The sequence below is a fragment of the Ipomoea nil genome, unplaced genomic scaffold (genome assembly GCF_001879475.1).
Source record: "Ipomoea nil cultivar Tokyo-kokei standard unplaced genomic scaffold, Asagao_1.1 scaffold2826, whole genome shotgun sequence".
NCBI classification, from domain to species: Eukaryota; Viridiplantae; Streptophyta; class Magnoliopsida; order Solanales; family Convolvulaceae; genus Ipomoea; species Ipomoea nil.
Genome location: NW_017619254.1, coordinates 349,591 through 421,679, shown reverse-complemented (window position 1 = coordinate 421,679; position 72,089 = coordinate 349,591). Strand labels below are relative to the sequence as shown.

The 72,089-nt window shown below is 33.0% G+C and overlaps 5 protein-coding genes and 1 non-coding gene across 9 annotated transcripts; 3 read left to right on the top strand and 3 right to left on the bottom strand.

Annotated features, from left to right (window-relative positions):
- Positions 1–4,057: 4,057 nt before the first annotated feature.
- Positions 4,058–5,106, top strand: LOC109158712 (TMV resistance protein N). Its single transcript, XM_019306611.1, has 3 exons — positions 4,058–4,548; positions 4,864–4,986; positions 5,085–5,106. The coding sequence occupies exons 1-3, from the start codon at positions 4,058–4,060 to the stop codon at positions 5,104–5,106; spliced, it is 636 nt and encodes a 211-aa protein (XP_019162156.1).
- A 24,215-nt stretch (positions 5,107–29,321) lies between these two features.
- LOC109158612 ((E,E)-geranyllinalool synthase) lies at positions 29,322–34,724 on the top strand. 2 transcript variants are annotated; one of them, XM_019306496.1, is made up of 13 exons: positions 29,322–29,716; positions 30,112–30,307; positions 30,469–30,496; positions 30,575–30,695; positions 31,221–31,344; positions 31,461–31,576; positions 31,860–32,089; positions 32,203–32,318; positions 32,390–32,488; positions 32,599–32,814; positions 33,084–33,213; positions 33,334–33,579; positions 34,072–34,724. In XM_019306496.1, the coding sequence occupies exons 1-13, from the start codon at positions 29,389–29,391 to the stop codon at positions 34,636–34,638; spliced, it is 2,517 nt and encodes an 838-aa protein (XP_019162041.1). In that variant the 5' UTR covers positions 29,322–29,388; the 3' UTR covers positions 34,639–34,724. The 2 variants fall into 2 exon arrangements, with proteins under 2 accessions (XP_019162041.1, XP_019162040.1); XM_019306495.1 differs by having other exon boundaries at positions 30,469–30,695.
- A 2,787-nt stretch (positions 34,725–37,511) lies between these two features.
- On the bottom strand, positions 37,512–41,402 carry LOC109159040 (serine carboxypeptidase-like 31). The gene is made up of 10 exons (XM_019307030.1): positions 41,042–41,402; positions 40,324–40,431; positions 40,061–40,156; positions 39,762–39,854; positions 39,590–39,672; positions 39,191–39,481; positions 38,837–38,967; positions 38,613–38,708; positions 38,187–38,292; positions 37,512–37,882 (listed from the first exon to the last, which is right to left on the bottom strand). The coding sequence occupies exons 1-10, from the start codon at positions 41,331–41,333 to the stop codon at positions 37,730–37,732; spliced, it is 1,449 nt and encodes a 482-aa protein (XP_019162575.1). The 5' UTR covers positions 41,334–41,402; the 3' UTR covers positions 37,512–37,729.
- A 9,205-nt stretch (positions 41,403–50,607) lies between these two features.
- TRNAQ-CUG lies at positions 50,608–50,679 on the bottom strand. Its single transcript has one exon. It is a non-coding gene; the product is annotated as a tRNA-Gln (tRNA).
- Positions 50,680–51,232: 553 nt separating this feature from the next.
- On the bottom strand, positions 51,233–61,454 carry LOC109159038 (helicase-like transcription factor CHR28). 2 transcript variants are annotated; one of them, XM_019307029.1, is made up of 12 exons: positions 60,998–61,454; positions 59,631–59,665; positions 58,830–59,012; positions 57,508–58,550; positions 57,166–57,237; positions 56,811–56,888; positions 55,831–56,719; positions 54,863–54,993; positions 54,544–54,765; positions 52,409–53,023; positions 52,121–52,330; positions 51,233–51,856 (listed from the first exon to the last, which is right to left on the bottom strand). In XM_019307029.1, exons 1-12 carry the CDS (start codon positions 61,159–61,161, stop codon positions 51,752–51,754), a joined length of 3,747 nt encoding a protein of 1,248 aa, XP_019162574.1. In that variant the 5' UTR covers positions 61,162–61,454; the 3' UTR covers positions 51,233–51,751. The 2 variants fall into 2 exon arrangements, with proteins under 2 accessions (XP_019162574.1, XP_019162573.1); XM_019307028.1 differs by having other exon boundaries at positions 59,631–59,670; positions 60,998–61,453.
- Positions 61,455–65,670: 4,216 nt separating this feature from the next.
- LOC109158614 (glucose-induced degradation protein 8 homolog) lies at positions 65,671–69,087 on the top strand. 2 transcript variants are annotated; one of them, XM_019306498.1, is made up of 7 exons: positions 65,671–65,772; positions 65,853–65,983; positions 66,934–67,093; positions 67,200–67,306; positions 67,885–68,016; positions 68,185–68,341; positions 68,646–69,009. In XM_019306498.1, exons 2-7 carry the CDS (start codon positions 65,981–65,983, stop codon positions 68,765–68,767), a joined length of 681 nt encoding a protein of 226 aa, XP_019162043.1. In that variant the 5' UTR covers positions 65,671–65,772; positions 65,853–65,980; the 3' UTR covers positions 68,768–69,009. The 2 variants fall into 2 exon arrangements, with proteins under 2 accessions (XP_019162043.1, XP_019162042.1); XM_019306497.1 differs by having other exon boundaries at positions 65,679–65,983; positions 68,646–69,087.
- The last annotated feature ends 3,002 nt before the right edge of the window (positions 69,088–72,089 follow it).

The following is a 72,089-nucleotide window of genomic DNA, read 5'->3' as shown; positions in this document are numbered from 1 at the left end:
TGATAATCCAAACTTGTCATAAAGGATATACATTCTTCCAGAGCTTAGACATTTAGACCAATCATTATAGCAATGGTTCATCTTGTAAGTTAGACTATTGACATAATATTCATTTTTAATATATTGAAAATTTATTTTTAATACATTAAATGTTATTTTTGAAAATTCATTACTTGGTAGTTGGTAGTATACCAAATAATGAGTCTTTATTCATCAGTACATAAAAAATAAAACTTCAATATATTAAAAATTACGGAGTAGTATTTATTCATGATCCACATTGCAACATGGACTATAGTCTATAGTATAATATATTTACCCATTTAGACTTGTATGCAGTCTTTCCGCAAATTATGCCGTGCAACCGAATGCACCTTGCAAGGTGCATACAGTTGCAAAACGGCGCCGTTTTGGTTAAAAAAAAACGCGCGTCTCACTTAAAGAAGAAATCAGGTTCGATTCCCGGTAATAGCATTTTTATATATCCAGAAATTCATAACTATATATCCACAGTGAATGAATGAAGTAAAAATCCACAATGAATGAACTAAATATCCACAATGAATGAACTAAATATCCACAATGATTGAACTAAATATCCACAATGAATGAACTAAATATCCATAAACTCATAACTATATATCCACAGTGAATGAATGAAGTAAATATCTACAATGAATGAACTAAATATCCACAATAAATGAACTAAATATCCATAAATTCATAACTATATATCCAGAAATTCATAACTATATATCCATAATAATGCTATTGCTGAGAATCGAACCTAATTTTTTTTTTTTAAAGTGGAACGCGCGTTTTTAATCAAAACGGCGTCGTTTTGCATCGTATGCACCATGCGCATGTTACATTCGATTGCACGGCATAACTATTGGTCTTTTTCCTTGTAGATCTAATTCCACTTTAATTTGGGCCGAAATTGATCCATTTATTCTACGCTGCGACAGGCCTAAAAAATAAAGACCAGTCCTATGATCCATTGAATTAGGTGGGTCGAAGAATCTGATCATTTATATTTGAGAAATCTTGAACAATTTTAAACACATTCTTTAAAAAATATAATCTCTATTCTCTAATATGATCTTTAATCTGTAAATTTATTTGCTTTAAATCAACCTATATATGTGATGGTGTATTAGGTAGTTTAATTAAAAGACCTAAGCATTACAAACCAAGGCGGAAGCTCGAGAGTTGAGTTTAATATCCTACCATTAAAATGTGGCGCTAATTGCTATACAAGTATAAGAAAATAAAATTATGTAATTGCTCCGGAAGCGTTTGGTCCTAACAATTTGTATCAGAGCAATCATTGAAACACGACACTCACAATGAAAATAATATATCATCACAATTATATCAATTTCAGTACTTCCATTTTCTAGATCAAGATATATATATATATATATATATATATATATATATATATATATATATATATATATATATATATATATATATATATATTAGTCCACTGACAATTTTCAAAATTCTTTCAACCCCACTGACAATCTTCTAATTTAGTCCACAACATTAGCAAATGCTTGCAATCTTTCAGCTTTCACTGTCGTGTGTGAGATGGCCAAATGCCAAAGATGGAAGAAATCAGCTCAAGAATAGTTCTTCAACCAACGTAAGGTTCGATCAAATCACAATCTCCTCCAATGACTGAACTATAATGACACTAATTAATTATTCAAACCCATCTATCTCAACTATATATATACTCTAATTATGCTTATTATTTTGTCCTTTTTGCTTTGCTATTTTTTTAAAAATATATATATAATAATAAGACGAATAATGACATAGACACAACTGATACGTTATGTAAACAAGATCTCAATTACAAAAATCAGTTCAAGATGATGAGTTGGGGGTTTGGCCCAATTAAACTTAAGTATCTGGTGAGATAATTAGATAAGTGTACGAGTTTCAAACCTAGCTCGGAACATTACGAATAAGTAATAGTCAAAGTGTCAAAGTAATTAAAGCTGTCAATAGTAACGGTCAAAAGTTGTTACACTTAATGTAAGAGTCATTAGTATATGTCGAACGACAAAGTTAGCCCAAACAATTATTTCTAGCTGTTGTATCCATTGTTAGCTTTGTATATACTTAGCCATTATTGTAGCAGGTAGATGACACGATTTAAGCTTGTACTGAACGCTACAAACAATACAACCGCTTAATTAACTGTCCATTTTATTCTTAATATTAATAGTTAATTTTATGGTGTTACATCTTATTAATATTGTCACCACTCCACAATCTCTTATATATGGAGCTAATATAAGATTGTATTACCCTCAAAGAAACAAGGAGAAGTTTGTAATAATATTAAGACTTTGCTTAACTTGCCCTTCTACTTTTCCTGACTAAAAGGAAGTTTTTTTTTTTTATTTTTTTTTTTTTTTTTTATTTTTTAACAACCAGATAAATCATTTCCGATTTATCTTCCTTCCTTGTGCTCCTTTTTTATGCTTTTTACTCGGACTTATATTAAATGATATTTCGTTTTATTTTCAGAACAAAAAAATCATTTGCCCTTCAATATCACTATAAACACCATCAAAACCTGTGAAATGTAATTAGTTACTATTTCATTTGTGAAAGCCATCAAAACCATGGGAAATCATTCAATTGGTATACACAATTTTATAAGTTCAGAACATAAAATAAAATTTTTATGGAGATTAGTATATAATTTATTAGTGTCAATGATTTTGTGGTTTAGTGGCACGAGTGACTCTCTCCAATGAGAGATTATGAGTTTGAGCTCCAGTCGAAGCGATATTAACTCTTTGTGTTCCAATAAATTGAAAAAATAGCTATAAACAGATACTATATTGTAACAGAGAGCCAGTACTAATAAGAAAAAGTATATAAATTTATAAGTAAAGACATGACATGAATCACGATGGCCGCAAAGCATATTTGATGAATATTGAAATTTATTGGCTTGTTTTACAAACTAAATGAGTAAATGCCACGCCTACGTATGTACTCCAAGAAACATTCAAACCAATTGACAACCCCTTGAAAAGTCTATGCCACCACCCTCGTTTTTGAACTTTCGCCAATCTTTCAAAAACAAAACATGTAAATAAATATGTTTGAAGAGAAAAGTATTATTCTTGAAGATAGGAAAAAGAAAATGAATCGAGTGGTCCTTTTGATCATTTCAACACTCCCTTCCTCAGCTTCTTCCCTCAATTTGAAAGAATAGGTAACTGATTTAGTAGGTAATATTTAAAATAATAGATTAAGGTTTGAATCTTAGCAGTGTGAGGATTACACCAAAAGCTAGCATATCTCTGTTGTACATCGATATTTGGCACTACTGGAATATTGAATCACCGTGATTTACATAATCCCAAATGCTCTGTAGGGTCGGGTGTGGGACCCTTTGGATTAAAGATTCAATCTTTTGGGAGAAGCTTCCTCCCTCAATCCTCATGCACCAAATGTAATGTGTTTCCACCACCCCATTCATTCTCCAACCCGTCAATCTTATCACGAATCAATAAGATAAAATCTTAATTAACCCGATAATATAATGTAAATTTTGATACAATAAGTATGTGGTATTGTTGTTGATGGATGAATGTGAAATAAATATAAATATATCAAAAAGTAAGGTTATGAACGCCTACATTAACATACGTACGTGTTTGAAGGATTAAACAGATGAAGAGTCAAATAATTCAATATCTTATTGTACTAAAGTTCTTTTCTTGTAAAATAAAATACTTAGTATTTTCTTTAGGTCCAATGTTATTAGTAGAAAAGTTGAATTCAATTCTTCTCTTGAAATACGGTCAAATCAAAGTAAATACTTAGGATCCAACCTAGGTACTATAAATACACAACATTAAATTGTAGCGTAATCAATATCCTACCGACAAAAATTGTAACCAAAAAACCTTCCAACTAACCAAAAATACACACTACGTAAAAAAGTGAAAAGAATTTTTTAATTTTTTTTAAAATAAAAATAAACTTTTTTTTGCAACGTATAATACTTGTTCAAACAGCCATGCAGCGTTCGCCGGCAGCCAAGAACCTGTGCAATCAGCTTCTCCGGTACCGGAGCCAGCTACGGCCGGAGAAGATCCCGCCATGCGACGTGTTCGTTAACCACCGGGGGATCGACACGAAACGGAACGTCGCCGGGCTGCTTTACGACCACCTGAGGAGGCTCCGGCTCCGGCCGTTCTTGGACAGCAAGAACATGAAGCCCGGAGACAAGCTTTTCGAGAAAATCGACCCGGCGATCCGGAACTGCAAGGTCGGGGTCGCCGTTTTCTCGCCGCAGTATTGCGATTCTTACTTTTGCCTGCACGAGTTGGCTCTCATGATGGAGTGCAAGAAGAAGGTTGTCCCCATTTTTTGCGACGTAAAACCTTCGGAGCTCGCCGTCCGGGATAGCATGGCCCGGATTTATCCGGCCGAGGACATGGAGAAATTCCGGTTGGCTCTTCAGGAAGCCAAATTCACCGTCGGACTCACGTTTGATACCGTTAATGGGTAAGTTGTAATACATAAACACATCCTATAATATCGGCAAAATTAGCCAAGTTGGTCAGACAATTAATTTCGTAATCACAAAGTTATAATGACTTACAGCAAAAATAGTCTATTAACTTTTTTAGTTTGAGTCGGTTAACTATGGACAATCTAGGTTGATTTACATCCTTGTGATGCTTTATCAGTTAGGATCATAAGACGAGTTTACCCAATATACACTTTCGGGTAGTGGTGATACGAACTATGTTTCATGTACGTACCATAAAAGCTGATTATCTGAAGTACATTGTTATTGATTATGTTATGTTTTTGCAGGGATTGGTCTGAATTCTTAACCAGTGCTACAGAAGCGGTCATAAAGAACATAATCGAGGTAGAAGGAGACAAGATGATGAGGAACAAACGGATGAATTCCTGGCATCAAAAGACTGCCATGAGGTTTTCATGATAACAGAGACTTGATTGGTTCATTTTATTACTTCATTCTTTTGTTCTTTTGGTTTTTGTTTTATTGGCGGTATTAAATTGCTATACAGGCAAAGAGGTTCTCCTAATTGATTAACTTGTTCAATTTCAATTTTAAGTTATGCTAAGGGTCACATTCCTTTGTACATTTTGAGACCCATGATGTTCTCAATAAGACATTGTAAAATCTTCTGTCTTTCATTATCTATGAATGAATAAAATGCATAGATGATTCAAGAACTATATGTCTTTTGGAAAGAACAAATAGCTCAAGAACTATATGTGAATTGGTCAATTGCACAATTAAAAGTTAATTCATTTCAATAAGGTAGACTTATATATGTTTTTTTTTTTTTTTAATACATCCGAAGGAAAAAACAAAAAAACAAAACAAAACAAAACTAGTTATCCATAACAGTCAGTCAGTCAATAGATTATATTGTGCCGAAGCCCAAACTCTCTGTGTTACCGTACAATATTTGATTAAAGTGAATTACACTTTCGGTCCTATAATTATTGTCGTCCTATTAATTTCAATTCACGACTTTCGAAATTAATAATTGAGTATCATTACTAATTTAAGTTTTATCAATTTTAGCCTATTCGTCCAAATTACTGGTGAAAAGTGGTCAAAAAATTTTAAAAGATAAAATTTTATGGGTAATTTTGTCCTTTTACTTCTCTTCATTTCTTTCATTCTCCGAGCACGACGACGGCCATTTTTTTCTGACGTCTCCTCTAATAATGTTTACTCTCTAATATTGTGTCATTCTCCGGGATATAATGTTCTTTCCTTTTATTAAGACAATATAAAATATAAATCATCAATTACAGTTATTTCGAGAAATGAATATCTATCTAATTCATTGGCGGATTATCATTTATCAACCCAAAATGCCCGGCCATTACTGAGCTTAAGAATTAGGCCTTATATAAATCTAATAAAAATTGTCAAGTGTTGAGCATAAGTCGGTGAAAGGTCAAGTCCAATAATTGGTAGCTAAGTTGATTATGGGTGGATGTCAATGAAGGATAAGTCCAACACTTTGCCTCTCAAAAATGTGGTGACGGTATATAAGTAAATAACAATGTATCTTTGGTGTGAGCTGAGCTATAGCTTTTGGTGTAATACCTTAAATATAATGTTTTTTCTTTTTATTAAGACAATATAAATATAAATCAACACAAGCACCTTGTGCTCAGATGACATGTAGTGACTTCTCCAATGTGAGAGGTCATGAGATCGAGCCTCAGTGGAAGCGTTGTTGACTCTTTGTGCTTCATTAGATTAAGAAAGTATGTATAAATACTTATCTAATTCATTATTGGTGGATTATCAACCCAAAATGTAAAGACGTTGTTGACTCTTTGTGCTTCATTAGATTAAGAAAGATTAGCTTAAGAATTAGGCCTTAATTGGTAGCTAGGAGGATTGTTGGGCGGAGGCCAATGAAGAGACAAGTCCAGCACCCTACCTCTCCAAAATGTGATGGCGGTACGTAAGTAAATATAATAAAGTTGTGCCTTCGCTATGAATTATAAACATTTGATCCTAATAAGTGGTACCATAGTCAGGCCATCGTGTTCAAGTCCCATCAAGATCGAGCAAAAATTGTACAATATATAAGAAAATAAAGTTGCTTTGCGTCTTCGTTATGAGCTGAAAACATAGTTGAATTAGAAGCTTTAGTCCAAATTAAAATAAGCACTCAATCATGGGGCCTGTTTTATTTTGTCCAATGTTGAACTGACATATGACATTGTCATTATATTCTAATTCCTCATTTAGAAATTAATTATATTGGTGTTTGTATATATAACTTTAAGCATGCATGCAAGAAGAAAATTGTGTAGCAAGCTAGTCTAGATCACACGTACCATCGCATAAGAATATAATTGTGATTTTTCTTTGTCTCTTACCTAGTCAAAAGAATGCATGCTAGCTACAACATGTTTAATTTGTAATATTAGACATTTGTCAAGATTCACCAATGAAAACGTAGATCATTATGTTTGATTTTATTTATTTTTTTCTTTATTTTAATTTCAAATAGTTTCTAATTTTCTTCACAAACAAGATTGTCATTTGGGAATGAATCTCCTTTCTTAAAATTGCAATATTGATTTTGACTAGAAATTGTGTTAAGATATTCAAACGCCACTTTAGAATTAGTAACCTCAAGACGAACTCTAGAAGCATTTATGGAATAATAAGTTGTGAATTAGTTATAAACAATTGTTCCTGGCGACTGGCGTGACGTTAAATGCTTACAAAAATGATGATTCGGAATAAAAACTAAGGGTCTGTTTGGAAAGCAGGAAAATGACTTCTGGAAAATGAGTCATTTTCCGGAAAACATTTTCCTTTCCAGTGTTTGGTTGCATTCTGGAAAACTGTTTTTGTGTGTTTGGTTCATTTTCTGGAAAATGAGTAGAATTGTATAATTAAACATTTTAATTATTTTATTTAGAATATTACAACATGTATAATAATATATATAATAATAATTTTAAATATAATAATAAAAAACTAATAATATATCAAAAATATTATGGTGGTGGTAGTGGTGTTATTTGTTATACAATAATAATAATAATAATAATAATAATAATAATAATAATAATAATAATAATAATAATAACTGGTGGCAGTGGTGGTGGTGGTGGTGTGGTGACGGTGGTTGCAGTGCTATGGTGGTGGTGGTGGTGGCGGCGACGGTGGTTGCGGTGGTATGGTCATGGTGGTGGCGGCGGTGGTGTGATATTGGTGGTGTGGTGGTTGCGGTGGTATGGTGGTGGTGGCGGCAGCGGTGGTATGGTGGTGGTGGTGGCGGCGACGGTGGTTGCGGTGGTATGGTGGCGGTGGCGGCGCCGGCGGTGGTAGTGGTGGTGGCGGCGGCAGCGGTGGTATGGTGGTGGTGATGGCAGCGACGGTGGTTGCGGTGGTATGGTGGTGGCGGCGGCGGCGGTAGTGGTGGTGGTGGCGGCGACGGTGGTATAGTGGTGGTGGTGGTGGCGGCGATGGTGATTGCGGTGGTATGGTGGTGGTGGTGGTGGCGGCGGTGGTATGGTCGTGGTGGTGGCGGCGGTGGTGTGATGCTGGTGGTGGTGGCTGCGGTGGTATGGTGTTGGTGGCGGCAGCGGTGGTACGTTGGTGGTGGTGGTGGTGGCGGCGACGGTGGTTGCGGTGGTATGGTGGTGGCGGCGGCGACGGCGGCGCCGGTAGTGGTGGTGGTGGCGGCGACGGTGGTAGCAGCGGTGGTGGTGTTGGTATGGTGTTGATGATGTTGGTGATGGTGTGATGTTGGTGTAAAAGTTGGAAAATGACTTCCCCCCAAAAAAAGGGAAGTCATTTTCTTCCAAAACAAGCCTATTTTCCAAAGTCAACGGAAAATGATTTCCGTTGACTTGATTTTCCAGACACATCCAAACAGTGAAAACTTGGAAAATGATTTCCAGAACTCATTTTTCATGTTTCCAAACACACCCTAAATTAAAGTAATTAAGTAAAATGGGGGATTTTTTTTTTAAAGGTATAATTAAGATGTAGGCGTGGTTGAGCGAGACCGATATGATGCACCAAATTTTTCGATGTTTCCGTGTATAGTGGAAGAGGGACCCAAAATAGAATTTGTGAAGGGTTTATTATTCTATGTTCCCATCCCGTGTGTATAGTAGTAATTAAAGTTTGCGACTCGGTCTAATCACTAAACTCTCATATATTTCCAACCCTTTTCTTCCTCCTCACACTACTTAATATTCCCTCTTTCTCTCCCTTTTTCTTGATAAGAAAATAACATTTTGGGTAGGTTTTTATACAATAATAGATTTCGTATCCAGTGTACACTCTTGGATAGGTTTGTTTTATTATTCAAAAAGAAATTAATAAATAAATAACATTTCCTTATCGCAAAAGGGTGGTAAAGTGATACGAGAAACATAATTCTCATATACTAGACGAAAACCACAAGTTCAATTCTCATTGCGTAGGGTCTTTAATTTCCTAGTGTAATTTGCAAATTATTACACAGGAGGGGGTTTATGCAATGCACAACATCAGATAGTGATTGCGAATTTTTCTAGTCATACAAAAACAAAAATTATGTTGTTTGCGAGCTATTACACAAGAATGAGATTTAGCCAATAAACATCATTGGTTAATGACTGCAAGTTTTCCTCATCATTTAAAAAATAATACTCGGATCCATAATAAGAACATTTGTCATTACTTAGTTATATAAGTATAATAATAGACTCAATCTATTCAAATAAGTATAAGTATAATAATAGACTCAATCTATTCAATCTATAAGAATAATAGTAGTCCCAGTGTGCAAAAGCAAGGGGTCAAACCCACCGAAAATTGATACAATACAATTTATAAACTTTAAATTAAAATAATTAACTTAACAATTTAAAGTGTTCAAAACTAATTGAAAATCAGAGTGTTCAATTTCGAGCTAGATGCGTAAATATGACATTCCATTTAAAATGGTAATAATATCATCAAAATTCACAAATACTTGGTAATTTTCCTTTTGTGATTTGTTTACCAAAAAAGTCTTGAGCAACATTATGCTGTCGGTCCAAATTTCCTTCAATTCCTCTACCTCTGAAAATTGATTATTTCTAGCTTTGACCTGGCCTAACAACTTACTTCTTAGTATTTATAGAGTGCTTGTAACTTACCATCTAAAACTTTTGTCTAAGGTTAAACTATAGATTAGTTAATCTCTCTTATATTGGTATGATTATTAAAGAGCTAGTGTGAGGCCTTAACTCTATTGGCAGCGACATTATTTTAAGAGATTATCAAACTTTGTAACTCATGACTCATAATTTTATTAAATTATAAATTTTTAATTTGGTCTATTAGGAATTTGGAACAAGATTCCACCATCACGTATTTGTAATTTGATTTTTTTTTTCCTTAATAATATCTTTCCGTCTTTCTTTAAAAAAAAATACTTACTTTGAAAGTATTTATTTTTCTTGAACTAAGTCAAAGTTTGTAACATTTGATAGCACAAATTAAACATGTGATATTCCACAGGACTTCTGAATAAGATTGAAAGGAACACCAAAATAAATCTACTCAAACTTGATATACTGGCCGTTCTTGGAGGTCCAGAGGGAGGATGAAGTCAAACTTAGAACTTTATATGTAAGTCATATTAGTCCTTTTGTATTAAGTATGTTGAGTTAAACTTTTAATAATGATATTTTAAATTTAAAATTATACTGTATTATTTTATAAGAATAAGAATTTTTATAACAAGAAGAACTCGTAACACTATTCCATGGCGCACACTAGATAAACTCCACTCTTATGTAATAGAGAATGAAGATATTTGATACCACAGTCCACAACGACAAGACTAATAGTACCACAAATGCAATTGAAAATTAAAACTAAAGTCTTTCATCGCAAATTATGCTGTGCAACCGAATGCACCATGCGCATGGTGCATTCGATGCAAAACGACGTCGTTTTGGTTAAAAAACGCGCGTCCCACTTAAAGAAGAAATCAGGTTCGATTCCCGGCAATAGCATTTTTATATATCTATAAATTCATAACTATATATCTATAAATTCATAACTATATATCCACAAATTCATAACTATATATCTACGGTGAATGAATGAAGTAAAAATCCATAACTATATATCCACAGTGAATGAATGAAGTAAAAATCCACAATGAATAAACTAATTAAATATCCACAATGATTGAACTAAATATCCACAATGAATGAACTAAATATCCATAAATTCATAACTATATATCCATAAATTCATAACTATATATCCACAGTGAATGAATGAAGTAAATATCTACAATGAATGAACTAAATATCCACAATGAGTGAACTAAATATCCATAAATTCATAACTATATATCCAGAAATTCATAACTATATATCCACAATAATGCTATTGCCGAGAATCGAACCTGAATTTTTTTTTTTTAATTGAGACGCGCGTTTTTAGTCAAAACGACGTCGTTTTGCATCATATACACCATGCGCATGGTGCATTCGGTTGCACAGCATAACTATTGGTCTTTCATGGATTTGGACAATTTGTTTTGGGCTCACCAGTGGTAGGGGTGTGTCAATGTGGGTTGGTCCGTCTCACCACAGGCTTTTCAATAATATTTTTGTGTTTAAAAATTAAAAAATTTACATTTTTAAAAATTTTAATGTTATATATATATATATATATATATATATATATATATATATATATATATGAAAAGCTCGCGGGTTAGCCCGTTAACTTGCACGGGTCAAAAATTTTAAGCTCTAACTCGTCGCACCGCAGGGTGGTTTAGAGCTAACCTGTGGGTTTCAACCCACCTTGACATCCCTAACCATCGGGAAAGGGGATTTAAAGTGATTGTTCTTGACTATTTCATGAGAGTAATGGCCAAGCATCATTTTGTCATCTTTTAGAGACGATTAGGGATATTCTTTGTAGTTAGAGATTAATCGTATTCTATGTCATATATATTCACAGCATAAAGGCTGATAGATGTGATGATTGTATGACTTAATATAATAAAATGCCTAGACTAGAATTGCATGTGATTGAGGGGAATCTTGAGGAGCTTATTAAAGGAATTATTGATTAATACCATTAAACAAAAATATGGTTTAACAAAATAAATCAATAATGGGAGTATGGAAAGGTCGAAATGTGGAATGCATTTTGATTGGGCCATGGTGACTTGGAAAGTGAAATTGCTCCATCAATGAAATTTCAAGTAGAAGTACTTGGCCCACAGGGAAGTATAAGTGACCAACCCAACATTCTCTCTAAAGTGGAGTTTATAAGCCTACCTTTAACATTTTATTGAACCTGCATGTAGCCTATAATGTAACATAAAAATATGAACATTTAGTCTAACTATTAATTTAATATTTTAATTGAATTTTTAAATTTGGTATTATAACCCAACACAGACGCGCTATCCAACTAAACAGATCTGTTTTTGTAATGTGCATATATCAATTTATCATCCTTTGCGCCTATATAAATTTGAGTAAGAAGGAAAGTCCGGATAACAATAAGGTAAAATAGTTTAAGTTGTCTACCGTTAACAATCTCAAATTAAAAAGGTTAATAGGTCACTTTTGTTGGAGTCGAACTTGTAACATTGTATTTTATTAAGTTAATAGTCTGTCTAATTTGACTTGGGTTGCTCTCGTGTATCTATATATCTTTGATTTACGAGAAAATTCAAAATGACTATTCAAGAGATGCATGCATGCATATCTAAAAACATAATAAGTCTCAATCAATGTTATACACCTTATTTATGTTCATTTTTTGCATGCTAATAAACGTATACATTTTACTTTAAATGTTGTACACTTTAATTTTATTGAACAAAATTGTCACTACTACATTCTTGTTAGACAAAATTACAATTACACTGTTATAACTCTGTTAGTATTTAATTGTAACATTGATGACTCCATCATTATTACCATACACCTATACCTATCATATCCTTTTCCTATATTAATTAATTTAATTTTAGAATATATTTTAGTTAAATTTCTATTAATGGTAAATTATATATGTTTGTGTATTTGATACATATTATAATATATATATATATATATATATATATATATATATATATATATATATATATATATATATATATATATATATATATATACACATTAGATAGATCAATTACAGGCCATTAGATTAGATCAATTATAGGCCATTAGATTTAGATAGATCCAATGAATCATATTAATCAAAATGTTTTCAGTATTTTCGCGCACATTCTCCTACCCAGCGAATTGCAAGGGTAAACTCGTCATAAAACACCGGAATAGAAAAAATCACATAGTTGTGTGTTTTATTACATAATTGGTACATGTTGTCAACACTGTTGGGTGTATTCTGGAACCCGGCCGCTATAAATGGCCACTGTAATTACCATAACACGAGAATACACAATTGGTGTGTTTCAATGTGGTGTGTTTTATTACACTATTGGTGTATGTTGCAACACTGTTGGTGTATTCTGGAACCCGCCCGCTATAAATTGCCACTGTAATTATCATAACACCCCCACTTACCAAAACACGCGAAAAATCCTCAAAATTACAACTGCCGTTAGATTAAACTGATTCAACGACACAGATACGATCACACGATCACACCTAATGACATGACCACATATGAGCGCTCTTATATATATATATATATATATATATATATATATATATATATATATATATATATATATATATATATATATATATATATATATATCAATACCAGTCTTTTCTATGCACGATGTGCAAAATCATATGCCCAACATTTATATTTTTTAATATAACTAACAAATCCCTACTAATTAAAATTTTACGAAATTAAATTTATAATAATCCAATATATAATATCTACAAATATTATTATCATTAAAGAATATAAGAAAATATATGGTGGATGGGTGTGCATGGTAACACTAATAAAAAGATAACGGAAGTTATAACGGCAGAGGTATTTTTGTCCAAAAAAATATATAGAACAAGTCTAAAAGCACAATGTACAAAATGATTATCGTTAAAAACATGGACCGGACATAAATAAGGGATATAACTTTGATTGAGACTTATTATGTTTTTAGATATGTGACTATTAACTTAGTATTATAGATATTTTATTTATTTATGTATATATTGTTAAAAACAAAGTATAAATTAAATTATTAAAATTGTTTATATTATTATTAAACAAAATATAAACTCTTTTCTTTTCCTCTATAATTTTTAAATACGATGATTAAAATTTACTACCTTAATTAAGGAACTGTAAAATATAATTTAAATATTTTTATTTATTAATATTTTAATATGGGAAAATGGCACTTTTTCCCCCTTAGTTATATACATATAGCACTTTTCTCCCCTGAATTTTTCAAGTGGCTCTTTTTCCCCCTGAAATGTTAGATGGACATATTTACCCTTAAAATAAATATTTCATTTATTTTTCTTCTCCAACAAATTATGATCACGATTCGGTTCAAACTGAACAGACACTATAACAACTAAACTGAAATATTCCAATTACAATTTAGAATCAAAACTTGATATTTAGAGTTTATTAAAATCGCGAACCGGAATGGCCGGTTCATGTTCCGAACTGAAAAAAATAAATTACATTTATTGTTGAATTTAGAGTATTTTAAAATAAAAATAAAATGTTAAAATAAAGACGATTCAAAATCGCCAACCGGATCCGGAACCGCCGGTTCACGGTTCAGAATCCAATTTTTTTGATTCGTAATTTTAATGAATTGAAATCTAAATATTGGATTCTGGATCTGAATCATAACCGGAAACTTTCAATTCGATTGTTATAGGGTCCGGTTCAGTTCGAATTGAACCGTGGTCATCCCTACGTATAAGCAATAATTTGTTGAAGAATAAAAATAAATAAAATGTTTACTTTAAGGGTAGGAATGTCAATTTAATATATTAGGGGGGAAATTACCACTTTTAGAATAATTGAGAGGGCTAATGTGTTTACATAAACAACTCAAGAGAAAAAAGTGCTATAAGTATATATCTCAGGGAGAAAAAGTGTCATTTTCCCTTTTAATATTGAGTATGAATTTTTACGCATAATGCTTACAAAATGCTAGTATATCTAATATGTCTTAGGCAGCTGTGCCTTTGTTACGGAATTCCCGAAGAAGAGTGTGATTAAATATTTGAATTCATAATAATCACCATTGGAGAGTCCAAGACGGCAGTACGTATTTGCGATTTTGTGTTAAAAGGTGATTGCTGCCGTGTCTGACCCTTACGTTCACACGTGTGTTTCGATCCTGTCTGTTTTTTTTTTTTTTTTTTTTTTTTTTTTTTTGACACGTTCGCACGACGTTAAAACCTCTGTCATTATTTAACATTATTATCTGTGACAAGTCCTGTCGAGATATTGAAGCACTTCAATATTTTTTTATTTTTTATTTTTTTGTAATTTTGAAAATATATATTTGATCACATGATTTATATTGACTGATAAAAGAAAAACGAAAATAAATAAACGACTTATAAAGTTAATAACTAATTAACATAACAATAAAGTGTAAAACTAAAGTATTTATAATAAAACTCTTCCTCTATATAAATACATAATACATCAACATGCATGTATAATATGTTTACATCTAAGAAAACCCGTTCTTCAAACTTCTTATAAAAATGTTGGAAAATTCATATGAGAACAATGATTAATGGTAGACAATATATAAAACAATACCTATTGCTTAAATTCATAGTGTTCTAAAAACATAAAAGCAATACATGTTGGATATGTATTAAAGATTATTAGATATTTATGATGATTTTACGTTGCTTACTTTTCAATGCATAGAAAACAATTCCGAATTTATGTTTATGATTTTACGTTGCTTACTTTTCAATGCATAGAAAAAAAATTCCGAATTTTGAACTAATAATTGATGTACACGTCAGACACTATCATTTCGTTTAACAACAAATAAATGTGGTTGGAGAAGAAACTATGTACAATAGTATTGTAAATATGGAATGCTCCAAAATCATGGGTGTACAATAGTATTGTACAAGGAGCCACCTTATAGGAAGGTGAAAAAACTCTCACAATACAACTACCAAAGCTTGATTATGAGTCATTGTTTTTAATCTGTTATTCAAGTACCAATTAAGTTAAAGAAATATAGAGGAATTTTTTTTTTGATTAATAAATGCGTAATGTTTTGATGGAGCGCAGCGGAGAGTATTATTTCACTTGCCAAGTGGAAAAATATCACCTTTCCTTTAACTAAAATAATATACACATGGATTATTTAATTAATTTTTTAAGAGTTATTATATGAGTTAGAAAACCTTGTTCGTTCACCTATATGTAAACAAATATATCATATTTTCATGGTGGTAGTATATATTTGTTGATTGTGCAGGTGAACACGTCAAGGTTCAAAGTATTTTTTTTTTTTTTTAAAAAAACAAAAACAAAAAAAACAAAACAAAACAAAACAAAAACAAAAATAAAAGAAAAACAGAATTTAGTTCGTAAATATTTTAATGGTTTAATTTTATTTTAGTTTTCCTTTTTGCTAGTATCACTTTTTTTTTTAATTATGATATTTTATTTTATTTTTGTGACGCTTTAACCTTCATGGCTTCATGACACTTCCAACTAACATCAAAACCTACATCACTGCCATGACATACTCTACCCATGTCAGAAAGAGAAAAGGAGAAGGAAAGAAAGTGAGAGAAAAAAGATTTTTTTTTTTTTTGAAATAACATTCAAATTTGTCACTGAACGTAACTTAAAAATGCAATTAATTCATTAAATGAAAAAAACGTATAATTAAACCACTGAAAACTCTAAATGTATGCAATTTCACCAGATAGTAAGTTACCATCAATCTCATTAGGATGCCTGCTTACGTGGATGGTGAGTTGATATTTTTAATAATTTTTGTAAAAAAAAAAAAAAAAAAAAAAAAACACTGGGTGGCTGACGGCCACCCCCTTCCCTGCCCCCCCCCCCTCCTTCTCGGGCGAGACGAAGGAGGAGTGGGAAGGGGTGGCTGGCGGTCACCCGGCGTTTTTTTTTTTTCTTTAATTTTAGTTTTTTTTTTAAAATTTATTATTAAACATTATTTAAAATGACAATTCACCATCTACGTAAGCAGGTAACATGACGAAATGGATGGTAACTTGCTATTAGGTGAAATTGCATACATTTGGGGTGTTCAGTGGCGTAATTGCACCTTCTTCTTCTTCTTCTTTTTTTTTTTTTTTTTTTTTTCCATTTAGTAGCCTAATTGCATTTTCAGATTACGTTCAGTGACTAATTTGGACCTTATATTATTTTTTTTTTAAAAAAAAAAGTAAAATGGAAATATTATTAATGTTATTCATCCCTAAAAATTTTCTTTTCCTTATTTCCCTCCTAACATGACATTATTTGATTAATTACTTAATTTATTTTTTATTAAAAGTTAGTGGGGGTAGTCAATTCATAACACTCAATAATTAGAAGCCATATTAGGGATGAAATTTAGAAGTGAAAAATTATAAGGGGTAAGAAAGTTTTCCTTATTCTGTCATAATATACATATTTATACAGAAAAATTATAAGGGGTAAGAAAGTTTTCCTTATTCTGTCATAATATACATATTTATACCTTTATAACGAACGAAAATAGTAAAATATTAAAACAATAATAATTATTCTAGTGATTATATATGACGGGTAAGTAAGTAAGCCATATGTATGATTATACTAATTTTTTTACGCACTTTGCGCGAATGGGATTGTGCCCAATGATTATTTTTAAATAAGTATTTCACAGTATATCAACGCAATATTATATCGGAGATGTTCATACATATGTAAATAAATATTGAATTTGTTTATTTAAATCGGTAATTCAAAATATATAAATGCAAGATAATATTTATTGAATTTTCTAATCTATATTTGGTAGTGGTAGTTTTCCCCTACCTGTTTCATGCATTGTGAGATGTGTGTCGTAGGTTATCATGTGAAAGTATTGAACAAAATATTAATATTTATTATATTTGTATAAAATACTTGGTAAATAAATATATATAATGTATTTTGTATTATAACTTTGATATTTAATTACAAGATAATGTAAAAAGAAGACAATGGACAATGCAGTGAATATAATAAATTAATAAATTTGATGGTAATGAATTTTTGAATTGTTGAAAATAAAGATAATATAACTAATGAAATTATATCTATTTTAAAATTTTTTATAATGAATAATTTTTTTTTAAAAAAAATAAAGGCATTATAGACGTCTAATTCTAAATTAATTAAATGTATATGTATTATTTTTTGTTGTAGCTACTACTTTATTTAGTTTAAGAGCAATAAAGTGGGCAAATTATGCTATGGAACCGTGTCCACCTTGCAAGGTGGACATGCATATCGGAGATGTTCATGCATATGTAAATAAATATTGAATTTGTTTATTTAAATCGGTAATTCAAAATATATAAATGCAAGATAATATTTATTGAATTTTCTAATCGATATTTGGTAGTGGTAGTTTTCCCCTACATGTTTCATGCATTGTGAGATGTGTGTCGTAGGTTATCATGTGAAAGTATTGAACAAAATATTAATATTTATTACATTTGTATAAAATACTTGGTAAATAAATATATATAATGTATTTTGTATTATAACTTTGATATTTAATTACAAGATAATGTAAAAAGAAGACAATGGACAATGCAGTGAATATAATAAATTGATAAATTTGAAGGTAATGAATCTTTGAATTGTAGAAAATAAAGATAATATAATTAATGAAATTATATCTATTTTTAAATTTTTTATAATGAATAATTTTTTTAAAAAATAAAGGCATTATAGACATCTAATTCTAAATTAATTAAATGCATATGTATTTTTTTTTTTTTTTGTTGTAGCTACTACTTTATTTAGTTTAATAAGAGTAATAAAGTGGCGTATATACTTTTCATCAACAATAATGCAATCATTGATTTTTTTTAAAAAAAAATACATACAAAAAATATTAATGCAAAAGTATAATTGAAATATTAAGTTTTTTATGATCTAAATAATCAAAAGAATATTAAGTTTTTTTCTGATCAAATGATTTTTAAAATTCTTGATTTATAATCTTTGATGCTTAACTTTGAATGTTATGTATTTAGGCAGACTAATTATTTGAACAAAGTTTATGTTAAATTTTATATTATATATATTTTAAATATATTTTAACATATTCGTAATATATGTTTAACAATTATGCCAACTGTAATTGGGATGTGGTTCAAAACTAAGACTTTTCTTATAGAAATTAATGTGTAAGTTAAAATAATAAATACTTAACGGAATATTCCGTTACTAAAGTTTATGCTAACGGAATTTAGGTTATTTAAGGGAAGAAAATAATATAATAGAGGGTAAATAAGGAAAATCAATAAAAAATACTAAAATAAAAATAATATGAACCATTCATTTTAAGAAACAATAGTATAGTATAATATGAACCATTCATTTTAAGAAACAATAGGACCGACATTTTTTTGTTCCAGTTAAGGGCCCAACATTATTGGCTCTTATTAAAATTATTATTATAGATTGTAGATATATATGTATGTATGTATATTTATTTCTATCTCTATCGGATAGAGCATGAGGCTCTTGAGATTGGGATTCTACCTTTTGAAAAAGATCATCTCAGAATTTCATCTCACTGCTCTCTCTCTCCCCACAATTAGACACAAAACCAAACTCATATAATCTCTTTCTTTTTTTTTTTTTTTTTTTTTTTAAATTCAGGTGATCCCAACTTCGTCGAACTAATCCTAAGTCCACAGGATCCTACCCTTAGAGTTACTGGGGAGGTAAATCACGAGTTGTGCAATTATCCCACCGGTTAGATCCTATATAGTCTTCATGTGTGCACAAGGGATCAAACTCCGTCGCCTCCAATGATCTTTAAGTCAGACAACGAACCAATTACGCTAAGCCCAGGGGCCAAACTCATATAATTTTAAACCACCTAATTAACAACCTCTCTTCAGGGATTTAGAAATTTTTAAAAAAAAATGTCACAAAAAGATTGACTAGGTTAGTAAAATATGATTTTCATATCAGGAAGGGCGCAACGAGTACAATTGAAATCATAATTTTAATAAAATAAAGTAGTATAAATATGCAACTAAACTCATCACTATACAAATTAAAATTCGTTTGACGTCCATCAAAACTAGGTATGTACAAATTTGTGGTTGTTGGAAGAAAAAAAAAAAAAAAAAAATCAGCTACATTGATCGGTGTCATGATAAAGACACCCTACCAATTATCGGACGAAAAAAAAAGGACTTCAAACATTTTTAAAAAACAATTCAAAAGTCAATGTAACAAATATTATTGTGTACCAGATTCACTTTAATTTGCATGGTAGGTCCAACTATATAAAAATAATATTAATAAAGGTACATAAAAAATTATGTAAATATAAATAATATTGCAAGTCAAACACCTTGTCACCTTGTAGTCAGATGACATATAGTGACTCTCTCACATGAGAGGTCATGAGATCAAGCCTCAGTGGAGGTGGTGTTGACTCTTTTTACTTTAACTTTTTTGAAAAAGTATAGATGAATAGATACTATAATGTAATAAAGTCAAATTTATGTACCTTCTTGACCGAATGCATGCACCTCCTCAATACCTACTCATTAGCCACCATGGACGACGGAGGTTGGGCCTAGAGCTCGGCCTCGGCCGACCTTGGACCCCAAAGGCGCCGAGCACCGGGCTTGGTCCTGGATCCCAAGGTGTCGGGTACCAAGCTTGGCCCTTGAGGCCATGAGGCCTGGTGAGGGGCCAACTCTGGGTCAGATCGGGTTGCCTCGCTTCCTTATCTTAGGTCGGTTTGTTTCAGACCCGCTCCCAATATATCAATATAAGTATTATTTTTATTACATTTTTAATAATGTATTTTTGTTTTATACTTTAGTTCTATTCGTACAAAAAAAAATAAATAAAATTGAAAGCTACTAGCTCTATTACATTGTAGTATCTGTTCATATACTTTCTCAACATACTGAAACACAGAGAGCTAATAACACCTTCACTGAGGCTCAAACTTACAACCTTCCAAATGGAAGTCCAACCCGGGTACCATTAGACCACATAGTCCTGGTAAAAAAAAAAAAAAAAAAAATTGAAAAACAATAAAGAGAAAAATTTTAAACCAAAGTTCACCTAGCAAAGTTGATACTGGTCCACGATAATTTTATACGTACTACTGTGCAAATTGACAACGACGTTGTTGGTTTCCTTTTTCAACGTTCAAAAAGTCTCTTTTATCGGTTTCCGCTGGAAATTAAGAGCATTTCGTGTTACACGAGGTCAACAGTCAACAGGCCTCTATCCATCCACACTCAAACAACTATTGATTAAACCGTGCGAATTAATGATCCGATAATGCTGTTGGTGTCTATATATGTTTTAGCGGCTCAATAATACAACTTTTAAATATATTTACGGCTATAAATAATATAAAGAAAATGTACCGGGACATAATTTTGATATGAAAATTTAAAAAGAAAAATCACAAATGATTTTAGGTTAAGTTAATTAAAAGAAATCCATTATATTAATCTAGATGATACATATATGATAAATATATTAAAGACGAGTTTGGGACAAATCAATCTGAAGAAGCGAGTCAAGTCGACCCGAGATAGGCCAACTCCGTAGTCAGTCTCAAGAGCCCAAGGCCTACCTCGTAGTTGGTTTCGGGACCCTGAAATTAATTACAAGGCTGGCCTCGAACTAGCCGATCCAGACCCAAAAGGTCATGTCAGTGAGGTCTATAGGCCCAGTCGAGGCGGTCAAGGGCTTGGTCAAGAGAAGACCATAACCACCCGCTAAAAGCAGAGCGCCTGTTTAGCACGAGACGCTTATGAGAGGAGGCAAAGTATAAAATATATTAGGCATTTTGTTCCCATTAGACACAACTTATCTTGTTACAACATACTTTGTAGTCTTTGAGCAATTAATACAATATCTAGGCAATTTGTTTCTTTCAAGCTCCGATCCGTACATTATTTTTATATTCTATTCCTTTCATTGATTTGTCTTAGTTAATTCCGACTTCCGCATTAGTTAATTCTATCATTAATATGGGTGTTGCTATTTGCACCCCCTTTGACCAAATATGGTATAAAGTATCATTGAAAATGTAAAAAGGTGGTAAATTGTAATAAATATATGGGTGGTGCAAATAGCCTAATGGGTGGTCAAAATGCTATTTGCACCACCCTATTAAAACTGCATTTATGAGTTCAAAATTTAATTCTTAAAAAAAAAAAAAAAAAAAAAAAACCAAGAATACACCATCGCCTTCTCCGGTGAGAAGGCGACGGACTGCCTTCTCACCGGAGAAGGCAACTGGACTGCCTTCTCCGGTGAGAAGGCAGCCCAGTGGGTTGCCTTCTCGCCGGAGAAGGCAGCCCACACAGTGGGTCGCCTTCTCGCCGGAGAAGACAACCCATTTGCCTTCTTCGGTGAGAAGGCAGTCCATCGCCTTCTCACCGGAGAAGGTGACGGATCTTTTTTTTTTTTTTTACCCATTGGGTTGCCTTCTCCGGTGAGAAGGCAGTCCCTGCCTTCTCACCGGAGAAGGTGACTAGATGGAGTTGTTTTTTTTTTTTTTTTTTTTTTTAATTAAAATAAATAAATAAATAAAAATCTTTGACCATATTTAATGCTGACATTTACACCACCTATAAAGCTATTTGACCTACTAAGTAGGTGGTGCAAATAGTAAAATAGGTGGTGTAAATAGAATTACCCCATTAATATATATGATTATTAGACTTTAATTAGAAATTTTTAACAGAGATTTGTACCATATCATATAGGATGTATTGTGTGGTGTACTATGTGATATAAGGTACCGTAGGACTTGTCTAAATCTTGATATATACATTTATATTGAGACTCACATAAAATAAATAAATAAATAAAATTAACTTATCAGTATCCGCCACATCAGAAAATAAAATTTTAAGAATAAGATTGGGAGTCTATACAGTCGAACTGGTTTCTAAGTTAGGGTCCAAACATGTTTAATAGCTAAAATTAAAAACATAACATCAAGTAACAATGAAAATAATATTAATTATCTTCTAGTTCCAACTTAATAGGGTAGTAGAAACTTGGGGTCAAGATACTGATGAGTGGAAAAATGAATCTCAACTTGACGACTCGTACATAATAACTTGACATAATTTAAGAAAAATAATACTTTTAGTCCCTTAGTATAAATTTAACTCATCAATTATTTATGATATAGATTTTTTTTTTTTTTTTTGAAAGTTACTGGCTCTATTACATTGTAGTATCTGTTCATATACTTTCTCAACCTACTGAAACACAAAGAACCAATAACGCCTCCACTGAGGCTCGAACTCATAATCTTCCAAATGGAAGTCCAACCCGGGTACCATTGGACCACATAGTCCTGGTATTTATGATATAGATTTAGTCCTTCACTTATTATAAAGTAGCAGATTTAGTTATTGAAATATTAAATCAATCACTTTATTAAGTAATATTTAGTGACAGAAATAATTTTTGAGGAACCAAATTCTATACTTTAACAATTGGTATAACATCGTATGGAAATGCCGCCAGGACTGTAGCAATTAGTATAACATGTTGTGTGGGCAATTAAGACTTTTTGCCCCACAAATATAATATACTGCCAAAATAATGGTAGTTAATATACAATGACGTCGGTCTGTTCGCATACAACAACATTATGCCGCTGACGTAAACTGTACAATGAAATTAAAGAACGAACGATGATACTAAGAGCAATCACACAAATGTATAATTAATGCCATGTGAAAAAGAGAAAAGGAAGAAAGAGAAAAATGGGATACTTCTGTAAATGTGGGGAGATTTCAGAAATGTGAGACCTACCATTAATTTTAACCATGTGTGACAGCCATGCGTGGCTGTCACCTCTGCGCCCAGCTGGCGCGTCAGGCGCGCCTGACAGTAATTAAAATACTATTATTTTTATTTAATTTTTCTTTTTCTTTTTTTTTTCTTTTTTTCTTTCTCCTCCCATTTTCTCTATCCTAATCACTCTTACATTATCCCCTATTCTCCCCAACTGATGCGGATGCTCTAAAGCATAATAGCAGCTGCCCACCTCAATAAATTAAAATTCCTGAAAAGATAAAGTGTGTTAATTTGAGGGTATAAATAGTTGATAACATTAGCTTATTGTAAAAAAGTGTTTGGTAAATTAGCTGTTAGCTGATAGCTGTTTGATATAATTTCTTTTCTCAAAAAGCTAATTGAAAAAGTTGCTTGTAGTAGCTTTTTGAATTTTAGTCTTTTGAAGTTGCAAAAAGCTAATTAACCAAACATTTATATTGATATTTTAACTAAATCAAACAATTAATAGTGGTCAAATAAGCCAAAATTGATTTATAGGCTAATTTCCAAACAGGGCCAAAGTGTTTAATTATAATCCTGCTATTCAAACATTCAAACAGCGGAAAGCCACAAATTTAGTGTCGGTCAATACTAACAATTGACTGAAAAATCTACCAAATAGAAATGATGAGAAGATATTCTATAATGGGTCACACTTATGTGATATCGTATCCTTATTTGTGAAAAAGGTCGGGTTAGATTAATATACGAATGTAATACTAAATCAGGAATAAAATGTTTATAACTTATAAGGAAAAACGTAATACTTTTGAGAACAAATGTAATATTTTTGTATTTTGATGTAAAAGTATTAATTTTTTCATCAAAATTATTATATTTTCCCTTATAAATAATATTGCACTTATAAAAGTATTGCATTTTGCTTCAAAAGCATTACATTTTGCTTCAAAAGTATTACATTATCCCATATAAGTAATAAACATTTTATTCTTAATTTAGTATCCCATTTACTAGTATAAGTATTACATTTCATCTTACCCAAACCCGTCTCACGGATCCTATCACAAATTTTTGCCTTTCTTTTGTTTTTTGTTTAAAAAAAAAAAAATTCTTTACGTTATGAAAAACATCCTTTTTGTCCTTAAAAAGCATATCATTTTGGTCCCCTGATGTGTATGTGTTTTTAAGGGTCATCTATTGTTAAAAGTTCCAAAATATATCTTAAACTTAAAAAAAAAAAAAAAAATTTGAAGTGGTTCTAGTTATTAGACAAGCATAATGCAAGTTAAGGTTACTTACTTCAACATTCAAAGTATTAGTTAAAATGTTTAGGAAAAGAATAATGCAAAGTTTCTTAATTTTACCTTCTAATATTTAGCTCTTGACCTGACAATAAATTATTTTTCTTCATTAGCTACCATGAATTGCGCAACCTCACAAAAAAGTTAAAAAAAAAAAAATCTATATGTACAATAATCAAATATAAAATGAATCAATCAAATAATGTCATGTAAGTATGTGAAATCTAAAAAAATTGAACATATTTTATAATTTGTAATAGTGTGAAACCAAAATAACTAACCACGAATCACGAATAATGTCCAATATTAGCTAAGAACAATCCCCAATTATAAAGTTTTTAGCTCAAGTTTTTTATGTCATCTAAGAAAGATAAGAAAAAAAAAACAAAAATAAATAAAAAGAAAAGCCGGTCACAAGTTCACAACTCTGGGTGCGTGCATTGTGATTGTACTCACCCGTTGGGTTATGTTGTTGGTGTGAGATCCAAAAAAAAAAAAAAAAAAACAAAAAACAAAAACAAAAACAAAAACAAAAAAAAAAACAAAACAAAACAAAACAAAGTACTGCAATATATCATCTTTCCTGGCGAATTATACCATAGATTAAGGTCTATCTTGTATTATGGATCTTGATCCAAAATAACTTTTAAATTATGTGTATGCAATTGACATATTTTGTATCTATAGTTAACCGTTTTAGTGTCTATCAATAAATTGACATAATATGTTAACTACAAACACATAAAATGGTAACTACATGCACATAAAATGTTAACTACAGGTATAGAATATATATGTTAATTGTATACACATAATATATTGTTAACATATTATATGTCTACAATTAACATATTCAGTATCTGCAGTTAACAAATTATGTATATGTAATTACCATTTTATGTGTTAGTAGTTAATATGTTATGTGCCTTTAATTTATTTACATGCACAAAAATTGTTAACTACAGTTACAATATATATTTTTTCTTTAAATATGTATAAATATTGATTGAACTAATTGACATAGACTCTAAACGGATCAACTAAACTCGCATAAATTAAAGGAATAAAAATGGCAAACAAGAAGAATTGTATTAGTATTGAGTGGATAAGTGTAATGACGGTTACAAGAATATTTTAGGAATTGAACATGATTTGTAATAACTAAATAATTACGGAGTACAATATATACAAGAGGAATCCAACCAATTTAACTAATTTCATTGTGGGCTACAAGACCGGGTCAAAGCTCACCCGATAGGTCGCAGGGTTGGGCCAAATCTGGCCGTTCTATCTCCAAAGAAGGGCTCCAAGGTAGAAGTAGAAGGCAAATTATCGTGTGGACCATGTTCACATAGTTGTGTGGACCATGAATACAAAGTACATTTTTAATATATTAAAAGTACATTATTTTTGTACTAAATGTACATCATTTAATACATAGTAGTATATAAAATAATATACTTTTAATATATTAAAAATGTACTTTTAATTTATGGTCCATACATCTGTATGGATAATGGTCCATGTAATAATGTTTGGAGGTAGAATGGTTATTAGTTTCTATTTAAGAAATACATTTTTTATTTTTTAAAATTATAAAATTGACGTTGAAATATTTTATAGAGTTCTTATAAATGTTTAAGAGAAAGAAATATAAAAACGTTTTTGGCCGTTTACTAACCAGAAATTTTGGAAATTTTCAGGAAACTGAAAAATAGAAAACAGAAAATATGTTTACTAACACAGTTTTTCATTTTGAAAACTGAAAATAATTTCTGAAAAACTGGAACACACTTAAAAACTGTTTTCGAAATGGAAAACAGAATTATCTATCATCTATTTAGTTATATGTCACTATAACTACATTACTATGACTACATTCATTATAATTTTATTTTAATTATCACTATCTTTTATCTTTTCTACTTACTTTACGTATTTAAACATAATTTATTTGCTTACACTTTAAAGTTAGACATTATTTACATTATCAAAATTAAGAATTAAACTCTATATAATGTTTTAGATTTTGATTGAACTCAATAGATTATTAGTTCAAATATTTGTAATTATGTTACATCATAATACAAGTTCGGTCTAGATATCGGATCTTGAAATCTAATATACATTAGAATTCAAAGTAAATTTTAGGTGAAAACTGAAAAATTAAAAAACAGGAAACAGAGAACAGTTTTTGTTAGTAAACAAGTTTTCTAAACAGAAAATAAAGAATGAAAAACAAAAAATTATTAAAATTGAAAAATTAAAAAACAGAAAACAGTTTTCTGTTGATATACGGACCACGTTTACAAGTTTGCATGCTATTTTGTTAATTAGCTTCTGTCGGCGTCTTCATGCATTTCCCAAAATAGAATTTAAAAATAAAATAAACATAAAAGGTTTCCTCCCTACTTTTCTATACGAAAGAAGAACAAAAAGGAGATGGTATTGTACGAGGAGAGGACCACAAAAATAAATAGAGATGGAGAACAGTTCCATAGGCTAAGGCCTAAGGATATTAAAAAAAAAAAAAAAATGATTGTGATCGTTCTACTCATAAGTCATAACAGTACAGGGTTGTTTTTTCTCCTCTCCACGTGATACGTGATTATATGTTTTGGTTTTAATGAATTTTATGATGTGTTTGATTTACGGGAAAATACATTTTAAGTGAAATTTGTCTGTGATTATAACTAAAAATTATGTGCAAAAAATGACGTCATTTTACTTTTAAAAAATCATTTTTGATTGTCGCTAGTTATGTAAACATATGTTCATAATTTTATAATTTCACATTATAAATGTATAGTTATGAAATTATGAATGTATAATTATGAAGTTATGGATGTAATAGTTCAAATTATGCACAACATAACGCCGTTAACGACAATCGAAACTGAATTTTTTATTATTATTTTTTTAAAGTTGAACGTCAAAACGACGTCGTTTTTGCAACCGTGTACACCATGCATGGTGCATACGGTTGCACAGCATAACTACTCTAAAAGATCACAATGAGGTAAATCAACTTAAGTTATCTATATATAGTTAACGGGCTTAAACAAGAAAATTAAAATTCAGATATATATATATTTACATAATATTAAGTATGGAGCCAAATTTTAATAAGAGGAAATTTCAATTTTGGTCATATGACTATGGGGGTCTTGTTAATTTCAGTCCCTAACTTTCAAAAGTGTCAATTTAGTACCTTAACTATGCAATTTTTGTTAATTTTAGTCACTTCGGCCACATTGTCGGTCAAATTTCACCGGAAAAATTTAATAGTTAAAATAATGAGATTATTTTGGTCATTTCATGCCCCTTTTCTTCTTCTCCGGTGAATCCATCTCTTTCTCTCCCGTTTCCGGCGTTCTTTCTCCCTCTAAACCCTATCTTTAATATCATCAAGCCTCCTTTCCCCATCATCTTAGTACATTGCATTCACCGGAAACGGGAGAGGAAGGGATGGACTCGCCTGAGAAGAAGAAAAGAGATGTGAAATGATCAAAATACCCTCATTATTTTAACAATTAAAATTTTCCGGCGAAATTTGGCCGACAATTTGACCGGAGTGACTAAAATTAACAAAAATTGCATAGTTAAGGTACTAAATTGACACTTTTTAAAAGTCAAGGACTGAAATTAACAAGACTCCAATAATCATATGACCAAAATTGAAATTTCCTATAATAATAATCATAATATTATTATTATTATTATTATTATTATTATTATTATTATTATTATTATGATTATTATTATTATTATTATTATTTTTTTTTTTTTAAATACTCATGATTCTACTTTCTCAATTATTTTTTGCTCGAAGAATCTAAACCCATACCATCGAAATTCAAACTTATGACCATTCATTTAGAATGGTAAGTGAAATGTCATCCTACAACATAGTACTTTGCTATTATTATTATTATTATTATTATTATTATTATTATTATTTCCACAAGGGAATTGACGGGTCTCTGCAGTAGGGAAATCAAATTTTTATTTGCATGGATTTGCATAGTCAAATACGCAAAACGTGAAATCGGTGCGTACGTCGAAAATTATATATTAAATGTTTACAATTTACTTTTTAAAAATTTAATGTATTAACAAATTTTTAAAACATAAAAATACAATTTATATTCTAGAACTTCACAATTTCAATACTAAAAATACACAATTTAATATCATAATCTACCTTGTAAGATGAACTCTAAATCCCTGGTCCATGGTATAACAACTTCGCATACGCGTACTTGACTACATACATATTCTGATTTTCTTTTCTTTGTGGCTGCATACTACATACTCCGTATTTTATATACACAATTTTTCCCTGCCACAATTATATTATCTATACACTATACGCACAAAAAATTAATTATCAATAATGGTCCTCCCCCCTACCCCCTACCCCCCACCCAAACCCCCACCTTCATTAATTTCTATAAATAGTAAGTACAGTTTGCGACATGACAATGCACACTGCATACTCACAAGCCTAAAAGAAATAATTGTGAAACTATTTCCAGTTTCTAACTCATGGAAACCTCTTCATCACTAGCCTGCATTCAGTCTCTGGTCAATGAGATCAAGAAACAAGTTTTCTCGACCCAGAGCTCTCATCATCTCGTTGCACCGTCTCCTTATGATACAGCTTGGCTAGCCATGATCCCTGACCCCAGTAATCCTGACCGTCCGTTGTTCCAGAGTTGCCTCAACTGGGTGCTTGATAACCAGAATGAACAAGGGTTTTGGGGGGATTACAATGGCGAGGATGGGATCCCCACCATTCATGCTCTCCCTGCAACTCTTGCGTGTTTGGTTGCCCTCAAGAAATGGAATGTTGGTGAACACAACATTAGCAAAGGTAACTTCAATTTATCCAGCTTTCTATAATATAGTAATTGATGATCAAGTACAATAATAATCCAGCTATAATGGAAGAGTCTACAATAATAAGCCAGAAAAACCCGCAACCACTACCGGAAAGTTTGCACTGGATAAATCTCTCATTCTGATCCAGTAAAGGTTCTAGGTTGCTCATAACTATTTCACGCAAATTAAGATGGTCAATAGGGCATTTCCCACTAGGAGTCAAACTTAACTTGAAACTGAGCACTCTCATTCCTTAATTAAGAGAGGTTCGGAGTTTAAAACTCCTTATATAGAAAACCCAATTATGACACGGGACAAACTCTTTATTGTTTCCTATAATAAGCAAGTAATTTATCCTTGACGATTTTAATGTTTCCTCACTTTTAGGTTTGGCGTGTTTTCATGCACATGTTGATATGGTCCTAACTGAGAATGCTGGTCGGCTTCCACGTTGGTTCACCGTCGTTTTCCCAGCGATGATTGACCTAGCACAAGCCACCGGCCTGCACCTTACGTTTCTCAATCAACCAGCAGGCACTTTGCTTTCAAACCTTTTCATCAAGAGGAAGCAAATGTTTGAAAGGTAACTTTCCTAATTTAGAATTATAATAACAATCCGTACACGTAACATAATCTCATCTTATCAATTTGATCAATTTACCCGTAATTTAACCATAAATATAAAATTTGTAACCCTACACGCTTTACTTGATGATGACGTGACGTAAGGATGAAATTTTGCAGAGAAAAGCTTGTGGATGAGTGGGGGCATTATTCTCCAATATTTGCGTATTTGGAGTGTTTTCCGAGTGCAATTCTTGATGATCAAGAAAAAATATATGAACACTTATATCATGGTGACGGGTCGTTTTTTCAATCACCATCTGCCACCGCACACCTTTTCATGACTACTGCAAATGCAAAGTCTCTAAAATATCTTAACTCTCTTGTTCAAAACTACCCCAATGGAGGTGAGCAAAACTTATACGGAGTATTAATTAAATTTCAATTTCTCGTACAATTGTGTTGTTTGGCTCACAAGCACGACAACCCCATCTTGGTCAGACAACGATTGATGGACATAGCATTGGTACAATGATGTTCTGTAAAAAGCAGTGTTGCAAAAATCGCATCTGGACACTAGGCGTTTTAGGTGCCCGTCTAAGCGTTCTAGGCCCCTAGGCAGTCCCAGGCGCCTAACGATTTTTTCAACATTGGTAAAAAGTAGCACTTTTCTATCTTTACGTCCTATTTAGTCCTATTTAAAATGAAACGTGAAAAATAATGTTACAAAACCTGTAATATTTATAATACGCTCAGTACGATTCTCAAAGAATTAAACTAAACGTACAGGTAAGATTTTAAGTTACTGTAGAAATAATTTTTTAGTTTGTATGAGTGCCAAAAGTACAGGTGCAGATCAACGTCGTTTTCCTATATACTTATATATTTATCATTTGATATAATATTTAATATTTAATAATTCCCTTAAACAGTGGCGGCAAGGTACCCCATGGACGAAGAGCTAATAAAGCTTTGCGTGATAGATCACATCCAAAGGCTGGGGTTGGCTGAGCATTTTAGCCAAGAAATTGCGCAAACTCTTTCGCAGATCTATAGGTATATATAATATAATAATGTCACCTAATTCCTCATACTAGGTTACTAAAACTATAATTTATTTCACATAACTAACCCTCCAACTATAGTGACGGCAGTTTTACTTTATTTACCAGGAACCAACAAAAGGCGGCGGAATTGCCTCACGATATGACTAGCCTAGCTGAGAAGTTACACAAGGACTCTCTAGCTTTCCGGCTTCTCCGAATGCAAGGATTCCACATGAATCCAAGTATGAATTTTATTGTTACATCTCCAAATGTTTTTTTAGTCACAAGGGAAACTCACAGCCATGAGTCTGGATGGGTAAACACAACCTTGTAATGATAATGATGTAAACCAGTCTATGCCGTTCATATATAACTGATCGGTTCAAATTAAGAATGTCAATAAACTGTTCATTGCTAAAAGTCAAAGTTGTAACATTATGGTTACCTGGTCAACCGTCTGACTAACTTGACTGTGGTTAGTTGCTCCCGAGAATGTTATTGACTAGTGTTCTTGCATGGCGGCAGGGAAGCTTTGCTGGTTTCTGAAACACGAAGACATTGTGGGTCACCTAGAAGAGAATCACGAGTATTTCACATGCGTACTGTACAATATCTACAGAGCCACAGACCTCATGTTCCATGGAGAGGATGAATTGGAGGAGGCAAGGTCATTCTCAAGAAACTTACTTCAGAAATCGCTGGCCCTCAGAGATGGTGACGATAATCTATCAGTATCCCCAGAACTGCTAAATCTGGTAATAAGTTGGGCTAGCTTATATGTATAATTTTTTAATATTCGAACCTATGCCTGTTATCTTTTCTAGTCCCATCATGTGTTGAATATATGAAATATTGATAAAATGTGTAGATTGAGCGTGAATTGAGTGTCCCGTGGAGTGCACGAATGGATCACCTTGACAACAGATTGTGGATCGAAAACAAGTTCAACCCATTATTATGGATTGGGAAAGATTCCTACTATAGGTATAATTAGTTTTTTCGAGACCATAATTAATTATTGTCACTTAAACATTAATATATGGACATATTTTAAGGTTATCCTGTCTTCAAAATGAGAAGCTACTGCAACTTGCTGAGAAAAACTTCGAGCTTCGACAGTCTACTTACAGGAATGAACTGGAAGAGCTGAAAAGGTTAAACCTGAAGTTAATTAAATCATTGTTCTTTACATATTTTATCAAATTTGTTGGTCTTTGTGCGGTTTAATTAATCACAGTGGGCCTGTTTGGTTGTTAATATTTAGGTGGTCCAAGGAAAAAGGACTTGTTGATATTGGATTTGGGAGGGAGAAAACCATGTACACTTATTTTGCAGTTGCGACCAGCACATCTTTGCCCCACGATTCCATCATACGTTTGATTGCTGCGAAAGCTGCCATAGTTATCACCGTAGCTGATGACTTTTTCGACATGGAAGGTTCTTTACCTGACCTGCAACTCTTAAATGATGCAGTTCAAAGGTAATATATATTAGAGTTCTACTATATGTACTCCCAAATCTTCTTTCCTCAAATTTACTTTCTGATGTGGCGGACTCTCATAGATTATTTTCTCTATGTGGGCCCCTGTGAAAGTGTCTATGTCACTATTTTAAGTGTGAGAGTATAGAATGGAAGTATATGTAGTATTTTCCTATATATTAATCCTCCGGACACCACAAAACACGCATTAATTGTGCTAGGTTACGTTTTATAAGTCTGATGTACTAAATAGCTAATTGTCTTATCAGATGGGATGGCGAAAATCTTCGTGGCCCTAGTAAGGTTATCTTTGATGCCCTGGAAGATCTTGTGACAGAAATCGCAACAAGATATTACATTCAACGTGGAAGCAAAATAACAGCACAACTTAGAGATATCGTAAGTTTTTTTAAAAAAAATAAAATTACATACTATAATTCTTTTTTTTTTTTTTTTGGTCACGAGGAAAATCATATCTTGGTTGATAGATGAACAATATATATTTTGATTAATGTACAGTGGAGAGAGACATTTGGTTCATGGATGAGGGAAAGTACATGGAGCCAAACAGGATATAGACCCACCATGGAACAGTATCTTGAAACTGGCATGGTATCCATTGCTGCCGACACTGTTCTTCTTCCTGCGGCTTGTTTCTTAACTCCTAGCTTGCCTACTCACAAAATGAAACCTGCTTTCTACGAGGATGCCACAAAGCTGCTCATGACTGCCACCCGTTTATTGAACGACATCCAAAGCTATCAAGTAAGTCCATTCTTTACTGGAAACCTAGGGTTCAGACAACTTTAGGGTGGTTGAAAATGGTGTGTTTTCCTTTATATTAATGTTAGGCAAGGGGGTAACACCGTCAAATTGATTGTTAATTATAAGATTTCAAGTTTGACTCTGGGTGAAAGGAGTCTATTGACCATCTAAGTTGGTTTAAAACTGTTAGCTATGGGTAATTAAGGCGGGTTTACTTAATCTTTCGTCAACTAAAGTTACAATACATGATTTACCTAATACACACTCTCAAAATGGTCAAAACAGACTTAGCCAGTCTGGTTAGCTTGTCCGGTCACACAAAAAAGTGTGGCAGGCTTCGAATTTTATAGCCCACAAAATTGACGGGCTTTTTAACTGGTCCTGCCAAATGACAAGTTTTGACTGGTTTTAGTTAGTCCGTTTTGATGGCTCTACCGTCACTGAATTTTGGCATAAATTAATGTGTGCTTCATGATATGATGTTGATAACAGAAGGAAAAGGAGGTTGGGAAAATGAACTATGTATTGCTACACTTGAACGAACATCCAGAAGGACATATAGAGGATTCAATCGCCTACGTTAACGACATGGTTGACAAGATGAGGAAACAATTTCTCCAACATGTACTCATGACGACAGATGATGATGGTGATGACAACTACAATAATATGCCCAAATCATGCAAACTTTTTCACCTTTCTTGCTTCAAAGTGTTCCAGATGTTCTTCAACTCCTACAACCTCTTCGATTCCAAGGCGGACCTAATGCAAGAAATCATGAAAGCTTTCTACATTCCTTTCGAACAAGATCAACAACCATCCAATAATCCTCTAATAATAAAGGTCATAAAACCCCTCCCAGTGCTGCCACCCCTGGAGAGGAGCAGTAGTAGTGAAGGTGCCAAGGTTTCTGCTTCTTTGGGCCCAGCTGCAACCTTAAAGCACAAGAATAAGGTTGCCATAAGCTTCATTAGAAAACAGGTTCCCAGAAACTGTTCTTTGGGTTTCTACAGCCCTAAACCATGCACCCCTGCAAAACTCAAGTCTTGTTTCATCTAATCCCAAATCATCAAGCTAAGCACCTTAGAATTTAATTTTCGTTTTATATATGTAACATATACTAGTTGTAACAAGTAGTGTATCGTATATATATATTCAGGCCATCCAGGGTGGGTGTCCTGGAGGCAAGGAAATTTCGCCTTTGTAGAAAAGTAGTGTATCATATAGTTTGAATAAAAATGTGAACTTTGTTTGGTGTGCATCATTGCGGCAAATTATACCAGAACTAGGGTTCACCTTACATTGGAGACACCCTGGTCTAAAAATTATTTATAAGCACATAATTTATAATCTATTAACGAAGACATATATAGAGTAATATATTAACTGACACATAACTTTTTACCAGGGTCTATAATGTAAGGTTAATCCTGATCCACGAAATAACAATTGCATCATTGCAGATCTCAGATTGCATCATAAAATTTTGGACCGGCTAGTCAAATGTTGTCATCATTTTAGATTACATAATCTTATCTTTCTAACATCAGTTCAAGTTTCTTCAACGCACAGAGTGCGCTGCTCCTGGGACCTGGATTGAAGTGAGAGGGGATGTGAATTGAAGTTTAAACCAATAAAGATGGGGAACAGGATTGATCCAGGTGCAGTAAATCCAGGTATATATGGGTTGTTCAAAGGGGTCAACGTTTAAGATTGGATGAAAGTGATAGGATGAGGCTAAGGTTAATGGGTGTGGTTGGCTGAGTGGTTTTTCAATAACAAGTGTATGTACGAGGTGTCAGTTGTGAATTAATTTCACTATTGTTCCCACGATTTTGAGATCTTATCATTTTTTTTGTGCACAACTTTAATTTTTTCAGTTTTGTTTTTTATGGCCAAATTGAAGGCAAAATGTTTTATATTTTAGGGACAAAATCGTCATCCAAGGAAAGATTTTCAATCCTTAAACAAAAGAAAAATCATATTAAGAGAAAAATAAGAGTTTGCCACATCAACGCTATAAATCCCATAGATTTGTGTCTAGTTTCTGCCCGTTTTTCACATTATTCTCATTGATCAAACACCTATAGATATTATTTTACAGTGATTTTGTTTAGATATTGAAGATGTTTTATTGAAATGACGATTTTACCCATAAAAATATAAAATCTGCCAACATTTCATCGTCAATTTGGTCGAAAGGACCAAAACTGATAAAAATAACGAAGTTAGGTCCCAAATTTGAAAAAAAAAAAAAATAAATAAATAAAATTGTGCGCCAAAAGTGATAGAACATCAAAAGTCGTGGGACCAAACGTGAAATTAATTCTTTGTTTTTAAAGTCAATCAAGTAATTAGTAAGTTATTTGTTTCTAAAGTCAATCAAGTAATTAATAATTTCTTTGATTTACGAGGAAAGCCTACAACCGCTACTCAAATGTGCACTCTAGGTAGTGAAAGTGTGAAACCCATTGTTCATAGCTGACTGACTGAAAGCGTAATTGTTGCTCGAAGGTGCACTTTGAGTGAAATTTAATTTGTTGCTCATAACTAATCAGTTTAAACTAAAAAGACCAATAGACCGCTCCCATATGAAGTCCAACTTGAAATTTAACTTGTAGTTATCAAGTTAACTATCTGACCAACTTGACTATGATTGCGCTTTTTGGAAATTTGATTTGGTAGCTTGAGAAGTGACCAGCCTAATCAAACTTTTTTTTAAGAGTTTAATTTTGTTTTTCATTAACGTTGACTGATTTAGCAAATCTTGAATTGGTATTATAAAACAGTATGTAAAAGTAAAAGTGTTATAGGTGAGTAATACTACATTTACTCTCACTTTTTACTCTCTATTAGATGACATCTTTTGATTGATTTAAATAACAAAATGAGTCACTGTTTTTATTCATTCACTTTTTATTTACCCAATAAAATTTGTATACATGATGGAAATTATACTCCATGAGAGTACATATATCATTTTGTTTTAAGTGTATATAAAGACTTAGCTTGGTCGGACATACCCTAAAACTTTAAGTCAAATCCATTTTTGACAATTTTTTTGGGATGAATCTAATTGAGAGTTTTATTACATGTATTTTTAAATTCTATTTCATTATTTTTACTTAATGATGTGACAGACAATGATACGCTATTTTTATCATAGGAGTTTAAAAAATTTCTACATTAATAATTTAAAAGTAAGAATAAAACTTGAAACTTGAAAGTATAACTTTAGATTTTAGAGTCCACATAATTATTTCTTTTGATTTATAGTTTTATACTAAGATTCCCTAGAAGTCTAATAAACATCAAGGCTGACATAATTATTAACCTAAGGTTTTTCAGTAATGTCTTGTCTATAGTGCTATGATGGCTACTCCACACGTGAAAAATAGATGTTTGATTTGGTAGGTTTGGATTATTGGACATTCATGAATTATTGAACTACTCTGATACATGTTATCCCATCATATATATTTTATTTTATTTTATTGTTAAGTCGTTAGGTTAGTGACATGATCACGGTTTAGTTCATATTTCGAATCATTTATCTATGATTTTAGAAAATGATAAATCGAAATTGACAATTTCAATTTGAATAGTCAGTTTGAACTTTTTTTTTCCTTAAAAATCTAACTTTTCTATTTTTTTTTTATATTTTTCCAATACGTTAAAATTTAAAAGTTAAAGAATTACGGCTGGTTAACTTGAAAATTTAAAATTAAATGTGACAGAACCACTATACTCAAAAGACCTCATATGACATTAACTCTAATATACTGTAAAAATAAAAAGTTATATGATGTATTACATCATCTTTACGCACATTAAGTCCCCCACACACAACATCGAAACGTGGTACCGTGAAACATTATCATAAAATTCCCCAAAATGATTATATTCGAATGCCCCAACATCCACAGCCAAAATAAACAAGAGATCAGATGGTTTATGATAGCTAAGGCTCAAACTACATCTCTTTTTATTCCTCTTTTATTTATTATTCTCTTCCGCTTTTGGCTTAGGTTACAAAGCACTCATACATATATATATATATATATATATATATCCATACTACTCATCAGATTTGACAGAGCCAACAGTTACTCCGTACTATGTTACAACAACATCAAAATGTTTTTGACAGCTAAGGGTTACGCTGGAAAGGAAGAGATGCTCCAGAAATGAACGACGAGAAGAACGCCAGCGACTCGCTGGGTTTAAAAGTGGGCACGGCATGACCCGCTCCTCTAAAAGTAGCAAAAGTTAGGCCTTTATACTCTTGAACCCATCCACCAACCTGTTTCCAAATAAGACTCAGATGTTCAGTTAGCCAATCCAGGCATCATCGTACAAAAGTTTAAGAATATTGGGAAAGAATCGTGTCCTCGTGTGTCTGGTCTTGAATTAATAGCCAATAACCGGTTTCTGTCAAAGGGTTCTTTCAAGTTTTCATTGTGGGTATAACATCATGGAATATGATCTGCCTTAAGTTTCCTAAATTTAGAGGAATATTGTACTAGGCTAGAAGTGAAATATGATGTTTATATATATATATTCCGTTTTCTTCTTTATCACAGAAACAGATGAGACGAGTATTTTACCTGTTTTTGATGGTACCATGGTCTCCATGCTTGGGTGATGGGAAGACCCAGTGCGCTTATGCTGTATCTTGTAGATAAAACGGGGACCCTTCCATCTGTGTCTCCACTGAATCAACAAAAACAGAAATGCGTGAGAACTTGAGCACAAAATTTCGCTTTTAGCAGAAAGATGGATGGTGTAAGAACTTTTTGGTTTTAGTGGTGGTTTTAAAAAAATGCCGAGAGCCCCCACATGGATAGGTATGCAGTAGTGTGTGAAAATATTCCCACCCCACACCCAGAATAAAAATAAATAAATAAATAAAAAATAAAAAAGGAAATGGAAAGACGAGAAAGAGAGAGGAGAGCAATAGCCAAGATTCCAAGAAAAGAAAACGCATCACAACGCGATAAAAATAAAAAAGAAATATAAAAGTTATGATGTACCTGTAGACCCATATTTTAAGTCCTGCTGCGATGAGTTTGTGATATATAGGAAGAACAGAATCCTTTTGGTATGACCAATCATAGAAGAGCGACATGCTGCATCAAGTATATATATATATATATATGATTACTAAAAGCTTATTACTCGTTATACAGCATTATTCTCTGCTTTAAAACGCAGCAGTAGCCATGATTATCGAGATTTAAGAATCAAAGTGCATTACTTGCAGATTCTCCAGTCCTTTAAGTTGTGTCCATCGCTAGCATGAAGAGCCTTCTGAACATCTGGTCTATTATAATACGATTTTGTGTAACCGTCCAGACATGGGTCATATCCACCCATAAGCCTCGGCATCTGGCAACAAAATAATCAATTCAGTCAAACGAGAGCTAAAGCCATCATTCAAGTGTTAATAACCATTTTTTTCACCAGTGGAAACTTCCTTGTCATTCTGTCACTATAAGTCACAGGTCATCGATTTATTAGGATTTGCCCATTATACTATTATTATTATATATGTTCTCCAAGAAATGTAACCAAAAATAATATTTTCGAAGAAGGTTGTGCAATTCCTTACCACCATCTTGGATGAGCTCTTGAAAACGGCTTCTGATGAATTGTCATCTGAACTTGGCAAACTGTCTATACAAACGGATGTATATAGGCTGTACATATCTATCTCCTTGTACTGTCTATATACTTCATCTATAGCCTGAGTACAATCCTTATTGCTCCATGTATCATTGCTATTGAAATCACAGGATTCTAAGATTATGCTGTGGGTTTCATCCGATATTATAGCATGGCTCCAAGCATAATCCACTATACCCTTCCAGTCCTCGGCATCAGATGTTTCAGGATTGCCAAGCTGCACCAAAACCACAGATTTAAAAACCCCATATCAATAGTGAGAACAAGTTTTCCCTTTTATCAAAAGTTTACCACTGTAAATGAGTTTATCAAAAGAGGAGCATACCAGTACTCCTCTAAGATCGATGGAAAGGGAAGGATCTTTGTTTTTGTCAACAATGAGCTCAGCTAACTGAGGTACATACTTCCCTGTCAAAGCAAGAAACAAGATATGGGTGTGCATGAAAAGTTCAATGACATGAAACCGTAAAGAATTTTTGTAACAAATCAATATATACCTGCATAACTCTCCCCAGCAATGTAAAAGGCTCGGGTTCTAAACGATGGGAACTTGAGAAACCACTTGTGCAGGAAAGTATATGCATCATTTGCTATGTAATAACCATAAAAGGACAATCTTTCAGCAAAACAGATTAACAAACATCCGACCTCCATATAAAACAATCATGCAGGGATTAAAGCACAAGGATAAAGCATAAATCGGTGGTGTCACAACTCCAGCACGGAGAAAAGACCAAGGTGAGAGGAAAGCAAGGGTGGAAGATCAAAGGCATGCAGAAGGAAAGATATATCTCACCTGCAAAATCATCTCCGAGATTGACAAAATCAGCACTCATATTTGAATATGAGAAGCCTACACCGATTGGAGATTCCAGGAATAACAAGTTCGCTTCTGCATGATTATCAAAAATAACTTTAAGAGTAACATCATGGGTGCATGCAGAGTAAGATCATTTTATATCAAGCTTTTTCAGGACATGATATTATATACTTCTTCCAGAAGAAATGTACTTTTAGGCTGAATTACAAGAAATTTAAGCTTGTTCACAGGTGCCAAACCTCTGTTCCATGAGTATGGATTAGCTGTCAAGCCAGATCCATCAGAGTCCACAAGGAAAGGTCCAATCTCTTGTGTTGCCCCATATCCCACAGAGGAACATCCCGGACCTAAAACACAGACTATTGTCACTCTACAAGAGAAAAAGAAATCAAAGCTGAAAATGAAACAGTAGAATTTGCTAGTTACTTGGAAAGGAGGAAAAGGTGATGCCCACTTTGTGGTAAGAAACAAAATGGATGAACATTTTTAAAGCCTATCAATATTTTAATGTTTTTTTAAACAAAAGGAAAATTAGGATGTGGGATTGTCTAAAGACAAGGTAACAGGACAAATTGTTAAGGAATCTCTTCCCTTGTCTTCCAGACTTCATTTGGTCAATGACCATTTCTTTACCTTATGCACCACAAGTTGGATATAAAGGTTGGTCAAAAGACTGATGAAAATCTCGGGTAATAAAGAGTAATCTAGTCAAAGAAATCATCCTAGGCATTATTAACGTGAGAAAATACATCTGAGTAGTTGCAAACATTTTCATTTTGGACCATTTTGGGAATTAACCATTATATTGAAAAATATGAGAAGCAAAACATGTCCACATGCATGCATAGCAAGTTAGCAACTCTTCTGGTTACCACACTCAAGTCTGCAGTATAAAACATGTAAGATGTCATTGATCTCATAACAGAATCTGCAGGTTACATAATTAATAATTCTTACCTCCATTAAGCCAGAGCACTAAAGGTTTTTCTTCAGGTAGAGTTAAAGATTCATAAAACCAGTAGAAGAGTGCTCTTCCATTATTCTCATTTACTGTCACATACCCAGCATAGTGTCTGAAGCCAACACTAGGCTGGCCAGGCAATTCAGTCACAAGATCTCCGTTGCCCAGAGAATCAGATATTTTCTTGTTAGACCATTGGGAAAGTCTTGCAACTGCAACTGGTTCAAAAAGAAGCAAGGAAACAAGAAGCAGAGAAAAGGAAGGTATCATTTTTAATGCAATATCCATTCAGACAAAAAACACAGATTTGGAGAGAACTTCTAAACTAAGAATGCAAGTACACAACTACCCACAGGCCTATATATAGTTGTTGGAAAGTACTTTATCAACATATCCATCTAGATGTGAGATTTTAATGTCTAACTGAAGAATCCTACGTATCAAACTTACTTTAAAATTGAACAAGAACTGTATAGCATCTAGGCATGACCACAGTTCGGACCAAACCAGCCTGTGAACAGGAGGATCAGAACCATGGCCCCGGTTATGGTTCCGAAGTCCGAACCTTTAAAAAATAAAAATTTATTATATATAATGTATTAATATAATGTATTTCTATATATATTAGATGTATTAATAACTATATTAATAGTCACTTCTATATACATACATACAAAATATATATTAATTAGAAATTGGGTATATTATGTATTAATTACCATTTAATAGTCACCCATTATGGCATCTGACGTAGATATTAGGCAGCTTCTAGTATTTGGTTATGAACAAAAAGTAAGTGGAGCCTCCATTTTGATTTGTGGGTTGTTGGATCACAAGTCACGTGCACAAAGGCCATAAGAATAAGTTTCATCATATCTAGAGGAGGCTAGAGCTGTTAGCAAACCAATAGGTTTCGCATGCTCAGCTCGCTTCAGAGTTCAGACTTGGCTTCTGCATTGGTTTTGCAACTAACAAATCAACCCCAAACAACATTTTAGGCTCATTTTCAAACTTCAGCCATTTTTGAATGTTTGATATGGAGATTATTTGAGCAACAAAATAACAAGCCAGCTTAGCATAGCTTGTGTGGACTAAATGAGCCAAGTCTAAGGCCATTAATATTTGAACCAAGCTGAACTCTAACTAAGTTTTAGGCTTGTTTGCAAAATGAGTCAAGCCAACCAACTTAACCAAGCCACATTCAACCAACTTAAATGGCTCATGTATAGCTCTAAATCCATACCTAAGCAAAGGTTTAGGCAAAATACTAATTCATTGTCAATCCTCTTCTTCAACATATGAAAACTCATTACTACTGCCTGCTATATTTCCAATTCAGAGAAGCATAAAAGCATAAATTATTAAAACTGGAACCTAGACTAATTACTTGAGAAATAAAAATAGCATTTTCTCATTCTGGAAGTACTCAGTAACTTATCATGATGCTAAAGTGAGTTTTTAGTAGAGGCATGTTCTAGTAAACACCACTATACTTTTTGACTAGAAAACAGGATCACCAATCAGTGTCTAATTCTATAATGTGTGAACTTAATGACCAGAATATTTTATCAACTTATCATAACTAGAATTTACTTGATACATAAAGCAGGAGAAAGACTACCACGGACCAATGAGTTAATGGCACATTCAAGTGATCATCACCATAACAGGCAATCAGGAACGCCTAGACACTTCAATTAAATCTATTCACATATTTTAAGGTAAATATCACTTATGATATACAATAATATGTTTGGAATAGGGTTTGTTGGCCACTTTGAACATGCACCAAGAGATACAGTTATGGCACACTATAACAAGGTTCTAAAATTAGAATAAAACAAAAACCATTTTCACCAGTATATAAGCACCTAGTACTAAAGCTTCTGTTACAATGTCAATGACACATTTATGCATAAATAAATAAACTATTTCCAGCACATAAATATTTTAGTGCATGTTCAGTATGGTCTTACAAGTCATTCTTCAAGCCATGGAAGTGACAAGTGGAAAGACACTGCAGTATATATTCCAAATTGATGGTTTCTTTAGTGTACAGAAAAAAAAAAAAAAGTTGAGCCATTTTAGGGAATCTCATCATCAAAGAGAAGAAAAAGGAATTTTGTGGCGAACCTTGTGTGTTGTGACTCTTTGATCTGTAGTCAAGAATTGAAAATGTAAATGGACAATTACAACAACCAACTTGGATATGAATAATGAGTGGGATCCAACTTTTTTTTTTTTTTGGAATAATTAGGATTTAGGAGTGCAAAACATCTCTGATTATTCAAGTATTTTTTAGGGGGGAAGACTAATTTCCAACTATTCACATACGGAATGCTGAATGCTAGTATGCCAAACAACTACCAATCATGATCATATTATATTCTGCAGTGATATTCTTCTCAGATCCATTAGCCTTGATTTTATTAATCTCTAGCTTCTTTATGGCATCATATCCTCTTGCATGTGATTAAGCATCAAGAATGCATGCACTTGAAAGCTAACACTTCCCTTCAGAGGCATTAAAACATGCATCTTTACATATATTTTAAGCTAAAGAGCAATTTATTTTAACAATACATTCTTAAGTCCTTAACAAATCATTATCTATTGATGGTGATTAGAAGTAGCTGCGCAATTATCACAGTGAAGAATATAGTTACTGTAATGAATTTTGATAATCTGCTGCAGTGGAATGAGATTTTGATGCTGAAGATAACAGATGTGTGCAGACTATTGCATCTATATCTTGCCCAACACATTTCCTCAATATAAAGCATCACCTATAACACAAAAATAGAGTAGCTTTGCAAGTTAGCTGCTACCTAAGGAGCTATCCTTGTGTTGTGCAAATAGCATTAGCATATCCATCTATCACCTCAGAATTACAGATCATATCCAAGAAATCTTATCCTAAAGGAACTATCTTAACTTATCCAACCTTCAGCAATTTCAAATACAGAGAGTAGGTTTCCTTCTTTTCAAGTGATTAGCAAAAGATGTGTTATATGAAAGGCTTAGTCATTATAATAGTAATGCCTATAAATCTTTCATCTCATAATCTGGTGTCTTTGACCACGCCCTTGTTGAATCTCTTTAAGTTACAGTAGAAAGAAATCCAGAAGACCAGTAATTTGATCTTATCTTAACTTAGTGGGAGCTATCAAAATTATGGCCTAACTCATAAAACTTTCAAATTTCTAAGGGGAGGTCTGTCATTCATTAACGGTGTCCCATCTCTTGAGTGTTAAATTCCCAAATAAAAAATTTTAAAAATTAAAAATGCCAGAAGGAAATCTATGGAATTTCCATCATAGTAATGAAAAGATTTTCTAATATGCTTAGTAAAAACCAAGACATGACACCTCACAAACACCACGCAGGCCTAATTGTCAATATATTTATATTTCATATGTATCTGTGCTTATATTTTTATATATATTTATATGAATGTTTAATGGCTACATATAAAAGAGAATAAGTGAACAAGCGATAGGTATTAATTGGGGTTGATCCAACTGCCCTTTTATTAAGAAAGTGATACAATAAGGAATGCTAAAAAGCTCCCACATAATATCTACCATGAAGTAAATACTAAAGTTTAGCTTAACTTCTAAATGAAAAGATGGAAAGAGTACAAAAGTAGAGAGAGTGCCTATGTTTCTTTTCCAGCATCCTGTTCTTCTTGAATAACAAAAAAAGAAAAAAAAAAAAAAAAAAAAAAAAAGTGGCCCTGCAACCACAATATATTTAGCATGCTATGGCAGAAGGTGGTGGCAATTCAGTATCAAAAGATTGTCATGAGGCCAGAAGTTCAGACTAATCCAATCCAACTTGAATCATTTTTCTATTTCAGCCAATCAATAGTACGAGGGAAGACAGGGAATCCAGTCAAGGAAAACAATGTACTTTCTGCCTAAAAGAAAAAGTGAAAAATAAAATAGAAAGTGGCTTGGGTCAGTTATCCTATCCCTAACACACATTTTATTAGAATAGTCTTAAGGCTATTGTTAAGAGTCCCACATTGAAAAAAATGAGAACATATGGGTTTATAAGGTCATGGGTTAGATTAGTTAATTGATTGGATTCAGTCTTTTATTGTGGTTTGGCCCATGTGCATTATAGCACAGTTGAGTGACCTTTGTCCAATCTTATATTATAACATGGTGTCAGAGCCTATTCGGTCCACTCTATGTTCACCCATAATAGTAACAACAATAAAACTTTTGTTCAAGTAGTTTGTTGCCAACATTAGAGCTTAAGCAGACAAAGAAAATCCACAAAGAATACTTGGATTATTGTAATATACTAATATTTCGCATTCCTGTTCCTCACCCAATAATAAAAGTTATTCTACACTTATAAAAAAGATGAAACAGATAATACACTTGTTCTACATGCAACCATATCCTAGTCAGAAAATAAAAGCAAAAGTTCTTATGCTTGATTCCTTTTCACAATGTTCTGCCCTGTTATGATAAAGTACTAAGTTTGAAATGCCTATAGGAATTAAGAGAGACATGATGCCACACAGACATTACTTGTTATATATAATATCAGTATTAGGCATCCCTAACAAAAAGGCCAAATTCAATACGATAATAATCCGAAACGCCTAGTATACACCAAAAACTCAGATTAGTTAAAAGTAGGATTCTGAAGAAACAGCAAATGTGTTTCAGTGGTCTGAAAAGAATAGAAGAATGATGAATGAGTTTCACTTTCAGGGTCCTGAACAGAATACAGAGGATGGCATTCCATGGCAAAGCTCTATATAGGCGTGACTAGGATTGCCATTGTGCTAGTGCAGTAATATGAAAAGAAGGAAATGCATTCATTGTTATTCCTAGACAATTTGTCCCATTGGAAAGTTGTTCATTTGTTCTTAATTGTTTGCTTGATGACCTTCTTTACTTTATGTTGGCAGTATGATTAAAATATTGCTATATTCTCCACGATTAATATTCAATTGTTATTGGAAGTGCAAATCCTCTTCCTTGATCATCATTATTAACAAACCTTTTTTTTTTTAATTGTAAATTCATTTATTACAAAATTCTTTTTAAATCTTGCAGTAAGGCTCTTTGAATGACCAATCAAGATAAAGACTCTTGGGATGTCCAGAAGTATGGATACACCAGCTCAAAGTATAACTCTTACCAAATCTTAGGAATGTAGTATATAAATATATAATTATAAAATCCAGAAACCCATGTGAAAGATCACTTTATCTTAGGACACTGTCTGGATATGGTCATCCAACTCTAAGAGTGGATTATGATTTGTGATTTATTTATTATTATATCATAGAAATAACTCAGACATTATGTCTCCCTAAGATAGGCTCTTTACTAAATGAAGGGAGCTTCCACCAATACAAATGGCTGTAATTGGGAATTTACTACAAGGACCTAAATGCAATTTTGGGTTTCATTCACAGAGAATATTGTGCTATCCATGATTGGCCAATGACTAAGTAGGCACTAATTTGTCATTTTCTACCTCTTACATTGGATAAGAGTAAATGCCGCAGTAACTATCATCCTTTATAACCTGTAAAATTACTTTATTATATTATAATAAAAGGGACACCTGGACAAGTATATCTATATCCTCACATAAACATGTATGCCATAGTTGTTGAATACGATTACTTGTTTCTTAGATCAAACGTATGCAAACTATTCTGTTGTCTAAAAGATTGTTCTCTAGTCTGAGAGTATACGAGAAGAATTGAACAATACCTTATAAAACTGACCCTCGGGAGCATGTGATTCTTGGCATATTTTGGACAAAACTAGTAAACAAGTTTCTCTAAAGAACAGCACATGACATTATTATATTCCACGAGTTTAGTTCATAGCCGCCTTCAACAACAGTAAGGAAAAACTAGGATGATATAGTTACTAAAGAATCATATACTCTCCTAAACTGATTTAACAGTGTACAACCAACCATTTTGCAAAAAGGGTTTTTCTCATGATGCCATTGAAATGAACATAATGTAGCACAATGCATGAACTCCCACTATGCGCCAAGTCTAGCAAATCATCATACATTCATACCACAACCAGCTTCCACAATCCCTTGGCTTTCATATGGCATAATGATTTCCAAAGGTCAACAGAAGAGCATTAAGCTGATTGCATTTTCTGCCCCCCCTCTCCTATCCAAACTCAGATCATTTTGTTTTGTTTTTATTTTTTTCTTTTCCTTGATTCTAACACCCCATATGGCATGGCACACAGGTTGAAAAAACATCCACCTTTTACATTAATCTAAGAAGCATAAATTAAAATATTGCTATCCCCTTCTAACAACAACCATCTCTAGAAGCCTACCATGGCATACATAAGTTAGTGCTTGATACAAACATAAAAGGAACAAAGTTAAACACTTAAACATCATTAGCAATCTAGAAAATAGAGAACATGAAGAAAATGCCATCAACTATTGATCAATATCCAAACAGTACCCACCAACAAAACAACGTTGACTGCTTATTGGCAGAGAGCCACTTACCTAGATAAACCTAATTCATCAAGTAGTGCGCCCAAAAAGCCTGTCGGAGTCTCAGGCCACAAAATCTTCTTTTTTCTAAGAAAGCCATAAACTTTCTGCAAGGAATTACAAAGCGGCAATAAAATATTAAGAATTACGAAAGATGGATAAAGATTAAGGAACAGTCCTCTTTTTCGAAGATGTTTGGGTCCATGTTTTCGCTTTTGGAAAACTGAGCCAAAAATTGAATAAAGTGGACAAAAATAAGCAAACTTAAACACAAAACCAAAAATTATCTTCTCAAAATACAAACAAAAATTCCAAGTGTGAGGAATTGATAAATGTCCTTTTTGCTATTCACATCTTTAAATTTATCATGGTTTTATAATTATTTTACCTAGTTTAATTTCAGGAAAAATGAAGCCGTCAAAAAAGACGTGCACTTTTGAAGCATGTGAATTGTGATTGAGAATTGATAATGAGGGATAGTCAATTTACCTACCACACATGCTTTGCCTCATTTGCCTTTCTCAATGTTCAATGTTCTTAACCGAGTGGCTAGTGGCTAGTGCGTCATCCATTTCCTCAAAACCCATTTACCCACCATTCTCTTTGTTCAAAGCCCCACAGTACTAAAACACCTCACTTTCTACAACCCAAATGATTTTAAAACAAAAATTGTTAAATAAACTCTTTAAGACCACCAAATACTTTAGTCGAACCTTTAAATGTTACAAGAAAACAAACAAAAATTTTTAGTTCCTTAAATTAGCAAAATAAAAAATAAAAAATTATGTGTTATGATAACATATTCAACAAGTTATTGTTGATTAGATAAATATTGAACTTGTTGTGCTAATACGAATATTAGGTATACAATTTATTATTATTTTACGCAATATTTATTAATTTTAAATCTTAAAAAATTACAGATGATCGTCAATATCTAAATTTGGACCATTGAACCAAAGGCAACTGTGATTGCCTTCGCCCAGATGTTGAAGATGGTCGTCTTCCTCTTAGAGATGACAAATGCGCCAGCTATCCTTTATTCCAAATGTTGACAAAGGCGACGACCTTCATCTAAAGATATGCAGGCAACCATTATCGTCCAACATGGATTAGGGGTGAAAATAGTTAAGTCTTATCAAATTTAATCTTTCAAAGTTCAGTCTGACTTAACCTATTTTCGTCTCTATCATGGATGATATCCAGAGATGGTCTACCACCTTCTGTCTTTAAAAAAATAATAATAAAATAAAATACAAATGAAAATGATAATAATAATACTATTATTAAATTTTACAAACATGATCAATGCTAGTTTAAGGGGCTTAGTTGAAACTTTTTTTTAGTTAGAAGCTCAATCACATTATTTGTTTGTAATAGATGACTTATTTGACTCTTTTTTCAAAAATAAATAATTAAATTTGGAAAAAGTGCTTTCAAAAATAGAAGAAAAAATAAAGTTTTATAAAAGCAAGAAAATTGAGCAGTTTAGAGTTCCATAGAAGCAACAAGCGACCTCTTCCTCTCATGGCAACAGAACAGTCCCACAGATCCAACCATATTCCCATGTGTAAAATCTCTGAAAAGGTCAAACCTTTATGGCCTATCCCTCAAATCTTGACTACCCTTTCAAGATTTATTTGCACCCAATAATGCTGATTCGCTAGACAAAGTCTGTGAAAGTTCCAGAGAAGAAAAATCATCGCTGGGAGATCGAGCTTTTGAGAGTCACAGATTATGTTAATTATATTAGCAGCAAATTGTATGATGTGGATTTTCCGTTCATGGCAATCAATGCTGATGTAGTTACCTATCTATGATGCCAAAAAGCTAAGCAAGAACAAAAGCATCAAGATCTGTGATGGTATATATGATGCAATATAATATTCCATGTTGTTTGGGGAAACTGATGAAAATGTTAGAATTTGTCCGGCCTCTAGTGGCTGCTAGTGCCCGGCAAAAGGCAAAATCTTTCGACGCACTGTCTCTTTAGTGGAGAAGTGGAGGATCAGTGTTTAGTGTCTACAAGGAGCCTATCACATATGGTACAGTGTAACTATTCGGGCTCGATCGTCGTTATTGTCAATCTACCATTTGAGTATCAATTGAGCTGTCTGTGCAAGTTACTATTGTGATTGTTGTTAGAATGGTATTGATGATAGAATCTTGGTTGCTGGAAACTAACTAGGTAGGTTAGGTAGTGCATTATATTGCTTTTGTGTAAGCACGTACAAGTGGTGAATGTGAATGGTGGTGGAAAGCAGGTTGATGGATAATACTGCTAAAAATGGTGGTTGTGGCCTGGCCGGCAACAAGTAAATTAAAGATAAAACTATATTTACATCCATTTCAATCGCGTTGGAAAGCCATTGTCACCGGCTTTATATTAACAAATACTTCAATAGTGTATAATTGGTCATCAAGATTTCACTCACTAATATGAATTGCCAAATGTTATTTATATATGAATTAATTTATTTTTAGTCCTAGATTTATGGGTGGCAATCTACTTTTAGTTTTTTTTTTTTTAATGAAAACATCTACATTTGGTCATAATATTATTGTGGCACGATCATATTTGGTCCTCTGTCAACAAAATCGTTGAAATGTCATTAAATATAAAGACATTTCGGTCATTTTTATACAAAGTGAGTTAGCCTTGTTATATTTTTATGTTTTTTTTTTTTTTGAAAAATTCGTAATTGAAGAGCAAAATTCATTTGTATTTAACCACAATAAAACTGTTTTGTAGACAGAGAACCAAAATTAGTCATATCACACTAATACCAGGATCAAATTTGGATGTTCTGATAAAAAGACTACAAATGAGCTGTCACCTATAAACCTAGGGTCAAAAATAGAATTAACTTTTTGTATATAATCAAGTCATCCAGATGATTAAGAACGAATTACCATTTAATTTAATACATATTAAAGATGAAAAAAAAAATCAGGACATCATCTCGGATTATCATTTAATTTAATAAAAAAAATCAGGACATCCAGATGATTAAGAACGGATTACCATTTAATACATAAAGACAGAAAAAGGTCCCACCGAGATTTGAACTCGGGTTACTGGATTCAGAGTCCAATGTCCTGACCACTAGACCATGGGACCAAGTCGACACCGTCTCTTTCTTTAATCAATTTATACACTATTTATGTTTATGACGTCACCCAGCATTCCACTGCAAAACCTACTGTGTAAGGACACATATATTTATGTGTTTGGACCTTAACTGGGGACGCCTTTATTCAATTTGGAATGAAGTATTGGTAGTGTATCTCCTTGTCCAATTTTATATACAATTATAAATAATAATAAAAAAATTGTTTGAAAATCTTAAAATAGAATGAATATGTTAGATTTTAAATTATTAATATGTGGGTGATTATAGACTGGGCCAGCAGAGAGATTCAACACCTTAAAATTTAGTATGCCTAAGTTTTAAAGACATATTAATTTACATTAATGTTAAAAAATTAAATTAAATTAATAATTAATTTCAAAACAGTTAATAAATATACTTACTATAGTAGTTTATTTATGACCTAAGATACACAACAAACAATGATGGGCTTCACGTTAAAGGTGCATGTAAAGTTGAAGTTGTGTTTTTTATGGCAAGTCCTCTTCTTCTTCTTTAACTGATGAGTGACGATGATGATGCACTTAATGCTACTCATAAATAAACTATACCAGCTGCTAAGACATGCAGGGTAAGAAATTGAATATTAGATTACAATCCGAAAAGTAAAATTAAAAATCCTAAACCCTAATAATAAAAATATATATAGTAATAATAAAAGGTCTCATCCATAGTTACAGAATGCTCACTATTTGGAATACCACAGATTTTCTAAGGGGAAGACTATCATATACATCTTATCTCTCTCTCTCTCCTATCCAAATAATCTACAATTCTCCCAACAAAACTTCCATCCATGTCCCTTCCTGTCCGCTGTAAACTCATAAAATGAACTCCTATACAAGGTGATGAATTGTTAGAAGCAGGTTCTGCGAATCACAGAATAGTCGCAAAATTTGAATCTTCTTTCATGTATATATCCTATGAATCAGATATCTTTGGGGTATCGTCAATATGTATGCTCCGATGTTAAAGCTAGTAAAGAATGAAATGAGAAACCCGCCAAGGTATCAGCTATACCACACAATAAAGAATCCAAGATTAGTGCCGGAATAGGTATTCCAAGTCCTCCACGGTTAGACGAGTCTGTCTACTACCATTCTCATCTTCTCCAAATGCAGAAGCCACCATTTCTCTCTTCTTTTGCTGAGGAAACAAGGCAATGCATGTTACAACATAAAAAGGTTTAGGGTGTCATTTCATTATGAAATCATGTGTGAAATGAAATCTGCAGGAACTAGTCTAGGCAGTTATCAGATATGTTCAAGACATGCATAAAGGAACAAACCACTAAATTACACAACACATAAAAAAACTGCAGCCAGAAGCCTCCAACACTACCATATTTAAGCATGTTAAAATTTTCAGATTCAACAAAATAAATGGATAGATACAACCACGAAACAGTACCTGAAGAGCCAAGATACGATCTTCAACAGTATCCTTTACAGTCAACCGCAAAACTGTAACAGGACGAGTCTGCCCAATCCGATGTGCTCTATCAATTGCTTGATCTTCAGTTGTCGGATTCCACCATAGGTCTAGGAGGATGACATGACAAGCTGAAACCATGTTCAGTCCAAGGCTTGCAGCTTTTAGAGACATAATCATGACAGATACCTGGAACAAAGCTTCAAAAGCTTAGCCTTACAGAATAAATAAAAAGATTCTTTCACAGTAAGATAATGTTACACATACTTCTGGAATTGTGTTAAAATCTTTCACGGCTTTGTCTCTAGCAACAATAGACATAGTCCCATCTAGTCTCCTGTACTGAATAGATGACTTCTTTAGACAAGCTTCAAGCAGATCCAACATCCCTGTCCACTGGGAAAAGACAAGTGCTTTCTCTCCAGCTATTTTAGTAGCGCGATTAGAATTTCCATCCAAGTCCAAGTTCATTTTAACATGTGACACTCCTGAGCCAGAATTAGATGTATTCTCAGAGTAATAATTTCCTTTGTCTTCACATACTGGGGAGCTAACCATAGTGGGGCAATCCCGTGATTTAGACAGAGATTGCAAAACCTCAAGAGCAGCCTTAATTTTTGAAGAATCATATGAACATCCAAAAGAATAGAGCTGGGATGTTTCACCAGACTCCGAACCAGTGTAATCAGGATTATTTAAAAGACTGGGCTGATCAGATGCAGAATCCTTTAAAATCTTTTTAGAGAATAATGAAGAAAAACTGAGTTGAGTTTTGCAATCTGTGGCAGGACAATGGGTGTCGTCACCAGTTAAATGCTCACAAATGCACTGATTGCAAAAGACATGTCCACAGACTGTGACAACAGCATCTTCAGGTGGATCCTATAGGATTGTCAGTTCAGTTGTTATCAATATACATCATTCATGAAAAAGGAAAGTGTACAGGGATACAAGAAAATGCAATTCAACAAAATGAACCTAGTACAATCCATATAACTTAGTTAGCAGGTTAGTATTCTAGAACGCAATGGCAAGTTCAGACAAATCACAGTTAAAATAAAATGGCCACACTAAACACGAGAAACGAATTAGTGAATGGAACCATAATTCCTTCCTACCATTGTTCCCGCATACCAAGCAGAGCCTGAAATCTATAAATCTTTCAAATTTAGCAGTTCAATGTCATATTTGTTAAGCACGTTCACATGTAAGAAAACCATTGTTCTGAAGACTGAGGGTCTAAAGATAATTAGCTAGTTCTAGCAAAGTTATATTCAACATGTAACAAAACTATGAAAAATGAAATATTAAAACTTGAAAGACAGCAGCAACACAAAGAACAAAAATGTTCAAGACCATAAATAGTAAGGAATCCTTCATATTCAACTTGTAATAGAACTTTGAATAAACAAAATAACAAAACTTGGAAGTACAACAGCAACACAAAGAACATAAATTTCAAGACCGTAAATAGTATGGAAAACCTTTCACAAATGTTTACTTTTTAAAATTAAACCTGTGATAAATCTGCAAAAGTCTTTTGGCTTTTTATAGTGTCTATATGAATATCTCATCTCATAGCCTATAAATAAAAAGCTCTTAGAATCTCTCTATCAAGTAATTATCAATATTTTACCTCGTGTTATGCCCTCTGTCCCACTTTATATATCCTACTTTCCCTTCTAGTCTGTTCCAAAATAATGTCCACTTTCCTCATTTAAATCTATTTACTTCTCCCGTTTTACCCTTAGTACCTTATAACTTTTTGAATTGGATTGACTAGGTGGATCCATTTATTTACCTTTTTACTAAAATTAATATGGAGTGATAGAAGGTATAAATTGTAAATAATATCACATCTTATTTGTTTCCTTAAAAATTTCACCAAACACAACTATCCCTTATAAAAAGAGATAGGGAGTACAATTATACTCCGTATGTCTTTTCCAGTCTCCCACCCCATTGGACAGTGTACTTAAGAAAAATAAAATATAAAACTATTAAGCATTCAAAAAAATTGAGTGAGAAAGGCTATGAGAGTTTTCACCCATTTTCTCCACGGATTTTTAGATTTATATTTATATGTTTTAGGTCTTGCCAAATGAGTATCATATTGGATGTTTCTCCTTAGACCAGTGGCTGCCTCTGCCATCTTTGAAGAACCAATCTCATAGCCTATAAATACTACACTCTTGTAAACTTTCTATCAACCCATTATCCATCGTATCGATTGTTCTACCCTAGTCTCTTGCTTAATTAACAGTTTAACACATCAGTTTCTGCCTTATTGGAAGATGGTGACACCTTGCCACTACGATACCTTCCAAATCATTACTGACTAACATATATGATCACACCTATCTGACAAAATATAAGAATAGGAAATGTATATGATCACTTACACTGCATATGCTACAAATTGCTAAAGAAGCCTCCAAGCAATTCAAAAGTAAAATCCGTTTCTCTTGGGGTAGTTTCTTCGCCATTTCAATTGAAGATCTCCAATCTAAACTTGAATTGGATCCCCCAACAAGCTGAGGGTGATCACAAGCTTGACGGAGCCGCAGGAGCATCAGTAATATGTTAACATAATTCTGTTTGACAGTTCCAGCAGCTGCATATTTCTAGCATAAAGCAGAAATACCAAAGTTAAAAAGGAAGCTTTCACAATCCAGCACGAAAAACATGGCAAGTGCAGTATAGCAGATTATAATAACATACTGCAAACTGTGCTCGTGATTCAGCCTCAAGTCTGCAATAAAATCCACGTTCCTCTTGTGTAAATTCAACTTTTTTCAGTTCTATTCTCTTAGGAGGAAGGGTGAGAATTGGTTCGCCATCAATTTGTGATCCTAGATAAGATATTAGAAACATATTAGCATAAGACACTCAAGCATCATGCTGCAAACTGTAACATTTCAGTTAAATATAGTGAGCATATCCTATGGCACATAATCAAAATCAATAGGCTATATAATTGAACTGTAGACAGACCAAATTAATCAATAAACCAATTAACCATGTTGTTCTTTCTTTGGTTTTATGTGGAAAAAAAAAAAAAAAAAAAAAACATACAAACCAAAAGGGTTTGCCCCAGCCAAAGGAAACCCATCAAGAGTAAATTATAAATATTCATGTGGTAACACAAAAATTTTCTTGAGAGAACTAGGGGATTTAGGAAACTGTATTTAATGCTCTGTTGGCCATTAAATCAATTGAATATTTCCATATTTGCCCTTCATAAATCTCACATTCATGTTGCAATTATGTTCAAGCTCAATTTAAGAAGAGGGGTATTATTGAAAAATGAACCTATAAAAACCATTATTATACATTACAATTTTTACCAGACATCCAAGAAGTTGCCCTAAATTGAAAGGCCATTAAATCAATTGAATATTTCCATATTTGCCCTTCATAAATCTCACATTCATGTTGCAATTATGTTCAAGCTCAATTTAAGAAGAGGGGTATTATTGAAAAATGAACCTATAAAAACCATTATTATACATTACAATTTTTACCAGACATCCAAGAAGTTGCCCTAAATTGAAAGGACATTTGGGGCATATTTGGAAACAGTTGCATATGAAACCAATATCAAACAGTGTCACAGAAACTCTAGAAAATGGTTAGCAATCATTGTAAAACAATAGAAGGAGATGCAACAAAAATGATCAATAATTCACCTTTAGTTCGGCGAAGCATTACAGTTTTAAGCACTGCCTGCAGTTTTCTGTACCCACTTGTTGGATGTTTTTGAATGGGAACTTTGAGTGAAGAGCAGAATAGTTTATATGAAGAATATGGCTCAAATTTAAGAAATCTGAAGTAGCTATATAGATCATCAATTGCATTCTGTATAGGTGTACCCGACAAGCACCACCGCCTTTTAGCACGTAGACCCCAACAAGCTCTTGCCACTTGAGTTTTGTAATTCTTGATGCTTTGAGCTTCATCTAATACAACCCTAAACCAGGCGACCCGAGCAAGGGGACGAACATCAGTTTCCAGCAATTCACCTTCTGTTCCCTTCTTCCCCTTTAGCGATTTCTTTCCTGAGTTAAGAGGACTTTTCCTCTTTCTACTAGATGAAAGGCCATTCTGTGAATCAGTGGTTTGCTTTTGTGTCTCATCCTCATCATCAACAAGAGGCTGTTTTGGAACTTCCATACTTACAATTGAATAGGTTGTGAGCACAACATCATACTTTGCTAGCTCAAAAGGATCCTTCGTCCTATTGCACCCATGGTATACTAGAACAGAAAGATTAGCGGTGTTCGCTACCTTATTATGCAATTCATCAAACCATTGGCGCAGGACACTTGTTGGGCATACAATAAGGGTGCCGGCAGCAGCCCTACCTTTTGCATGTGCAGATGGTTTAGCAACTGTGGCCGAGCATCCATTAGCTTGACAAGAATTAGCACCATTATTTGACTTAGTAGGAGCATCATCATCATCATCCAAATTCAACGTCTCTGCCTCAGTTTGTTTTGTAAAGGCTGCAAAGGCTTTAACAGATGGAGACCTTTCTTTGAGTATAAGTGCAATGGTTGATATTGTCTTTCCAAGCCCCTAAAAACAACAAAATAATCACAACAGCTCTATTGCAATCTCTGACAATTTGATTAACAGAAAATGGGAATTTAACCACTCAAAAAGTCACCTGATCATCTGCGAGAATCCCACCAGAACAGCGTGGATTTGTTGTTTCTTTCTTGACCATCCATGATAAAGCAATTCGCTGCCCAGATATTGAACAATTACAGTTTCAAAATTAAATATACAATTTCAAGAAGAAAGTTATTACATCCTTATTATGTTATTTATGGCAGAAGAAGGATACTGGATGGCAGAAAAAGCAGATACAGAGTAAATTAACAAAAATGAAATGTACAGTGAGAATTAAAAAAATTTATTGCTTAGTTGCTTCCCTTTAATGTAAAAGTCAAAGGAGGCACATCACAAGTTCTGTTATTTGTGCCAAAGACGATCATGCAATTTAGATAAAGTCACTGAACCTGGTGTCTCAAAAGAGGAACAGCCAAAACACCATCTGGAGGTTTGTCTTCCGATCTTGGCTGAGAAAGGTCCTGGAAAAATGCAGCATACTGTTGATGTCAAAATGAAAAGCAGCTACCCAATGAGATGCAATCATACAGTGAATTATAAATGAGAAACAAGCCCAACTGGATTCTTGCACCATTAAATGCTCTAACTTGCTAATTTACAAAAAAAAAAAAAAAAAAAAAAAAAAAAAAAAAAAACATTTGATCCAAATTTAGACATCATTTGCACCTTATTATCAATGTATCTGCAACAATGTGAGTGAATCAAAAAAAGTTCTGATTACAAGAACATACCTGCAATGCAGTTCGAAAAACAAATTGCTCCCCATTTGGTTTGAATCTCATATATCCTGCTCCGACACGAGTAGAAGTTTCACTAAATGTAGCATGTTGCAAGTTAACAAGTGACTTCCCATTAGGTGGACATGGATTTGGTCGAGCTGACGCACTTATATCCTCCAGAATGCACACATCATCATCATCAGTAGCAGCACAGATTCTTTGAGCTAATGAACTACTTTGAACAGATTGGTGGGCAGTGGTTAACAAACACGAGTCATTTAGTGCACAATCATTTTGAACCAGAATGGGTTTTTCCAAAGTAGTGTTGTCAACCAGATAAGGATGATTGTGTGGCTCTCCAGATTCATGTGACATACCTTCATTTTCATCCTTTCTATAAACCAAATGACTTTTACCTGAACTGGAAGGTAGTAGACAGGGAGAAAATGGATTTGGTGGTTCATTAGAAAGTAGAGCATCCGCATCGCTAAATGGTTTTCTATCAATAATATCATCTTTTAAATCCTCTGCACATACTTCTTGCTTTTTAGAGAACACATATGATGGATCATATGCCCAAGGCTGAGTAGCCACATTATAATCAGTCTCTCTGTTTTTATGCCGAGTGAATTGTAATTCACTTTTACAAGCATGCTGAAAATTGACATTTATATCCCCAGTGTTGGAGTATCCATCTACAACCCCCTCATTTGTTATCCTAGTCAAACCTTCCCCGGAAACAATGTTGTTTGAACCAGCATCCCAAGTTGAAGGCTCCCATTCATCCTTTACATTAAGCATATTATCACCATCAAAAGGCAAAATCCCAAAATCAAACTCACTACAAGAAGGAAAGGGTACACTGTCTCCCAACAACATATGTGAATACTGCTCCCAAGGCTGATCCAGAAGATCAGAAATTTGCCCCGAACTGAACAGAGCATGAGATTCATTGAATTGGGGCGTCTCTATTTCCATCCTAGATGATTCCACCATATTTGATGTTACTGATGCTTTCAAGTTATTTTCAGCTATCAAGTGGCTATGAGACAACCCTAACATAAGAGAGAAGCAAAACTGAGTCACCTATTCTTTCATAAAATAGCAAATAATGACATGGGAAAGTATGCAAAGCAAGAAAAAGAATGAGAATCCAAGAGCAAGTAAAGATACATTTAGACTTATTTTCTAGTTCAGAAAGCCTGAATGTCTCATGTGCTTTTATATTTATGCAACAATGACATCTGAATTATAGCATTATCATCAATGTGATTTACATTACTAAAAAGGCTAAACATGTCCAAAAAAGGGTTCTTCACATCAATTTTCCTTACTGTCATCTTGGATATTAGATGCAGCACTGTAGAAGGCATTATCCTTGTCTGAACAGAATTGGCCATGGCCCTCAATTGGTGGCAAGTCAGTCAGGCTCCCACTGCAACTATGCAACGGAGGGTCAAAGATTACTGCTCTCTCGTTTGAGTGAAGTGAACCATCCAAAACTCCACTCCTAGAATCTGAAGGTTCATATTTACACCAGGAAAAGTAAAACAGGTAATCAAAATGAATGCCTAAATGAAGAGGTTCATTACCACAAAAATAAATAACTCATATAAATGAAAGATATTCAGACAATAAAAAAAAATAAAATAAAATAAAAGCATCACAACCTCAAATCCAGTCCCTCATTAAATGGCATTCATCCATTAAAATAAAAACTCTAATATTTTAATCCCATTCCACAAAGGGTTTTTGACTGAAATAGGAAGATTTTAAGTGGAAAAAAACAAAAATAAGCAGATTTTGAAACTTGGACAAAACAGGCAAAACAACTTTTTAAAATATCTTTTGGTCAAACTTATCCTTGAAATGCATTTGCTAAATGCATTTCATCATCTTTTTGGAGATAATGAAAAATAAAAATTAGGCCCAAACGCAAATGCATTTTAGGGAAAAGTTAAACTGAAATGCTTCTGACTACTTTTGTCCAAATTTTAAAGGCTGGCTTTTTTCATTCATCTCATTCCATTTTAGCCTATGTCAATCAATTTCCTTGAAACAACCCCATAAAGGATGGAAGATAACAAAAGATAATTAAATAAGCAAAGTATTCAGATATTGTGCTGTTGACATACCATGTGGTGCAAAACTCAGTGATGAATCTTCTGGCCTACTCTGAAATCAAAATTCAGATATTCAATGATTAATGACGCAGCACTCACAGAATTATAAGGACAAAAGGGGAACTGAAACAACAAAGACAAAGCAAGAAGGTAGAAGCTATGCATATTGCATAGCAACAAAAGGGGCAAAGGTAGAAGCTATGCATATTGCATAACAACAAAAGGGGCTGTGCAAAGGAACTCACTACCTATACTGTGCACATAATCAATGGCATTACTTCATTGTATATAATAACAATCTACTCACAATAGATAGAACTAAAATGAAAGAAGATAGACAAAATACCAAAAGAAGTAAAACAAAAATGGACCCATACACCCTCTTATTAATAAACTAAACAGCTCCAAAAGTACCATATTCATTACCTAGGACTGACCATAGTACCCTGCCCCGAATAGTTGTTAGAAATATTCACTGAAATATAGATTTCCTTTTTTTCTTTTGATAAGTAACGATGTGGATAGTTTGATTATAAATAGGCGGAATGTGAGAAAATCCATACAAGCAAAGCATCCCAAGTAGGATTTCGTATCAAGACTGAAGCACACATTTCACAACATCATGAAAAATTCCAGTTTCATGGATTTTTCTTTTTTAAAGTCTTCTACCAAACTTGTCATGGCCAGTTGTGCATCTTAATCCTGATCAAGTTACATAAAGTTTCAAATTTTCAAAATAGAACCTTCAGAGTTTACTAAAACAATATTGCATCCACTGAACATCAGTAAGTTAGTGGAAGCAATATCATTTGGTACTATCTCTATCCCCTTCAACCCATTCCTCATTCTGATAATATATACATCCCAAAATAATTTTTGCCCGGATACTTTCTTATTTTGTGACATTGGAATTTTAACACTAGAACCTATAAAACAACTCCACAATTTACATTCACAAGGTGAGCATTTCACATATTACACATGTTTATAACAAAATCTGTATGATCAAATTCAGTAATCTTTACTGCAACATTTAGTTAGAACAGATCATTAGGTATGCCAAGAGAACTATATGGAGAACTTTGCCAATTTGTCAATAACATTCCCATACTGAAACCGGTGTAAACCATCAGTTGCTATTTTGATATTTTTAAGATATTCATGGAATAATGAATTAAAAACAGATCAGCCATCAAGTCCATTTTCATAAGAAATACTCATGGCAGATAAAGTTAGTTGATAACCTGCCAAGGAAAACCAGAAACAAAACGACTCAAATCTACTTCTCTTATCCCCAGTAAAGCAGTAACTACACATGAGCAGCAACTATAATCAAGCTTACTAAACTCCGATCAACTCCATAGGCAAACTAAGTATACCTGCGAAGAATCGGATTCCGTATCCCCAAGCAAGTTCCAAAACATCTCCATGTCGACCATTTCAGCGGGAAATTCAACGACTTCAGTTCCTTCGCCGCCGCCGCCTCCTCCTCCTGCGGCGGATTCCCGCAACTCCTCCGGCGACCAAAGGTTAGCAGTCCCATCCGCCATCATCATCGCAATATCAATCAATCAATCAATCATTCAGAGCAAAAAAAAAAAACAAAAACAAAAACAGGAAAAATCTAACTCCCAATTCTCTAAAGCACGACTTGCGGTCAACCCCTACACAATCATCCGTCAATGTGAAACCAACTGCGAATCTAGAGTTTCACTCTGGTTTTGGTAAAGAACGATGAAACGGTCAATATGTGCGTGCTTACGGATGTACTGGTAAAAAGAACTGAGAAAAGAGAAGAAGGGTATCCATTGAATTTTGAGGGGTTGGTTTCCTTGAGCTTTCGGCCACGCGGCTATCCATTACTTTTTTTCCTTTTTTACTTTGTTACCATTTTTTTTTACTTTGTTACCATATTTATGGATTAATTGGATTTTGATCGTTACCTGTATCTTAATCGGAAGCCATGGGAAACTCAAGCGTATAGGTTTAGGTAATTAATACGGAATAGAAGATTTCTTGACTAGTTGGAAAGTTTTAATAGGTTTCGAGAAATTGCGGAAGATTATATATAATTTCAAAATCTCATGTTGGTATTGCAATTTTCCAATCAACTAATTTAAGGTATATCATTAATTATATATATAATTGACTATTCTCCTGGACCAGCTCCGTATCTCAGAGTAAGTAAAAATTAGTTGAGTTTATCCGGATCGTAAAACGGACGGATAAAGATTCGAAATATTTTGTGATTTATACCAAAAATTTAATTGCATATTTAATTGTCTAAAATAATTTTAATTTAAATTTTTAGAAATAAATTTATTTTGCCGAGTTAATAAATTTGGAGAAGCGGTGAAAGTTGTATTATATACTTTCAAAATATCACGTTGATATTCCAAACAATTATTTTAAGGTATATCATTAACTGCATTTTTAATTGTTTAAAATAATTTAATTTTTTTTTTAGAAATAAATTTGTTTTGCCGAGTTACTAAGTTTGAAGAAATTACGGAAGATTATATACGTTAAAATTACCGCGTTGGTATTCCAATCAACTATTTTATGGCAAATCATTAATTGCATATTTAATTGTCTAAAATAATTTGGAATTTTTAGAAATAAATCCGTTTTACCGAGTTATTAAGTTTGAAGAAATTGCAAAAGATTATATACATTCAATTATCCCAATCAATTATTTTCAGACAAATCATTAATTGCATATTTCATTGAATATTCAATTGTCTAAAATAATTTCAAATTTTTAGAAATAAAATTGTTTTGTCAAGTTATTGAGTTTGGTAAAACTGCAAAATATTATGTACATCCAAAATACCACGTGGTATTAAATCAACTACTATTTTAAAGACAATTATTAATTGGATATATTTAGGGGTGTTTGATTCAAACATTAGGATGGGTATCAAATATCAAATATTTGATATAATGATAATAAATTTAAATAAAAGAAGTCTATTTGATTGGTGGTAAATATGAATTTGAATCTAAATCTAAATAAATAAATAAACCACTACTTAATTACACAAAATATATAATACTATTTTGTCTCATTTTACCTGTTATGTTTACTATTTATTGCTCAAATTAACTCTTTTTTGTTATTTATTTTCTTTAATATTTTAAAATTTGTATTTAATAATATTTTTAATGTAGTTTTTAAATGTATAAAAGTTACACCTTAAATTATGCTTAGCTTGGATTGTGGAATATATAACATTACCTTGTTTGGTTACGGGTTATATTTTATGTTATATAGATCAATTTACTATAACCGGAAGGGTGTGGTTGAGTTGAAGGGACTCATCCATCCTTAATCAAAGGTCAATATATGGTTCGATCATTGGCTTTGAAAATGGAGCAATCTTACCCAAAAGAGGTGCCTATGGAGCAGTCTTACCCAAAAAATGTGTCTACAATTCAGCGAGAGTATTATTATTATTATTATTATTATTATTATTATTATTATTATTATTATTATTGAATAAGATACGAAAATATATGGTGGATGCATATGCATGGTAACAATAGTGGAAAAGATAACGGAAATTATAACGGTAGAAGTATGTTTGTCCAGAATATTGTAAAGTACAACTTCTATAGCATAATATATATAAAAAAATTTAACAGACAAATGAACATAAATGAAGAGTATAACATTCATTCACACTTATTATGTTTTTAGATTATATTATTATATTATTATATTATATTATATAATATAATAATAAGAATTAGTTAATAATGCTAAAGTTTGAATAATTCAAAGTAATCTAAGATTATTTAAGAAAATGAGGATAATCACATTATTACATTGAAACATTACCGTCACATCAACTTTGAGGTAATATAACATTACCATGGAATATCATAACTTAAACTAAACAATATAATATAACATTACCAGACTTAGATTACATAAACCAGCCGCCCCTAATAATAAACTTAATATATTATGAAAATTTAAATTAAAAATAATTTCAATCAAACATGGTTATGGGTGAGCAATGATTCACCAAATACACTCCAATCCGCCAAACCTGTGAAATATGCTCTCATCCCATCCGCAACCACTTAAAGTGGATGGGATGCGAATTCATTTAATAGAACTCCGCTACGAGTGAATTGGATGCAGATGTAACATCTAAAAAAGTTATAGAGTTAATGACTGAATTGGTTTCTGGCTATATTGAAATTACTGATTTGATATTCGATTATCATCCTTATCAAATTAAGTCATCAACTTTGAAAATCTTACACAATTTCGTCACACGTTATCATCCTACGGTTCAAATTGACTAACATCCTACAGATAAGATTGACAGGATGATGAAATTGGATAAGATTTTCAAAGTTATGACTTAATTTGGTAAGGATGATAGCCGATGACCAAATCAGTAATTTCGCTATAGTCAATGAACCAAATCGGTCATTAACTCAAAATGATATGAGTCAATGCCACATGGGGTCCTCCGAGTGCTAAATTTTCAAATTAATCACATGTGGTCTTTCGACTTTCAAATTTAACAGTTCGTGACCCAAGTTAACCACCCATTGTCATTTAACTTTTGAAATTTAACCCGTCGTGATCCTTTTAAAAGGACTATGGTTGGTTAAAATTTAATAGGTTAAGGACCATGTGTAATTAACCTGGATCATGGATGGTAACAATTTGAAAGTCAAAGGACTATATGTGATCAATTTGAAAGTTTATGACTAACCGTGGTAAAATCACTATACATAAAGGATATATATATATATATATATATATATATATATATATATATATATATATATATATTAGATAGAGAGAGACATACATACATACACACATACTATAAGCACTGATTGTTGAGTTTCATACGGCGGGTGTAGTTCAACTCTAAAATTTTCTTTCAATTTTAATTTTGTATTGTTCTATATTTAGCATAGGTTCCTAAGTCCCTCTTTCTCAAATATTATTTTTGACTTGTTGCTTTCTTAATTCCTCAAGGCTGATTCGTTTTTATTCATGACTTCATAATCACAAGTTTAACATTGTGTTGAAGATGAATGAAGAATCAAACAAAATAATCTAGTTATGGTTAAATATAAGGTGTGGTAAGATTATAGCCAGTTGTTAAATGTGTTTCATTGAAGATTATTGTGATTAGATCTGGAAAATATGTACTTTCTTACCACTGTTACCAGTACAATGCAGGCTCCAAGATAATGGTATACTTGGAGATGTACACACACCGGAATTTCTGAACAGCATTCGCGGGTCGGGTCTACCAAATCATACACTGAATTTGAAAACCGGCTCACCGGTAATGTTAATGAGAAATATTGACCATTCTCTTGGGTTGTGCAATGGAACTCGGTTGATAATCACAAAGTTAGCAGACCGTGTTATTGAAGGCGAGCTTCTCATTGGTCCCAACAAAGGTACAAAAGTATTAATCCCCGGAATGTCAATGTCACCCTCGGATCCAAGATTGCCGTTCAAGTTTCAACGAAGGCAATTCCCATTGATGCTTTCATATGCGATGACCATAAACAAAAGTCAAGGCCAAACGTTGACTCATGTAGGTTTAATACTAAAGAAACCGGTTTTTGTACACGGTCAGTTGTACGTAGCTGCATCTCGGGTTAATAATCCAGACGGTCTCAAAATATTGATTGTAAAAGACTCAAGTTCAACTACTACATCAACCACTAATGTTGTATATCATGAAGTTTTCAATAATTTGTAATTTTGTAATGTATTCTTTTTATATTACCAACACCTTGCAACTATTTGTAACATACCATTTTCATACGTTTTTTGTTGTATTCCCAAATATATCACACAAATTTTAACATAAAATACACACAATTAAAAATGTTTAAATAACATCTCGTGCATCGCACGGGTCATATACTAGTATGCAATTAAACCATTAAAGAAGTTAAATGTGTGTAATTTAGTTTTTTTTTTTCAAATATGTGCAATGTAGAATTCATTTCAGAATAAAATTCGTAAATATTCTTATAAATTTTCCAATGTGATAAATCATAAACTCATATATCGACATACCGAGGGCATTTCGGGAATTCATGAGCGACGGATTTCAACCCTCCTTCTCCGATCTGGCAAGGAAGCACGGGAATCTTCTGGGTACCATTTGCACTCAACCTATTTTCTACTGAACTGTTCTACGCAGATATACACACGTTACCTATTTCCTCAATATACAGAAATATACCAAAAACTCGTCTCTCTTTGAACCGGAGAAGAAATTCGATTGGCTGCGCAGCTGGTGGCCTGAATGGGACATTGCTGATAGTTCTGGATTGTTATATGCCGATTAGCAGAAACTGGAGCCATGGTAAGAGAAGCATAACAATTGATTGATCTATTTTATTGATTACTTTATCGTATGATTTATAGAGAAAAACAAGTCCAGTGTATAATGGAGCAGCTATATTTCAATCGAGTTAAGGGAGAGCTGAGAGCACGGATAAATTATGAAATATGAATGCAAGAGCATCCAGTTGAACTTTATTTATTTTTTCCTTTTTGGATGAATTCCGCAATTAGGAATGTTCGTAGGTTTAGCATATCTTTTAAAGTATGGCTTGCAGTTGAATTTTTGTGCTGGACATTACTGTTTTGATGCTAAATTGGCAATGTGCTGTACGAGGAACAGTATGTGTCTACTTAAAGTAGAAATACTTACTATATTGTTTGTAATGGAGTATTTTTCTCTCCCTAGATATATAGTGTAATCAGTTGAGGCTAAATCTTTGAAGTACAATCTTATTGAGATGTACCATGTTAGTTCTATTTTAGACACTTATAATAACTCACCTTCCATATAATATTTGATGTGTCTTGCATCTGTTTTAAATGCATTTTTCCTTTAAGTAGATCCTGGTTTCTATATGATTGTTCTTGAAATTAGTAGTCCTGAGTTGGGATGTATACTTGTAGCTTCATATCATAATTATATGCTGAATTTAGCCATATGCTCTGATGTTCAATAAGTTGGATTCCAGTGTGCATGATATTTGCTTTATTTATCATTTTCAAATGCTATTCAAGTTTTTTCCAATTCTCAGTTGTTTTTAAATGGCATCAAATTACATAGTATTAATACGTAGCTTAATGCATTGATGAACATAAATGGAATCAAGTAACGTACTATTTACTCACGTAGTTTTATATGAGAGTATGTACTACTTTGATGGACTTGCCCATTATGGTTGGTTTTGGATTTCTATTTTTTTTTTTTTTTTATTGTTGTGGCAATACGTTTATCTTTGATGCCATATATAGGCAACATCAAAGAAAGTAATCACCAGAGAAGAGTGGGAGAAAAGGCTGAATGATGTTAAGATTAGAAAAGAAGATATGAATAAGTTAGTGATGAACTTCCTAGTCACCGAGGGTTACGTGGAAGCAGCAGAAAAGTTCAGAATGGAATCTGGGACTGAACGTATCCTCGTAATATTGTCGCATTGATTCTATTTATGCTTTGGTATTAAGATTCCATTTAATTGACCACATACCTTGGAGAATTGATTCTTCTTATGGATAACTAGCTGATATTGATCTTGCAACCATTACCGATCGGATGGCAGTTAAGAAGGCAGTGCAATCTGGTAATATTGAGGATGCAATTGAAAAAGTTAATGATTTGAACCCTGAGGTATGCCTATGTTATTTATTTTAAAATTCATATTATAGTTGTGTGGAAAGGTCTATCATCCTCACTCTATGTATGCTGCCTCCTTTTCTCAAATAACTAATGTTTCAATTGCTCTGAAAAGTGTCCAAAGGATTAGTTGCAAAAGATCTCATTGGTTGACTAAATACACAGTACATATTATACTGAGACACTGAGTAGACAGGTGGGAACTTTTACTAACAGGGCAGCTTGTACTTGTCTGCATGAATGATTCCTTTATTGCTATATTATTGACAATACTGACTTTGAGGTGGTTTTGGCTAAGAATTAAATTAGTCAATATGTATTGCAACTTCTAGCTATCTTTTATGCACCCTGTTGATGTGAAATGGAGTTTTCCAATATAGTCAATGTTAGGATGCACTAAACAGGTCGACTCTGGATGAAGTTTTCTTTCTCTCGTTTAGCCATAATTATTTTCTGAGATTTGCATACGCTCTTTAATGGACTTGTGTAATTGATTTTAGACAAATGATGGCATTTGGGGTTGTTGCTAGTTTCATTTGTTTATGAATAATAATTTTCATTCTTGGATGCAGATACTGGATACAAATCCACAGCTCTTTTTTCACCTCCAACAGCAAAGGTTGATAGAACTGATACGGCATCACAAAGTGGAAGAGGCTTTAGAGTTTGCTCATGAAGAACTTGCTCCAAGGGGAGAGGAAAATGTAATTATATTTCTTCCAATTCTGGCATGATTATCATCTTATGCACAATTATCATTCAGGAGGCTCATTGGTTTAATAGACTGGACCGATGGATAGAATCGTTCAGGATTTCTTGTGTTTTTTTTTGGTCATAAATGACTACTGTATCAATTTTAATTATTCCTGCAGTATGGCTTTCTTGATGAGTTGGAGAGGACAATGACATTGCTGGCGTTTGAAGATGTTGAGAACTGCCCTCTTGGAGAGCTTGTAGATATGTCACAGCGTCTCAAGACAGCAAGTGAGGTCAATGCTGCAATTCTCACTAGTCAAAGCCATGAGAAAGGTCTGTCTTTTATCCATCAAAGAGCTTCACTGATCTCTGTGCTATAGAAGAAATCAGAATCTAAAAAGTGTATGGCACTTTTCACAACTTTTGTGAATAGAATAAAATATCTAAGAAGAATTCGATCTAGCCTTCCCCATTGAGTGCAAAATTAAAATAACTAAATAAAGAAATAAAACTATGGAGTAAATGTGAAGTGGGGAGACATTGTGAAAAGTGAAGCAGGGAATTGTATGTGTGGTAATAGTAAGCTCAATCAATTGCTTTTCAGCTGCTAAATCATTTTATGTGAAATAAATTGTAGATCCAAAGCTTCCAAGCTTATTGAAGATGTTGATATGGGCGCAAAACGAGCTCGATGAGAAACTTGCTTACCCTCGCATAAAAATTGTGTCTACTGCTGCACTTGAAGGTCCTGATGTTTGAACGGCAGGAAGCTGTGTGTGAGGTTGAGGTTCAGGTTCAGGGTGGTTGATATGCTCGCCCTGCGATTGTATCAAGTTGTCCATCAATGTGACAATACCTTTGAGTCTTTGACCATTCTCACAACAAGTCACCTTTCCTTTGTGCCAGAGTGCTTTGTTAAATGTCACGTACACATTCTCCATCTTTGCTTTGCGTGGTTCCTGGTTAACCATTATGCCATCATATCATTAGTAAGTAGCAAACCAATGTCCAATGGCTGTAAAGTTGCATGACTGAGGTTACCAAAATTAAACAATCATGACATATTCTTTTACCCATTCCTTCCCCTCTCTTCTTTCTTCATCTCTCCACTCATCTCACCGACGTGATTTAATTATTTAGCCATCTCTGCCGTCAGTGCGGTAACCGTTTTCCATTTTGCAAATGTTTCTTCCCAAGAAATTTACAAAACTCTAAGGGGGCGTTTGGTTCACGGAATCTTGGATTACCCCTGATAATAGGATTACCTCCAGGAAGGTAATGTGAGATGTTGGGAATGTAAGATTACCTTGTGTGTTTGGTTTGGATAGTGTAATATAATATTACCTTGTTTGGTTCAAGGTTATATTTTAAGTTATATGGATCAATTTACAATAATGTCCTCAATAATATATATATATATATATATATAATGTGTGTATTTATTTATATGTATGAATGTATATCGATGCTTAAATATTAAAAAATTAAATATATAAATATACACATATATATTTGATTATATAAACATATATTAATTTCATTATTATTATTATATTATTATTATTATTGTTATTATTATTATTATTATTATAATTATATAAGGATTAGTTAACAAGGGCAAAGTTGGAATAATTCAAGGTAATCTAAGATTACCTAAAAAATTGGGGGTAATCACATTACCTTGAAACATTACCGCCACATCAGCTTTCAGGTAATATAACATTACCAGGTAATCTTATAACTTGAACCAAACAAGGTAATATAACATTACCAGACTCAGATTACCTAAGTAATCTAATATGACCTGAATCAAACGCCCCCTAAGGTGTCAGATTACCTTAGGGAATGTTAGATTGCTGGGAATGTTAGATTACTTGGAATGTTAGATTCCTGTGTTTGGTTAAAATTGGGGTATGTAATATAATCATGTTTGGTTTAGGGTTATCTTTTATTCACACACTATAATATCCTTAACATATTTTCATATATTTTAATAAATTTAAAAATTAAAATAAATAAATAAGATAACGGTATCATATATAATTACATGATTTTAAAATATTAACTAAAATATTGAACTTGAGAAACAAAATTATTTTATATGCAAACCTAGCATAATAAAAATAAAAAATATATATATATATAATTACAAAAATAATTATATATGTGTGTGTGTATGATAAACTAACATAACCAAGGTTATCTTACATAACCTTAGAAATTGAAGGGAATCACATTCCCTTCAAAATCCTATGTGGAGGGAATGTGACATTCCTGAGGAATGTTAGATTCCCTGAGATAATGTGAACCAAACATAGGAATGTGAGTTTTGGAATGTCACATTCCATTGGTTATGTTATATAACCTGAACCAAACGCCCCTAAGATTGTTTGGTTGTTTGTTTTTTTTTTTTTTTTTAAAAAAAAAAACTAATAAACAATTAATACATATTTATATTTTTGGGCATTATCCATCAATGTGACATTACCTTTGAGTCTTTGACCATTCTCGTAATAAATAAAAATTATAAATTATTGAAGGACCGTTGGTATTTGCAATTTTTAAAATTTTAATAATTTTGAGGGAATGTAGAGCAACAGATTTTCTCGAGAGTCAAGGCAGCACTACAGCAGGCTGTTTTGCATAGTCCCAAGAAGGAATTTCATTTCACGCATTCGTGTTTCCCAAGAAGGAATTTACCAATGATCTTTAAAAATATGTATAGAACACGGCGATCTTTTTTCAAAGTGAGCAAGATTTTTTTACAACAATGGAAGTGATCAAGTGAAGAGAAACAGATCAGATAAAAAGCACAGATCGCCTTCAAATGGTGAAGATTAGAATACTCTTTCGACTAAGTTAAGGTAGAAGAAGAAGAAGAAGAAGTCAAATTAAACATTTCATGTGACCACTTTTCTAGGTTTCCATCCACAGTACACAGACCAATGTAGGAACAGCAGTTGCAATCTTGGAACATTTCTGATCAGCTTCACAAGAATCATGACGGCGGTGGTGGTGCTGAAACACTGCATACTTTGCCCTCTCATCATCTCCCAACCCATCATCAAAGTTGAGCGCATAACTGGAAGGGTCGTATTGGAATTTCGCTTGCCGTCTGCCGCCGCCGCCGCCACCACACCCATTCTTGACTGCCTTCTTCACAGCCGCTCTCATCCGCCATAGCAGACCTCCATTGCAGTGCTTCTTCTTCTTCCTCCTCTTCGTCCACGTAAGACTCCTCACGCACCCACCCATTTCCACTGCCTTAAAAATCAAGAATGCCAAGCCAACACTGTGTGGGCTTTATACATACAAAAATTCTATTTTTTTTTTTTTTTTTTTTTTTTTTGTTTTGGGGTTTTGTAATAGTCAACTGATGAGGAAGGAAATGGAGGCAGGTGAGAGACACGAAAGTGCTAATGTTTTGGGTCTTTTAAAGGAGGTGTGCCCCTCCCTTGCTGCAGTATCGATCTTCATAGTGCTAAAGATTTTTGTTGCATTGGGAGACTCAAATTCTATGATCCAGAGAAGAGAGAGAGAGGGTAGGGATGGGATGGGATGGGATGGGTGATGGTGGCATGGGGGTAGGGTGGGAAACGAGCCCACTTCTTGGTTGTATAGTACTGTATGTTGTATCACTATCAAATTTACTGTGAAGAATCCAAAAAGAGTGGTGGCCACTTCTGCATAAAATTGGATTCTGTTATTCTGACATTTCTTTTTCACTACATTTATTTCTGATGTACAACTTATAAATTATAATACATGCTTATGGACTTATGGATTGTATATTTTTATAATCATATTGATGGGTTAGATCATATCCTTAGTAACCAGTGATATCTGTTAAGTGTGAGAGCCCTGTTTGGTAAAAAATTGGTTTATAGGTCAATTTTGGCTTATTTGACCACTATTAATTGTTTGATTTAGTTAAAATATCAATATAAATGTTTAGTTAATTAGCTTTTTGCAACTCCAAAAGGCTAAAATTCAAAAGGCTACTCCAAGCAACTTTTTCAATTAGCTTTTTGAGAAAAGAAATTACACCAAACAGCTATCAGCTAACAGCTAATTTACCAAA

What these genes read in the sequence shown, in the direction of transcription:
- LOC109158712 (XM_019306611.1), top strand. Translation starts at nt 4,058, where the DNA reads ATGCAGCGTTCGCCGGCAGCCAAGAACCTGTGCAATCAGCTTCTCCGG. An exon ending in ACGTTTGATACCGTTAATGG is followed by an intron (nt 4,549 to 4,863) that starts GTAAGTTGTAAT and finishes ATGTTTTTGCAG; the next exon opens with GGATTGGTCTGAATTCTTAA. An exon ending in CATCAAAAGACTGCCATGAG is followed by an intron (nt 4,987 to 5,084) that starts GTTTTCATGATA and finishes ATTGCTATACAG; the next exon opens with GCAAAGAGGTTCTCCTAATT.
- LOC109158612 (XM_019306495.1), top strand. Translation starts at nt 29,389, where the DNA reads ATGGAAACCTCTTCATCACTAGCCTGCATTCAGTCTCTGGTCAATGAG. An exon ending in TCAAAACTACCCCAATGGAG is followed by an intron (nt 30,696 to 31,220) that starts GTGAGCAAAACT and finishes TCCCTTAAACAG; the next exon opens with TGGCGGCAAGGTACCCCATG. An exon ending in ACTCTTTCGCAGATCTATAG is followed by an intron (nt 31,345 to 31,460) that starts GTATATATAATA and finishes TTTATTTACCAG; the next exon opens with GAACCAACAAAAGGCGGCGG.
- LOC109159040 (XM_019307030.1), bottom strand. Translation starts at nt 41,333, where the DNA reads ATGGATATTGCATTAAAAATGATACCTTCCTTTTCTCTGCTTCTTGTT. An exon ending in TCCATACTCATGGAACAGAG is followed by an intron (nt 40,157 to 40,323) that starts GTTTGGCACCTG and finishes ATAATCATGCAG; the next exon opens with AAGCGAACTTGTTATTCCTG. An exon ending in AGAGCTCATCCAAGATGGTG is followed by an intron (nt 38,968 to 39,190) that starts GTAAGGAATTGC and finishes TTTTGTTGCCAG; the next exon opens with ATGCCGAGGCTTATGGGTGG.
- LOC109159038 (XM_019307028.1), bottom strand. Translation starts at nt 61,174, where the DNA reads ATGATGATGGCGGATGGGACTGCTAACCTTTGGTCGCCGGAGGAGTTG. An exon ending in ACTGAGTTTTGCACCACATG is followed by an intron (nt 59,013 to 59,630) that starts GTATGTCAACAG and finishes ATGAACCTTCAG; the next exon opens with ATTCTAGGAGTGGAGTTTTG. An exon ending in TTTTTCGAACTGCATTGCAG is followed by an intron (nt 57,238 to 57,507) that starts GTATGTTCTTGT and finishes GCATTTTTCCAG; the next exon opens with GACCTTTCTCAGCCAAGATC.
- LOC109158614 (XM_019306497.1), top strand. An exon ending in TTAATGATTTGAACCCTGAG is followed by an intron (nt 67,307 to 67,884) that starts GTATGCCTATGT and finishes TCTTGGATGCAG; the next exon opens with ATACTGGATACAAATCCACA. An exon ending in CTCCAAGGGGAGAGGAAAAT is followed by an intron (nt 68,017 to 68,184) that starts GTAATTATATTT and finishes TTATTCCTGCAG; the next exon opens with TATGGCTTTCTTGATGAGTT.